The 71612-nt window shown below is 37.4% G+C and overlaps 7 protein-coding genes across 7 annotated transcripts; 4 read left to right on the forward strand and 3 right to left on the reverse strand.

Moving 5' to 3' along the window:
• The first annotated feature begins 2097 nt into the window (after positions 1-2097).
• LOC131798138 (melanocortin receptor 4-like) lies at positions 2098-3042 on the forward strand. The gene has a single exon (XM_059115790.2). It carries the CDS (start codon positions 2098-2100, stop codon positions 3040-3042), a length of 945 nt encoding a protein of 314 aa, XP_058971773.2.
• A 16975-nt stretch (positions 3043-20017) lies between these two features.
• On the forward strand, positions 20018-27499 carry LOC131798137 (melanocortin receptor 4-like). The gene is made up of 3 exons (XM_066159468.1): positions 20018-20617; positions 20712-20936; positions 25532-27499. The coding sequence occupies exons 1-3, from the start codon at positions 20157-20159 to the stop codon at positions 26352-26354; spliced, it is 1509 nt and encodes a 502-aa protein (XP_066015565.1). The 5' UTR covers positions 20018-20156; the 3' UTR covers positions 26355-27499.
• A 186-nt stretch (positions 27500-27685) lies between these two features.
• LOC136277099 (putative nuclease HARBI1) lies at positions 27686-29124 on the forward strand. Its single transcript, XM_066158782.1, has one exon. The coding sequence runs from the start codon at positions 27686-27688 to the stop codon at positions 28934-28936; it is 1251 nt and encodes a 416-aa protein (XP_066014879.1). The 3' UTR covers positions 28937-29124.
• A 1412-nt stretch (positions 29125-30536) lies between these two features.
• Positions 30537-31608, reverse strand: LOC131791126 (uncharacterized). Its single transcript, XM_066159566.1, has 2 exons — positions 30993-31608; positions 30537-30784 (listed from the first exon to the last, which is right to left on the reverse strand). The coding sequence occupies exons 1-2, from the start codon at positions 31507-31509 to the stop codon at positions 30537-30539; spliced, it is 765 nt and encodes a 254-aa protein (XP_066015663.1). The 5' UTR covers positions 31510-31608.
• Positions 31609-36616: 5008 nt separating this feature from the next.
• LOC131798147 (putative exosome complex component rrp40) lies at positions 36617-51763 on the reverse strand. The gene is made up of 5 exons (XM_059115797.2): positions 51632-51763; positions 41341-41708; positions 40216-40365; positions 39280-39428; positions 36617-37949 (listed from the first exon to the last, which is right to left on the reverse strand). The coding sequence occupies exons 2-5, from the start codon at positions 41557-41559 to the stop codon at positions 37739-37741; spliced, it is 729 nt and encodes a 242-aa protein (XP_058971780.2). The 5' UTR covers positions 41560-41708; positions 51632-51763; the 3' UTR covers positions 36617-37738.
• Positions 46487-47614, reverse strand: LOC131798135 (octopamine receptor beta-1R-like). The gene has a single exon (XM_059115787.2). It carries the CDS (start codon positions 47612-47614, stop codon positions 46487-46489), a length of 1128 nt encoding a protein of 375 aa, XP_058971770.2.
• Positions 51764-62502: 10739 nt separating the features above from the next.
• Positions 62503-63833, forward strand: LOC131798148 (uncharacterized). Its single transcript, XM_059115798.2, has 2 exons — positions 62503-62690; positions 63204-63833. The coding sequence occupies exons 1-2, from the start codon at positions 62636-62638 to the stop codon at positions 63545-63547; spliced, it is 399 nt and encodes a 132-aa protein (XP_058971781.1). The 5' UTR covers positions 62503-62635; the 3' UTR covers positions 63548-63833.
• The last annotated feature ends 7779 nt before the right edge of the window (positions 63834-71612 follow it).

A 71612-nucleotide genomic window follows, 5' to 3' on the forward strand; every position in this document is an offset into this window, starting at 1 on the left:
TCCCCCGGGCAACCCACGGGCATAAGACCGTCGTCCGTGCCCGAGGGGTGGCGAATTTGAACCTTGCCTGGCTAAGATGGAAAATTTGAACTGGAATCGGAAGGGTCGTAAGTAACTCACTACGCATTTAAACCGTACACGTTATAAACTCCTACTTGAGAAAAGAGGCGATTTGGTATAGAAATCTGCAACACAACCGTAAGTAAGCATTGAAAAACAGGGTGTTCAATTCGTATTGATAGCGTTGCAATATCGAGAAATAAGGCCTTATGTCATTCACTACAAGCTGGAAAAATGTTTGTTTGGTTAAGAAATTCGATTCGTTATCTTTTACAGCAAATGTAAACTGGCACACAACTTGATTAGATTTTTTATTTCCACACGGACCAGCAAGCACAAGGCAAATCATTTCGTAATCAGTAGTCTCCTCCTTGAGACAAATAAAAAATGGGTAACCCACTTTATCAAAGTCCTGAAAATGGGAAGATAAAAGTTCACTTGTATCCCTTAGTTACCCCTTTTTCTCCCCCTTAGTTGCCCTGTATTTGCCATATCATTTGTTTCCATTTCGTCTTCTTTATCATATCTACTTTTCAAGTTGTAAACTTTATTTTGTTTTACGTCTTGCGGGGTTGATTCTGTAGATGTGCTGTGTACGTTGTCTGACCCGACTTAAAATACTCCGCTGGCTGCACGCTACGCAAGACTCTGTACCTCAATAAGAATCGAAAGAGTTAACAATCAGTCTATTATTTTCAACTGTTATTAACAGACGACTTTATTCCCTTTGGTGTTGGAATCGGATTTTGACTATCAAAGGTGAATCGTTCATCGCACAGTAAAACAGCAACAAAATGAATCCAATTACTTGCCCTATGCATGACAGTGTGTTTGAAACATAAAAAAGTAACAAGAAATTTAGGGTAGTTTAGTATTTTCGACTGTGTTGATAACGTTAATTGGCCACTGTAAAAAGTTTAAAAGCTGACGTTTCGAGCGTTAGCCTAGAGCGATTGGAGGAATTTTGGATTGTTTGTGGGCTTATGTACAGAAAGTGGAGCTACGCTATTGGTGGGAATATGGTGACGAGAAAACAAGAATGAATTATTTCAGTGAAAAGCACTCGTTGATACCGTGGGGATTAAGAGTGATGATTTGAAAGATACATTTTTGTTCTACAGTTTTACTGCCTTCCGAACTTCCTAGGTATGGGGAAAGGCCGCAAACTGCCATATGCTGCTTAGAATGATTAGGGTGATTAAAGTGTCTAGCGACTGGTTTGGAGGCGTTCTTGTCATTTCTTTCTACGTCGCTAAGGCGTTCTCGGAATCGGTGACCTAGTTGCCTTCCTTCCAAGAAACAGGTTTATCTCACTATTAATTACATATATGAAAAAATGGGACCTCAAGCTTCTTGACCTTAAATTTTCTCCTGACCACAACATACAATTCGGCTAAATTTTCAATTTTCAAACAAGTGGGTAAATAGTAAATGAAAAAGTTAAGATAACATCTTAAACTTGTCGCCGTTTCCTTCCTAAGTCCAGATAGGAGCGACACGAAGAGAAAAAAAATTCGAATATTTTAAGAATAACTTTGTATCTGCAACCGACATTAATTTAAATTTTAACGGTATTCTCTCGGTTTTCCTATAATTCACGCTATTATCCAGGTAAGAAAACGAATCCGATCCACGTCGGCAAATGCGTTGGTCAAGACGTCCACCGACAATTGGTCGACTGTCTACCGACTGTTGGTCGACTCTTGATATCCTATCGCTGAAGCTTTATTTAAATGCAGATTTTTTTTTCTAATATGTTGGGGAATGAACCTATCAAAGGTGAAGTTTTACTTTAATTACTAATTAAAATTTGCGTAGAGAAAACGGCTTTTTTCCTCTTTTGTGTAACAAACCTCACAGCTTTCGGGTATTTTAATTACATAGTCAGACGCTACTGATGAATTTTTAATCTCTATAAATGCTAGTAAAAATATAGGGTTTAACTGATTTTGACTTGGGGGTGCTGCTAAGAAGAAATATTCCTCGTTGTAACTAAGGATAATTAACCTGCAAAAGTGTAGAAACGACAACAGAATGATGGCGACAACAAATATAACGGGAAGTGGAACACATACGCAAACATTTAAAGAATCGCTATGCTCCACGGTTTGGGTAGGTGAGTTCAAACAACAGTCCATTTCATTCTCAGCAGTCAACATTCTCCTCTCCATCACAGCAATTCTTGGAAATTCTCTTATCCTCGTTGCCCTTCACAAGGAATCTTGCCTTCATCCGCCATCCAAGCTCTTGTATCGTTGTCTGGCAGCAACTGATCTGTTGGTTGGTCTTGTTACCCAGCCTCACTGTGCTGTTTACTGGATGTCTGTGGTTTACGAACACTGGAGTCTTTGTCGGTACGCAAGGGACGCAATGGAAATAACAGGCTATACATTGTGTGGAGTTTCTCTGTTAACAATGACGGCCATAAGTGTGGACCGACTTCTCGCCATGTTGTTGGGACTGAGATATAAGGAAATTGTAACTTTTAGGCGCACGTATATTATTTTAGCTATCGTTTGGGTTGCATGTTTAATCTCTGGTTTATTCTCTCATCTAAATTTCCGCATAACATTTTGGGGCACCCTCGTAAGTATATCATCTTGCCTGGTAATCTCAATCGCCTCGTACACAAAGATTTTTCGCGCTCTCAATCATCATCAGGCTCAAATACAAGATTTCGCTCAACAACCACCGAGCCAACCAAATGTACTGAACATGGCGCGATACAGAAAGGCAGTGTACAGTGCACTGTGGGTGCAGTTAGCTTTAGTTGTCTGTTATGTACCACGATTTACAGTAGAAATTATGATCTCTCTTAGTACAAAGCGATTTTCGAATTTATTCATACTGCATGGAATGGCAAATGTGTTAGTGTTCTTTAACTCTACTTTAAACCCGTTCCTTTACTGCTGGAAGATAAGTGAAGTAAGACAAGTAGTAAAGCAGACCATCAGACAAGCAATCTTCTATGCAGAGGGGTAGACTTGTTTTAACGTTGGCAAGTACTGTTTCTTCTATAGCTAATTTAAAAAACTATAGTCAGTTGTCAAGAGAGAGGAGAAGATATTGCATTTCACAGTGTTTATAACGAAACTTTGTAAATTAAAGATGCGGACTTTGTTAACATCTGTTCAAATACACAGAAGGAAATGTTTAGAAAAGAAGTTGATCATCTCTATTTCACGTCTGACACATTAGACAGCTTGTTCGAACATTTTTCAGAGTCAAACGCCACTGATTTAGTGTTTATGTAACTGTTATTCAAAAGGTGAGGTTTGACTGATATTGACTTTTCATGGAAGATAAGTGAAAAGAGACGAGCAGTAAAGGAAACAATCAGACAAGCAATCTGCTATGCAGAGGGTAGACCTGTTTTAGCGTTAGCATGTACTGTTTCTTCTATAGCTAACTGAAAAAGGGGGAAGGGGGAGATATGCCATTTCATGATAAACGGAGTAAGAGAAAATATGAAGAGCTGCTTCTAAATAGTATATTGTATTTGAATTATCTAACGAAAAAATAACAGGTGAAGAATTGTAGTTTAGTAGCCGTAACAAAACAATAAAATGTCGCCATTTTTGCGCATATAAAATGAAGTAGACAAGGCTATTAGTTATTTTGGAATGAGAACGCACTCCAGATTTTTCTTTGCGATCAAACCTTGAAGGGATATGTCTCCTTAGCTCAGAAATGTGATTTGCTAATAACGAGCTGTCAAAGGAGCCAGGCGCTCGATTTTGTCATGATTAGGAATTAGCCATAGTGTCTATAACAAAACGTTGTAAATTAAAGATACGGACTTTGATAACATCTATTCAAATACACAAAAGGAAATGTTTATCAAATAGGTTAATTATTTTGGACCAATCAATTGCCAAAGATTGAGCTCGAAAACTCTAACAGAAGAAAATTATGATAAGAGATGTTAAAAACAAAACTTCTAAATGGTTGATAAGACCAGCTAGCTATTTCTCAGTACGTTACCAGCATCAATTAAGACTGTTTATCCAATGCAAAATTGTAGTCCTCAGAAAATTATCCACAGATTTCATTGTGCAAGTAGTTTTAGAAGCCCTTTTAATAGCAAATTCGAATATTCATATTTGCTCCTAATTTAAAAGGTTTGTACGACAGCTAACCACTGCAAGGATCATTTCTGCGCTTAAATCTCATCTGATGGTCAAAAAATGAATTAACTTTATTCAAATTCGGAAAAACAAGAGGTATGATGGAAGGAATGACTTTGTATTTAAAACTACCACGCTCTAACCTCTTTTATGTGGTTCCCTTCAGCGCTTCCCTTTCGTCCTAGGAACCGTCACGAATATCACGGGATTAATGACAGGTTGTATGCAAATTTTTGATCAGTAAATGATTGTAGGAAGTTGTCATAAATGAAGATATGTTTCATCGATAAAACGAGAATCAAATAAATTTGGTCAGCGATGTTTAAAAGTTCAAAATTATTTTTCGATCGACTGATTTCTGACTGCGATTTCTAGATATCGTAGACTTCTGCTCTAAAATACTCCAGAAAATGTAAAAAATGTTTCTTTTTTTTAGCTCATTTATTCTACAAAGTAATGGATGAAGTATTTTGGTGAAGCAGATGTTGACGGAAGTTGTATTCCGTAGACGGAAGTTGCATTGTAGGCCGTGGACAGAAGTAGCCTCGCATGCTACCCTTCCCTACTTAATAAAAGTCAAAATCAATTTCGATGAAGCTCAGAAACTCACGTGGAAAGAAATAAAATGTTTGTAAAGTTTAATAGAAATAATAAACTCAAATCACATTTCCGAACTTCTAAAAATACATTGAATCGCGAAGCTGAAATGTTCACACCTATCTATGACTGTGACAAAATGCTCTAACAAGCTGCCTTGTGTGTCAGACGAAAGCGAAAAAAAGGGTCAGGTTTTTCTGCGGATTTGAATCAGCAATAGGCGGCAAACAAATATACATAAATGATAGATGAGCGGGTTGCTTTCAACACATGCTGTGACCACGCAGAAGAACATCGCTCGATTTTGTCATGATTAGGAATTAGCCATAGTGTCTATAACAAAACGTTGTAAATTAAAGATACGGACTTTGATAACATCTATTCAAATACAAAAAAGGAAATGTTTAGAAAATAGGTTAATTATTTTGGACCAATCAATTGCCAAAGATTGAGCTCGAAAACTCTCACAGAAGAAAATTACAATAAGAAACGTTAAAAACAAAACTTCTAACATGGTTGATAAGACCAGCTAGCTATTTCTCAGTACGTTACCAGCGTCAATTAAGACTGTTTATCCAATGCAAAATTGTAGTCCTCAGAAAGTTATCCACAGGTTTCATTGTGCAAGTAATTTTAGAAGCACTTTTATTAACAAATTCGAATATTCAAGAACATTTCGTGACTCTATCACAGGCGGTGTGTACACAGCTGGTCTTATGAGAAAACATTCTCTAGTTTTAATGACAATCGAGTACAAAAGTTGTTAACACTCCCTCTTGAATACCTACCCCTGCTCCTAATTAAAAAGGTTTGTATGACAGCTCACCACTGCAAGGATCATTTCCGCGCTTAAATTTCATCTGATGGTCAAAAATGAATTAACTTTATTGAAATTCTGAAAAACAAAAGAGGTATGATGGAAGGTATGACTTTGTATTAAAAACTATTACGCTCTAACCTAGTTTATGTGATTCCCTTCAACGCTTCCCTTTCGCTGTAGGAACCGTCACGAATATCACGAGATGAATAACAGGTTGTATGCAAATTTTCGATCAGTAAATGATTGTAGGAAGTTGCTATAAATGAAGATATTTTTCATCGATAAAACGAGAATCAAATAAATTTGGTCAGCGATGTTTAAAAGTTCAAAATTATTTTTCGATCGACTGATTTCTGATTGCGATTTCTAGATATCATAGACTTCTGTTCTAAAATACTCCAGAAAATTTCAAAAATGTTTCTCTTTTTTAGCTCATTGAGGTATTTTTGTGAAGCAGATGTTGACGGAAGTTGTATTCCGTAGACGGAAGTTGCATTGTAGACCGTGAACGGAAGTGATCTCGCATGCTACCCCTCCCTACTTACTAAAAGTCAAAATTAATTTCGATTAAGCTCAGAAACTCACGTGGAAATAAATAAAATGTTTGCAAAGTTTAACAAAAAGAATAAACTCAAATCACATTTCCAAACTTCTAAAAATGCAACTTGAATCGAGAAGCTGAAATGTTCACACCTATCTATAACTATGACAAAATGCTCTAACAAGCTGTCTAGTGTGTCAGACGAAAGAGAAAAAAAAGGCAATGTTTTTCTGCGAATTTAAATTAGCAATAGGCGGCAAACAAATATAAATTTGTGATAGAGTATTTCATAATACGACAACAACAAAAAAACAAGGAGTGGGTTGCTTTCAACACATTCTGTGACCACGCCGAAGAGCATGAGAGGCAGCCATATTTGTAAGCCGCCCATTTGCGGTTGACTTCAGCTTATATGAAGTAGTCATTGCTCTATCATTGTGCTTTCCTCGGGAGCTTTCTTTGAATCTGTGAGACTCCACTTTACAACTAGATGTTCAAAAGTGGAAAAAAGGACTGAGAACGTTTAACATTGGATGATGCTTAGCAAACAGATTCAAGCCCTTTTTATTTATTCATCGATTATGGAATGGATGGAGAGATTATAGTAACATCAAATTTCGTTAAGGAAAAGGAAGCGGCTTTCTATTCAAAGGCTGCTGCGACACTGATGTTCGTATTAAGCTTCATATTAATTTTCTGTTCAATTTCGGACTGTTCAACACCTAAACTTGAATGCAACAAAAATATTAATAATTTTAAAAAAATCCAAAATTGTGCGCAATCTCGGCAAATTATTGATAAAGAAATTGGTTTTTACCGACGCACTTCTGTTCCGACGAATCATATGCCATGACCAATCACGGGGCGCACGGTGTTTAGTCCGTTTTGTGATGAACACAAAAGGCAACTTGTGTAGCTGAAGAGGTAACAGCAGATATTTCTCACAGCAGGCCTTCCATTTTCTACGCAATAGATTATTTTCACGGAAATCAGTCTTCAAGCCTGAACTATGATTACAGGGAATATAAATTTGCCGCTGTTAGACGATGCTATATCCAAAATGTCGTTTACCAATTTGATAAACAGGTAACTAAGGCAAACAGCATTGTTCAGAGGCAAACTTCCGCCCTAGAACCAGAGATAACTTACACACAAAAATTCCTTGTTTGTAGCTAAGGATAACCTGCAAAAGAGTGCATTGTCAATGTTGTTTTAAATATATTGTTCACCGCTAGGTCTATTATCAGACTTTTTAGGGCATAAAGGCTGAATTCAACGCAGTTTGATAGGTAGAGAGATTGTCAGTGTCTTAAAGTCCCAGTCAGGTACGACACTTGGAGAACAAAGAAGAAAAACTCGAATATTTTAGGGGTAACTATACATCTGTAAACATACATTAATTTTGAATAGCTTCAGGTAATCTAGCTATTTTTCTCAAAACCGATATTTTTAACAAACTTTGCATCCGAAACTTGCATTAATTTTGAAATTGGAGGTTTTCTCTCATTGTGCCAGAGCTGATAACAATGCATGGCGTCCCAATATCAAGTGAATTCATAATTCACGCTATTATCTAGGTAAGGCAGCGAATTTGATTTAAACAATACTTCGGCCGATGCGTTGGTCAAAGGTCGACTGTCGGCATCCTATCACCGAATGTTTATTTAGGTGAAGAGGTTTTTTTCTGTAGTATTTTGAAATTAACCTATCACAAATACACTTTTTTCCCCCTTATTACTAATTCAAATTCGCGCAGAAAAACCGGTTTTTTTTCCTCTTTCGTGTCACAAACCTCACAGCTTTCGGGCGTTTTACAAAGTCAGACGCTACTGATGAATTTTTACTCTCTGCAATTGCTATTCAAAAACTAAAGTTAACTGATGTTGACTTGGAGGGTGCTGTTAAGACGAGATCTTCCTCGTTGTAACTAAGGATAACGTACAAAGGGATAAAACGACACCAAGATGACGGCGACAACAAATATGTCGGGAAGTGGAACACATACAAAAATATTTGACGGATCGCTATGCTCCTCAGTTTTGGTAGGTGAGGTTAAACAGCAGTCCATTTCATTCTCAGCAGTCAACATTCTCCTCTCCATCACAGCAACTCTTGGGAATTCGCTTATCCTTGTTGCCCTTCACAAGGAATCTTCTCTCCATCCGCCATCCAAACTCTTCTATCGTTGTCTGGCAACAACTGATCTGTTGATTGGTCTTGTTACCCAGCCTCTCTATGCTACTTATTGGATGTCCTTGGTTCACGAACACTGGAGTCTTTGTCAATACTCAAATGACGCAACCGGCGTAACATGCCATGTGTTATGTTTAGTTTCATTGTTGACGCTGACGGCCATAAGCGTGGATCGACTTCTCGCTCTGTTGTTGAGACTGAGATACAAAGAGATTGTAACTTTGAGGCGCACGTATATCATTTTAGCTTTCTTTTGGGTTGTATCTCTATTCGCTGGTTTATTCTTGCTTCTTAATAATCGTATAACCCTTTGGTGCAGCTTTATAATTACATTATGTTGTCTAGTTGTCTCCTTTGCCTCATACACAAAGATTTTCTGCGCTCTCGGTCATCATCAGGTTCAAATACAAGATCATGCTCAACAACAGCCATGCCAACCAAATGCATTGAATATGGCGCGATACAGAAAGGCAGTGTGCAGTGGACTGTGGGTGCAGTTTTCTTTAGTTGTCTGTTATGTACCATACATCGCAATGAAAATTGTGATCTTCCTTAATACAAAGCGATCTCCGAATTTCATTATAATCGAGGGAATGATAATTGTCTTACTGTTATTTAACTCTACTTTAAACCCGTTAATTTACTGCTGGAGGATAAGTGAAGTGAGACGAGCAGTAAAGCAGACAATCAGATATGTAATCTGCTACGCATAGAGACCTGTTTTAACGTTGGTATAGACTGTTTCTTCTGTAGCGTATTTGAAAAATTTTAATCGTTATAAGAGAATGGAGAAGATTTGCCATTTCATGATAAAAAGAGTAAGGAAAAATTTAAGAGCTACCTCTAAATAGAATATTGTATTCGAATTATCTAACGAACAACTAAAAGGTGGAAAATTGTAGTTCAGTAGCCATAAAAAAAAACGTTTCCAATTTTTGCATTTGTAATGAAGTAATGAAGCTTATTATTTTGGAATCAGAATGCGCTCGGGATTTTGCTCTGCGATCAAAACTTGATGAAATATGTCACCTTAGCTCATAAATATGGTCCAAAAATAATTTGCTGTTCATGTGTTGCTCGTTTTTGTCATGATTGAGAATTAGCCATAGTGTTTTAAAGGAAACTTTGCCAATTAATTAAAGATGCGGACTTTGTTAATATCTGTTCAATTAGACAAAAGGAAATTCTCAGAAAAGTGGCTGATCATCTCTATTTCATATAGAGGTATCGTTTGAGACCAGTCATTTGCCTAAGATTTAGTTCGCAAATTATTACAGGAGAAAATTGTAAGATATGATTAAAAAAACCCTCTAACTTTATTGATAAGACTAGCTGTCTTTTAGCATGTTACCAACATCAATTAAAGCTGGTCATTGAGCTGCTTCGTGAGTTCACAACATTTCGACCACTGTGATGACGAATATCGTTGTCGATTTGCTCAATGGAGAGTTTTCGCTAACAGCACTGTTTACCACTAAAACCTAAACTTATATTGTAAACAGCTGAAGATGATTTGTAGAAAAAATAAATGTCCAAAGAGAAGAAGAAATTTGTATTATTAATGGTTTTTCAAATAAACTGTTCACCGCTAGATCTATTTTCAGACTTTTTAGGGCATAAAGGCAGAGCTCAATGCGATTAGATCGGTAGATAAATTGTTATTTCCTCAAAGTTCCAATCAGGTGCGACACGTAGAGAACAAACAAAAAATTTCAAACTTTTTTAGGGTAACTATGCATCTGTAACCATTCATTAATTTTGAATAGTTTTGTATAATCAAGTTTTCTATTTTTCTCAATACCGATTAATATTTTCAAAGAAGACTTTTTACCCTCAACTAAGATAATTCACGGCCTCTTTAGTTTGGATAAATTATATTAAAAGTCGATAAACCACCTTATCAATGAAAGTCTATTTGAATAAACAGGGTCTTTTGTTGTCGTACTGTGAATTAATTCTATCCCAAATGTATATTTTCTTGCCGCTTATTGCTAGTTCATAGTCGCAGAAAAACCTGGCCCTTTTTATTTTTATTTTTCGTCTGACACACAGACAGCTTGTTTGGGCATTTTACATAGCCAAACGCTATTAATGAAGTATTTATGAAACTGTTATTCGAAAAGTGAGGTTTGACTGATCTTGACTTTACTGCTGGAAGATAAGTGAAGTGAGACAAGCTGACAGTCAGAAAAACAATCTGCTATGCGTAGAGGTGGACCTATTTTAGTTTTGGCGTGTACTATTTCTTCTACTGCTAATTTAAAAATTTATCATCGTTAGGAAAGAGGTGAAGATATGCCATTTCATATTTCATATTAAAAAGAGTAAGAAAAAATATGAAGAACTACTTATAAATAGTATATTGTATTTGAATAATCCAACGCGCAACTAACAGGTGAAAAATTGTAGTTTAGTAGACATGGAAAAAACAATAACATCTCGCCAATTTGCGCATTTTTAAAGAAGTAGTTGAGCCTATTATTTTGGAATGAGAATGCGCTCAGGATTTTGCATTGCGATCAAAATTTGATGAGATATGTCACCTTAGCCCAGAAATATGGTTAAGTGATGACGAGATGCCTAAGGAGCCAGCCGCTCGATATTGTCATGATTGGGAGGTAGCCATAGTGTTTGTAAAGAAACATGGTAAATTAAAGATGCCGACTTTGTTAACATCTGTTCAAATACACAGAAGGAAATATTTAGAAAATAAGTTGATCATCTCTATTTTCTATATAGAGTTATCGTTTGAGATCAATCGATTGCTAAAGATTTCGCTCGAAAACTATACCAGAAGAAAATTATCATGAGGAATGGCTTAGAAAACACTAACACGGTTGATAAGACTAACTAGTTGTTTCTCAGTACGTTACCAACATCAGTTAAGACTGTTTATTGAGTGCAAAATTGTGGTCCTCAGGGAGTTATCCATAGATTTCCTTGAACAGGTAATTTTAGAAGCACTTTTATCACCAAATTCGAATGTTCAAGAACGTTTCGTGACTCTATCACAGACCGTGTTTACACAGATGGTCTCATGAGGAAACACTCTCTCATTTTATGACAATCGAGTACAAAAGGTGTTAACGCTCCCTCCTGAGTACGTACCACTGCTCTTAATTAAAAAGGTTTGTATGGCAGCTCACCACTGCAATGATCATTTTCGCGCTTAAATCTCATCTGATGGTCAAAAAATGATTTTATGTAAAGAAAATTCTGAAAAGAAAACAAAAAAAAAAAAAAAAGAGAAAGAGAGAGAGAATCTAGTTATTATGGAAGGCGTAAAAATTTGGTTCAAAAACTACTAAGCCTTAACCTCTTTTATGTGGTTCCCTTTAACGCTTGCCTTTCGTCCTCAAGGCCGTTACAAATATCGCGGAATGAATGACAGGCTGTTGAAATGAGAGTCAAACAAATTTGGTCAGCGATGCTTAAAAGTTCAAAATTATTTATAGATCGACTGATTTCCCACCGCGATCTCGTAAATCCAGCTAAAATGAATCCTGATTAACGGGCCTGTTCCCACACCGTACAAGATTGTTCAACATTCTTTTCGGCTGACATTTCGCAAGCGAAGAATGGTGAGCTCCTTATTATTGTTTATTTCACGCGCTTGAAATGTACTCATACTTCTTCTCTTTCCACATGACTACATTTGCGCTTTTCTCATCGTATAAAAATCTACCTCTTGTACGTAGTTTCCATCGTATTTCAGTAACAGATTTGCATCACTGTTAATATATAAAAATCATATATGTGCACTGTAGTTGAAGAAACGAATATAAAAGGTATCCTCGCAGTTATGAAATAAGGCGTGAAAAAAAATCCAGGCCCGTAAGGGATATGAACCCATGACCTCTGTGATACCGGTGCAGCGCTCTACTAACTGAGCTAACAAGCTCACATTATTTGTAATGAAGCTCAAACCCTTTCCTGAGCTGACCGATATCCTGTTGCGTGAACAACGCGAAACCTCTGGCGGACAGTGACGTAAACACAAGCTCGAGGGGCGCCGTATATTCTTCTAAACTAGGTTTGCGAAAATCCATCCCCCCTGCCCTCTAGAAACTAAGAGTAGCAACAGTAGCAATGTTATTGTGAGTAACAGCACTGCAACGAGATAAATAAGGAAACATAAATTTTATTGAATTGGATGGTAGCGAATTCAAGTGCCGTCTGAAAGTCGATGCGAACGAAGTATTCATTTATAATGTTGATGTCAGTTATTTCCTTTGAGCGAAATGGGTCATATGGCAATGCAGCACTTAAACTAAAGAAGTTTTTCTCTATTAAAATCTCTATTTGAGATTAACTTGAATCAGACGGCTATAAACTCACTCATTTTCAGTTCGGTTTGACCGGCTCGACGATGTTGACGGTTTGCAATCTCTGAGGAAAGGAGGAACTTGCAGTGAAACTGCTCCATGAATTTAGGTGAAAAATCATTGCGCCCGAGATACAGCTGATTCTTTAGTCAAAAGTTAGCTTTTGGTTTACCGAGGGAATTTCTCTACAACAACAAAACTCTAGTGCACTGATAGACGTGAACATTCGCCGCACACAGTGCGAAGGAATAAACTGTTATGGGGACAGAAACGATCAGAGCTACCCATTCTTAACATGCATTTCGCCATAAAAAACAAATCACTAAAGCAGTCCGGCAAACTAAACATTCAGTAACGGGAATTTTTTGTTCTTATCTTGACCTAAACACCACGGGCGAGAAACCATTTTGGTCACTCTTACCCGAAATCTTCGTTTGATGCAACGCGGCTTTCCTTCGTAGGGCTAAACCGTACTCGCAACTTCCCTTTTTTCTCTACTACTTGAGTACGATGTATTACAACCCTTGGTAGAGCTTGCTGAAGAAAGATATACATCGCTATCGGACATTATTTCAACAGTTCGGGCCATAACCATTTCTGGATATCGGTTTCGAGCGTTGTGATTGGGTGAGATCAAAACCAAAACAAAGCAAATTTGGCCGAGAGGTAATGGAAACAAGAAGAAGCTAATTTTTTTTTTTTTTTTTTTTTTTTTGTGGCGGCCATGTTGTAATGCGGTAGTAAGGTAGTAAGCTGAAAAAAAATTCGCTAATAAGGACTGGACGTAAGGTACCATTAAAAATATTCGTTTATTTCAAACATTTAACATGCATGTCCTCGACATTCTCGCATTCTGGAAGAGTAAGGCGGATTCTTTCTAGCACAAATTCTTTGTAACGCTGTGGTCCTTCCACCAAGAGCGTCACAGGAATAAAAGCTCCTCCGCCAGCCTGTTTGTATCTGGAGAACTTCTGGATAAATTATGATACCTGGAAAATAAACGCCAATAAAAACATGAGTGGGATAAAATAAAATCAAGTAGTCACAATCTATATTAAGACGAATACACATGATCGAATTCAATGCAAGAGAATCATACAAGGTATTTTGCGCACTATTGATCGATTTGCGGGAGAATCTAGGTCTCAGAACACTACAAATTCGGTCCGACAGCTTTTAGTCAGCAATAATATGTCCTCTACAATTACCCTTTGATTTGAACACCCTGTATAGAAAGTTTGTTTAGGTAATCACTGCAAAATGTGAAAGCACGAGCGGTGTTTCTAAACGAGTTTCACAATTACAAACAAGTCCCTTGTGGTTTTAGACGAAAATTTTACTCTCATCAGTTCGTGTAGTTAAACTCTAACCTTTGTTTCCGGAATGCTGTAATAGAGACACTTCGGCAAGGCTTTCCACCGATGTGATTTCTTTATTTTCATCATCATGCCGCTGTTATCGCACATTTCCCGGATACGATACCTAAAGATGCGAGAGCTCAGTGAACGAATACCTGTTTGTTTTATGTTTGCCCGAAGGAGAACTTACTCGCTGGATAATCACATTTATGTGTTAGATCCGTGGTTTCCTGAAATTATTTTTTAGTGTGCATTCGCCTTGGCTGAATGAATCTCTCTGATGTCAAGATCGACATTGATTCGAAGTTTCATCCAGAGCTCCGATTTAAAAGATTCTTTGTTTGTAGCACTGACCCAGGTCCGTGGCAGATTTGTGCCACAAAGACGACAAAGTGTCTCGAGATACTGAATGTGTTCATCCATGCTGTTGGCTTGATCTGAAATTCACAATGTAGGATTATAAAGGTCCGATAAATAATTGTCCTTTTACTTTAAATTGGTCGGCCACAACGTATGGTTAAAATTTATGGTTTACACGATACTCCGATGGATCTGAACAAAGGAATCCGTCTGGTAGTTTACACACTAACAGACTTTCAACATTCGTGCACTCGAGCAAAAACCTCGTGCACTCGATTGGAATTTTGACAAATTGGAAGCAAATTTATTCTAGTTTTTTAAAAGATTTTTTTTAGGAATCAAAAAAAATGTTGCATACCTGAAAACCTCAACTAAATAGAGGTTATTCCTCGATCGAGCCCTTCGCAACATGGACCTCCACCCGACTTTTCATCTGAATTTTTCCTTCTCGTCATCGCGACCACCATCAGTTCTTTACTTGTTGTGTGTAATTGCTTGTCTTCTGTAATTTTGCAAGGTTTCATGGGATATGGGTAGGGAACTAAGTCGCTAGGGCTCGAATAAAGTAATGAGTGAGTTTCCTCGATGTCCCACTACGACATCCATGTTGGTGACGTCATCAAGTATCCAGAAATGGTTATGGCCCGGACTGTTCAAGTGTATTTCAACGCTGAATGATACAAAATTGCAAGAGATGTGAGAGATTTGTAAGAGTCAACTGGGAGTTTTCAGAGTTTTCTACGTCATCAGCCATTAATTCGTTACCAGTCCACGGGACACTTTTAAGACTAAATAAGAGCACTTTAAGGCCCGAAAAGACCAAGTTTTAAGCTTTTCGAAAATTTTCTTCTATCAGAATTGGTTTTTACATGTGACGAGCTAAGTATTTAGGCAAAAAAAACTCGTGTCTTAGGCACTTTAAGGAGACTCCATAGGTTTTTTTTCTGACGGCGTGAGATCTGCGTGCGAACATAGCATGAGCTTAAAAAGTGCCAATATATAGAACAAACATGGCTGCTCGGTACGATTGTAAGAACTACTAACCCCGGTTATCTCTTATGTGTGGAATCTCCCCCTGTCAACTCAATCCTGGCCTGAATCTTGGAAAAGAGCGAACACCAGTCCATTACCTAAGGTTGAAGTACCTAGGGAGAATGGTGATTTCCGGGGAATCAGTGTTACACCGGTGATTGCTAAAGCTCTTGAAAGGGCTGTATACAACAAACATGTCGGGCGCGTCATGAAGGATTACCTGAGCAGTAGCCAATTCGCGTACAGAGAGGGTGGGAATTGCACATCTGCGCACTTAGCTATTCAGCACCAGATTTTGCAAATACCTAGATGATAATAATTGTAAAGCTGTACGACTTTTTACCATGGATTTTTCCAAGGCATTTGACTCGGTGAACCATAATCTCTTGTCTACCAAGCTTAAACAATTACATATATCTCCATATCTTGTTAATTGGTATCACGGTTTTTTATCCGGTAGGCAGCAACGCATATTGTCTGATAGCCATCACTGTAAGTGGAGAGCTGTCAATAAGGGTACTACACAAGGTAATGTTAGTGGCCCCCATCTCTTTAATATTTTTCTTAACGATCTTTAAATTACATATGATGGCTTCCCTGCGTTATTCAAATATGCTGATGATTCGAAAATTGTTGCACCGGTACTAGGCAATCCTGATACCTTTGTAACCTTAGTGAATGAGTTTTTAAATTGGTCGCGAGAGAATTGTATGTCATGTAATCCTTGTAAATGCAAAGAACCTGTAGTTAGAAAGAAATCGAACAAGGGCACCTATAATCCAGTCAATTGCATTCCACAACATAATGAATTGTGCTTACTCGGAGTCACACTTGAGAGTGTTTGCAAGTTTACTTCTCATGTTAAAGCCAAACTAGTTAAGGCTGACAAGTGCTTCCATATACTAAGAACTTTGAGAAAGGAACAATATGACCAGACTGAAATAGATCTCCTTTTTAGGACAATTGTATTACCTAATTTAACTTATGGCCTTTCAGTGTCTAGTGCGTATGAACGCGATTTAAACACATTACAGAACTTTTTAAACAGATGTTACAAGTGGCGTTGTATTTCGATTCCATTGAATGTAAAGGATATCATGCATGTGCAGGATGACAAATTATTTAGTGGAGCTAGGACCCTAAGCCATCACCCGTTAAATGAAATTCTGCCGAAGCCTAAACTCCAGCAATATAATTTACGTCGCAAGGTTTGCCTCCGCCCAAAGAATAACACAGAACATTTCATGAACACGTTTGTGAACAGACTAATTTTTGAGCACAACCTGTTATAATTACACAATTTAATTTTTGGCCATAGCATATTATTGTAATTATCATTACACAGTTAAGTTCTCGTTTATGTAATATAGGATATCTATCTTTTACCTTATGGTTAATTAAAGACTTTAAAGACTAACATCTGCGCTGCGATCTTTTGTTTTTCAGTCTGCCATACGTATGTGATCATAATTCTGACAAGTTCCGAGATCACAGCATTGGCATCAGCACTTTGTCATCAGTCAATAGCTTTCAGTAAAGGTTTTCTTTAATCAAATACTGATTTCTTCACCATTTATTTTGAAGCAATGGTCACAGGGAGTATAATTTTGTCCGTTATACGATGCCATATCCAAAATGTCGTTTATGACCACCTCTTCCTTTCAATACCCTCTAGCTCTGACATTTCCATGCAATAAATAGACTGATCTTGAATAATCGCACAGGGTTTTTTCAGCCATCAGAAAATTTACCCGAGCTTATGGTGAAAATTGTGTTCCATGCATTTGGTAGACTCCTAAATCACACCTACAAGAGTTTTTCATTCTGAAACACAGGAATTCCATCCGAGGGAAGATTTTCAGTGGAGAAATATCAGTCAAGAAGCTTGTTTCATCCTCTGTAGAGCAGCTCACCAAAAACTTAACAACTTGGCCGTTTATAGTGTTAGATAAACAGTAATTCTATCTTTATGTTGAATGAGTATACAGGTTTCTTTGTTTGTTTGTTTGTTTGTTTGTTTTTTAATGCAAGACTTGAACAAAGTAAATATACCATGATTATTTTTCTGCATTTAAAGATTGAAAGTGAGACTCAATTTTTGACACAAAAATCTCTTAAAAGTGTAGTTGCAGTGAGCATTTTACTTACATAACAATGCAATACAAAAATTATTGATGTGTTTAATGCAATAAATCGTTTATTGTCATAGTCCTTCGAGTGCTAAATCTATGTGGATTTGCATATTTGAAGACTGCTCGAGGAAAGTGGTAGAAAGGAGAGCTGGGCCCCTATTTGTTGAACTAAGACTCTAGTCAAGTTACATGCCTCGCATGTTGGTAATTGTTACAATCGTTCACGTCAGGTACCGTGTGATAATTCAAGATCAGTCTAATTATTGTATAGAAATGTCAGACCTAAAGGGTGTTTAAAAAAAGAGGTGGTCATAATGTTAAAGAACCTGATTTTTTTCTTTATGTTTTGTTTTGTTTTGTTTGTTTGTTTGTTTTTTGTTTGAGGGGAGGAGAGCATGCTTCTCAGGGAAACGGAGGGAGCATAAGTCGTTACCAACTGAGTATAAAAGGGGAATTACAGAGAATTGACAGCAAATGAGAAAGGATCTTTAGAATACTATGAAGCCTTATGGAGGATCAGGGAATATTCGTCGTGACACAACCAAAATCCTCCCATACATCCCCCCTCCCCCTCCCTCCCACCGTTACAAATACCGACCTGTCTAGAATACTTGAATTCAGGTGTTTAAAGATACTACAACTAGAAAGTGGAGCGACTTGCAAATAAGAAATGTGTGCTGTGATAAAAGATGTTACACTTACAGCATTTCCAGCCTTAGATTACTGCTGAAAATATCTGAAGGCGACTCCCTCCGCTGGTTGTCTCTAAAATACCTAATAACATAAAGTTATGTAATCTAATGATGTTAAAGAATGGATGTCACATTTTGCAGGGCGTATTAGTTGATAGCTAATCCCCTTCTTTGTGAGTAATAATTACTCCGTAATGTACCGATTAATTCGAATCTCAACGTTTCCTCTCCTCCCTCTCCCACTCCCCCGGGCAACCCACGGGCATAGGACCGTCGTCCGTGCCCGTGGGGTGGGGAGTTTGAACCTTGCCCGGCTGAGATGTGAAATTTGAACCGGAGTCGGAATTGTCATAAGTAACTCACTACGCATTTGACCCCTACACGTTGTAAACTCCTGCTTGAGAAATCAGGCGATTTGGTACAGAAATTTGAAACACAACTGTCCACACGGACCAGCAAGCACTTGGCAAATCATTTCGTAACCATTATTCTCCTCTTTAAGACAGCCGAGCAAATGAAAAATGGGTAACTCGCTTTATCAAATTGTTGAAAATGGGGAGATAAAAGTTCACTTGTATCCCCTTAGTTACCCCTTTTTCTCCCCCTTAGTTGTCCTGTATTTGTTGTGTCATTTGTTTCCATCTCTTCTTCTTTATCATATCCACTTTTGTGTTACGCAAGACTCTGTACTTCCCTAAGAATTCAGTTAATAATCAGTCTATTATTTTCAACTGTAATTAACAGACGACTTTATTCTCTTTAGTGTTCGAATGAGATTTTGATTACTAAAGGTGAATCGTTCATCGCACAGTAAAACAGCAACAAAATGAGTCCAATCAGTTGCCCTATGCATGACAGCGTGTTTGAAACATAAAATAGTAGAAAGAAATTCAGGGTAGTTTAGTATTTTCAACTGAGTTGACAACGAAAATTGGCCACTGTAAAGAGTTTAAAAGCTGACGTTTCGAGCGGTAGCCCTTCGCCAGAGCGATTGGAGGAATTGTGGGTTGTGTGTGGGTTTATATACAGAAAGTGGAGCTACGCTATTGGTGGAAATATGATGAGGAGAAAACAAGAATGAATTATTTCGGTGAAAAGCACTCCTTGTTACCGTGGAGATTAAGAGTGCCGATTTGAAAGATACATTTTTGTTCTATAGTTTTATTGCCTTCCGAACTTCCTAGGTATAGGGAAAGGCTGCAAATTTCCAAATGCTGCTTTGAATACGTCCTTGTTATTTCTTTCTACGTCGCGAAGGTGTTCACGGAATCGGTCACCTAGTCGTTTTCCTTCCAATAAAAAATAAAGAAGCTAATCTCACTATAAATTAGAGAACAAAATTCAAATATTTTTAGAATAACTTTGTATCTGTAACCTACATGAATTTTGATATTAACATTTTTCTCTTAGTTTTCCTTAGCTGAAAACAATTCCTGGCGTCCCAAGATCACGTGAATTGATAATTCACGCTATTATCCGGGTAAAAAAACGAACCCGATTCAAAACAACACGTCGGCTGATGCGTTGGTCAAAGCGTCGGCCGACAATTGGTCGACTGCCGACCGACTGTCGGTTGACTTTCGATGTCCTATCACAGAAGGTTTATTAGAGTGAGGAAGTTTTTCTTTTTTTTTTCTGTTTTGTTGGGGAATTGACCTATCAAAAATGGAGTTTTACTTTCCCCTTATTACTAATTCAAATTTGCGCGGAGAAAACGGTTTTTTTTTCTCTTTTGTGTAATAAACCTCACAGCTGTCGGGCATTTTACATAGTCAGACACTTGTGATGAATTTTTACTCTCTGTAAATGCTATTCAAAAACTAAGATTTAACTGATCAAGACTTGGAGGGTGCTGTTAAGACGAGATATTCCTCGTTGTAAATAAGGATAGCCTGCAAGAGAGTGGAAACGACAGCAGGATGATGGCGACAATAAATATAACGGGAAATGCAACACAGACGAAAACATTTGAGATATTGGTATGCTCTCCGGATTGGGTAGGTGATTTTAAACTACAGTCCATTTCATTCTCAGCAGTCAGCATTCTCCTTTCCATCACAGCAACTCTTGGGAATTCTCTTATCCTCATTGCCCTTCACAAGGAATCTTGCCTCCATCCGCCATCCAAACTCTTGTATCGTTGTCTAGCAACAACTGATCTGTTGGTTGGTCTTGTTTCCCAGCCTCACTATGCTCTTTATCAGATTTCCTTGGTTCACGAAAACTGGAGTCTTTGTCGCTACACAACCTACGCAGTTAACATAACAGGCTATACATTGTGTGGAGTTTCTCTGGTTACAACGGCCGCCATAAGTGTGGACCGACTTCTCGCCATGTTGTTGGGACTGAGATACAAAGAGATTGTAACTTTGAGGCGCACGTATATCATTTTAGCTATCGTTTGGGTTACATGCCTAGTCACTGGTTTATTTTTTTGCTCAATTACAGTATAACCTTTTGGTGTTGCCTTATAGGTATACCATTTTGCCTGTTAATCTCAATCGCCTCTTACACAAAGATTTTCCGCGCTCTCAGGCATCATCAGGCTCAAATACAAGATCATGCTCAACAACAGCCGAGCCATCCAAATGCAATGAACATGGCACGATACAGAAAGGCAGTGTACAGTGCATTGTGGGTGCAGTTGGCTTTAGTTGTCTGTTATATACCACAATTTACACTGCAAATTGTGATATCTAGTACAAAGCAATCTTCGAATTTATTAATATTCCTGGGAATAGCAAATATCTTAGCGTACTTTAACTCTACTTTAAACCCGTTACTTTACTGCTGGAAGATGAGTGGAGTGAGAGGAGCAGTAAAGCAGACAATCAGACAAGCATTCTGCTATGCGTAGGGCTAGACCTGTTTTAACTTTGGCATGTACTGTTTCTTCTATAGCTAATTTGAAAAAAATATAGTTGTTTGGAGAGAGGGGAAGATATGTCATTTCATGATGAGAAGAGCTACTTCTAAATATTAAAATCTATTTGAATTATCTAACAAACAACTAACAGGTGAAAAAATTTAGTGTAGTAGCCATAACAGAACAATAACATGTCGCCAATTTGCAAATTTCTAATGAAGTAGTGAAGCGGAATCAGAACGCGCTCAGGATTTTTCTTTGCGATCAAAACTTGATGAGATATGTCGCCTTACCTCAGAAGTAAGATTGAGTGATAACGTGCTGTTAACGGAGCCAGCCGCTCGATTTTGTCATGATTGGGAATTAGCCACGGTGTTTATAACGAAACTTTGTGAAATAAAGATGCGGCTTTGGTAACATCTATTCAAATATACAGAACGAAACGTTTAGAAAAGAAATTGATAATCTCTATTTCATATAGAGTTATCATTTGAGACCAGTCGTTTGCCTAACATTTAGCTCGAAAATTTTAACAGAAAAAAATTTCTTAGGGTTAGGGTTAGGGTTAAGAAATGTTTAAAAAAAACTCCAACATGGTTAATAAGACTATTTGATTTTCAGTATGCTACTAACATTAACGAAGACTTTTTAGCGAGTGTCATCATAAGAGGACAACATTTTGACCACTGTGATGACGCATATCGTTGTCGATAAAAGCACAGATCACAACAAACCATGGCCACGGTCGATTTGTTAAATGGAGATTTTTCGAACACAGCACTGTTCACTACAAAAACCTAACTGATATTGTAAATAGCCGAAGATGATCTGTAGAAAAAATTGTCCCAAGAGAAGGCGAATTTTTATTGTTAATGGTGTTTGAGGTAAACTGTTCACCACTAGATCTATTTTCAGACTTGTTAGGGGACAAGGCAGAGTTCAATTTAGTTTGATTGGTAGACAGCTTGTCATTATCTCAAAGTTCAGGTCAGGTGCGACGCTTAGAGAACAAAGAAAAAAATTCAAATATTTTTAGGGGTAACTATGCAAATCCAAACATACATTAATTTAGAATAGTTTTATGTAATCTAGTTTTCTTTTTTTTACCAATAGCGATTAGCGTTTTCAAAAAGGGCTTTTTACCTTTAACCAAGATAATACACGGCGTCCCAAGGTTGCATGAATTATATCAAAAGTCGATAAACCACCTTATCAGTGAAAGTTTATTTGAGTAAGCAGGGTTACGTTTGTTGCCGTAGTGAGAAATAATTCTTATAAAATAATATTAATAATTATAATTCTTATAAAAAATAAAGAAGCTAGTCTCACTATAAATTAGATATTTGAAAAATGGAACCTCAAGCTTCTTGACCTTAATTTCCTCCTGACCACAATAAATAACTCGGCTAAATTTTCGGTTATAAATGAAGTGGGTAAGTAGTAAATGAAAAATGTAAGATAGAGATGGGCTAACGACGTAACATCTTACACCTGTCGCCGTTTCGTTCCTAAGTCCAGATAGGTGCGACACGTAGAGAACAAAATTCAAATATTTTTAAAATAACTTTGTATCTGTAACCTACATGAATTTTGATATTAACATTTTTCTCTTAGTTTTCCTTAGCTGAAAACAATTCCTGGCGTCCCAAGATCACGTGAATTAATAATTCATGCTATTATCCGGGTAAAAAAACGAACCCGATTCAAACAACACGTCGGCTGATGCGTTGGTCAAAGCGTCGGCCGGCAATTGGTCGACTGCCAACCGACTGTCGGTTGACTTTCGATGTCCTATCACTGAAGGTTTATTAGAGTGAAGAAGTTTTTCTTTTTTTTTTCTGTTTTGTTGGGGAATTGACCTATAAAAAATGGAGTTTTACTTTCCCCTTATTACTAATTCAAATTCGCGCGGAGAAAACGGCTTCTTTTTCTCTTTTGTGTAATAGACCTCACAGCTGTCGGGTAGTTTACATAGTGAGACACTTGTGATGAATTTTTACTCTCTGTAAATGCTATTCAAAAACTAAGGTTTAACTGATCTTGACTTGGAGGGTGCTGTTAAGACGAGATATTCCTCGTTGTAAATAAGGATAGCCTGCAAGAGAGTGGAAACGACAGCAGGATGATAGCGACAATAAATATAACGGGAAATGCAACACAGACGAAAACATTTGAGATATTGGTATGCTCTCCTGTTTTAACTTTGGCATGTACTGTTTCTTCTTTAGCTAATTTGAAAAAATATAGTTGTTTGGAGAGAGGGAAAGATATGTCATTTCATGATGAGAAGAGCTACTTCTAAATATTAAAATCTATTTGAATTATCTAACAAACAACTAACAGGTGAAAAAATTTAGTGTAGTAGCCATAACAAAACAATAACATGTCGCCAATTTGCAAATTTCTAATGAAGTAGTGAAGCGGAATCAGAACGCGCTCAGGATTTTTCTTTGCGATCAAAACTGGATGAGATATGTCGCCTTACCTCAGAAGTAAGATTTAGTGATAACGTGCTGTTAATGGAGCCAGCCGCTCGATTTTGTCATGATTGGGAATTAGCCACGGTGTTTATAACGAAACTTTGTGAAATAAAGATGCGGCTTTGGTAACATCTATTCAAATATACAGAACGAAACGTTTAGAAAAGAAATTGATAATCTCTATTTCATATAGAGTTATCATTTGAGACCAGTCGTTTGCCTAACATTTAGCTCGCAAATTTTAACAGAAAAAAATTTCTTAGGGTTAGGGTTAGGGTTAAGAAATGATTAAAAAAACTCCAACATGGTTAATAAGACTATTTGTTTTTCAGTATGCTACTAACATTAACGAAGGCTTTTTAGCGAGTGTCATCATAAGAGGACAACATTTTGACCACTGTGATGACGCATATCGTTGTCGATAAAAGCACAGATCACAACAAACCATGGCCACGGTCGATTTGTTAAATGGAGATTTTTCGAACACAGCACTGTTCACTACAAAAACCTAACTGATATTGTAAATAGCCGAAGATGATCTGTAGAAAAAATTGTTCCAAGAGAAGGAGAATTTTTATTGTTAATGGTGTTTGAGGTAAACTGTTCACCACTAGATCTATTTTCAGACTTGTTAGGGGACAAGGCAGAGTTCAATTTAGTTTGATTGGTAGACAGCTTGTCATTATCTCAAAGTTCATGTCAGGTGCGACACGTAGAGAACAAAGAAAAAAATTCAAATATTTTTAGGGGTAACTATGCAAATCCAAACATACATTAATTTAGAATAGTTTTATGTAATCCAGTTTTCTTTTTTTTACCAATAGCGATTAGCGTTTTCAAAAAGGGCTTTTTACCTTTAACCAAGATAATACATGGCGTCCCAAGGTTGCATGAATTATATCAAAAGTCGATAAACCACCTTATCAGTGAAAGTTTATTTGAGTAAGCAGGGTTACGTTTGTTGCCGTAGTGAGAAATAATTCTTATAAAATAATATTAATAATTATAATTCTTATAAAAAATAAAGAAGTTAGTCTCACTATAAATTAGATATTTGAAAAATGGAACCTCAAGCTTCTTGACCTTAATTTCCTCCTGACCACAATAAATAACTCGGCTAAATTTTCGGTTATAAATGAAGTGGGTAAATAGTAAATGAAAAATGTAAGATAGAGATGGGCTAACGACGTAACATCTTACACCTGTCGCCGTTTCGTTCCTAAGTCCAGATAGGTGCGACACGTAGAGAACAAAATTCAAATATTTTTAAAATAACTTTGTATCTGTAACCTAAATTAATTTTGATATTAACATTTTTCTCTTAGTTTTCCTTAGCTGAAAACAATTCCTGGCGTCCCAAGATCACGTGAATTGATAATTCACGCTATTATCCGGGTAAAAAAACGAACCCGATTCAAAACAACACGTCGGCTGATGCGTTGGTCAAAGCGTCGGCCGACAATTGGTCGACTGCCGACCGACTGTCGGTTGACTTTCGATGTCCTATCACAGAAGGTTTATTAGAGTGAGGAAGTTTTTCTTTTTTTTTCTGTTTTGTTGGGGAATTGACCTATCAAAAATGGAGTTTTACTTTCCCCTTATTACTAATTCAAATTTGCGCGGAGAAAACGGTTTTTTTTTCTCTTTTGTGTAATAAACCTCACAGCTGTCGGGCATTTTACATAGTCAGACACTTGTGATGAATTTTTACTCTCTGTAAATGCTATTCAAAAACTAAGGTTTAACTGATCATGACTTGGAGGGTGCTGTTAAGACGAGATATTCCTCGTTGTAAATAAGGATAGCCTGCAAGAGAGTGGAAACGACAGCAGGATGATGGCGACAATAAATATAACGGGAAATGCAACACAGACGAAAACATTTGAGATATTGGTATGCTCTCTGGGTTGGGTAGGTGATTTTAAACTACAGTCCATTTCATTCTCAGCAGTCAGCATTCTCCTTTCCATCACAGCAACTCTTGGGAATTCTCTTATCCTCATTGCCCTTCACAAGGAATCTTGCCTCCATCCGCCATCCAAACTCTTGTATCGTTGTCTAGCAACAACTGTTTGTTGGTTGGTCTTGTTTCCCAGCCTCACTATGCTCTTTATCAGATTTCCTTGGTTCACGAAAACTGGAGTCTTTGTCGCTACACAACCTACGCAGTTAACATAACAAGCTATACATTGTGTGGAGTTTCTCTGGTTACAACGGCCGCCATAAGTGTGGACCGACTTCTCGCCATGTTGTTGGGACTGAGATACAAAGAGATTGTAACTTTGAGGCGCACGTATATCATTTTAGCTATCGTTTGGGTTACATGCCTAGTCACTGGTTTATTTTTTTTGCTCAATTACAGTATAACCTTTTGGTGCAGCCTTATAGGTATACCATTTTGCCTGTTAATCTCAATCGCCTCCTACACAAAGATTTTCCGCGCTCTCAGGCATCATCAGGCTCAAATACAAGATCATGCTCAACAACAGCCGAGCCATCCAAATGCAATGAACATGGCACGATACAGAAAGGCAGTGTACAGTGCACTGTGGGTGCAGTTGGCTTTAGTTGTTTGTTATATACCAAAATTTACACTGCAAATTGTGATATCTAGTACAAAGCAATCTTCGAATTTATTAATATTCCTGAGAATCGCAAATATCTTAACGTACTTTAACTCTACTTTAAACCCGTTACTTTACTGCTGGAAGATGAGTGGAGTGAGACGAGCAGTAAAGCAGACAATCAGACAAGCATTCTGCTATGCGTAGGGCTAGACCTGTTTTAACTTTGGCATGTACTGTTTCTTCTATAGCTAATTTGAAAAAAATATAGTTGTTTGGAGAGAGGGGAAGATATGTTATTTCATGATGAGGAGAGCTACTTCTAAATATTAAAATGTATTTGAATTATCTAACAAACAACTTACAGGTGAAAAAAATTTAGTGTAGTAGCCATAACAAAACAATAACATGTCGCCAATTTGCGCATTTCTAATGAAGTGGTGAAGCGGAATCAGAACGCGCTCAGGATTTTTCTTTGCGATCAAAACTGGATGAGATATGTCGCCTTACCTCAGAAGTAAGATTTAGTGATAACGTGCTGTTAACGGAGCCAGCCGCTCGATTTTGTCATGATTGGGAATTAGCCACAGTGTTTATAACGAAACTTTGTGAAATAAAGATGCGGCTTTGGTAACATCTGTTCAAATATACAGAAGGAAACGTTTAGAAAAGAAATTGATAATCTCTATTTCATATAGAGTTATCATTTGAGACCAGTCGTTTGCCTAACATTTAGCTCGCAAATTTTAACAGAAAAAATTTTCTTAGGGTTAGGGTTAGGGTTAAGAAATGATTAAAAAAACTCCAACATGGTTAATAAGACTATTTGTTTTTCAGTATGCTACTAACATTAACGAAGGCTTTTTAGCGAGTGTCATCATAAGCCCACAACATTTTGACCACTGTGATGACGAATATCGTTGTCGATAAAAGCACAGATCACAACAAACCGTGGCCACGGTCGATTTGTTAAATGGAGATTTTTCGCACACAGCACTGTTCACTATAAAAACCTAACTTATATTGTAAATAGCCGAAGATGATCTGTAGAAAAAATTGTCCCAAGAGAAGGAGAATTTTTATTGTTAATGGTGTTTGAAGTAAACTGTTCACCGCTAGATCTATCTTCAGACTTGTTAGGGCACAAGGCAGAGTTCAATTTAGTTTGATCGGTAGGGAGCTTGTCATTATCTCAAAGTTCAGGTCAGGTGCGACACGTATAGAACAAAGAAAAAAATTCAAATATTTTTAGGGGTAACTATGCAAATCCAAACATATATTAATTTTGAATAGTTTTATGTAATCCAGTTTTCTTTTTTTTCCCAATAGCGATTAGCGTTTTTAAAAAGGGCTTTTTACCTTTAACTAATGCCCTGTTCACACCAATTTAAACAAGTTTCATTAAACGAAGTTTTTTTAAACATGGTTTTATAAAACATGTGTTGCTCAAGAACCGTTCACACTGCAGACTGGGTTAGGTAATGCGCAGCCTCGTTTTGATATTAATTGTTGCCAACAAAATTAAAGACGCAATCAAAATGGCGCTCAGTTTAAATCACAATATCCTGCTGTTGTTGGCGCAGTCACGGCTGAGGGAAAACCTCAGAATTACACAAAACCGACAGAGAAACGCAGAGAGACGGTTTAATCGTAATGTCCGTCGGAGACGTCTCGTTTCATCATTGTTTTTCCGTTTTTTGCTTCGATTGCTTCTCCGACATCTTCCTGTTCGCCGTATTTGGCTAAAACCCCGGTCGCAGATATTTTGGGAAGAGACTTGCCAAGATTGGGAAGAAAAGGACTGGAATGAGAATTTCCGCATGTCTAAAGAAGCATTTAATCGCCTTTGCCGAGAACTTTCGCCACATATCTCTAAAAGGGACACCAATTACAGGAAAGCCATTACAGTGCGCCATCGAGTTGCCATAACATTATATTGGCTCGCGGACACGGCTCATTTTCGAACGATCGGAAATCTATTTGGTGTCGGAAAATCCACTGTTTGTGGTATTGTGCGACAGGTATGCGAGGTGATAGTGAACGTTCTTCTTCCCAATTATATAAACGTTCCCCAAAATCAACATGAAGTCCAAGAAAAAATTGAAGGTTTTAAAAGTCGCGCGGGCTTTCCCCAGGTGGTTGCAGCAGTCGATGGTTGCCATGTCCCAGTCATTGGACCTCGGCAAAGTCCAGATGATTATGTTAACAGGAAGGGATTCCACTCATTAATCCTTCAGGGGCTAGTAGATTGTAATTATCTATTTCTTGATATATGTGTTGGATGGCCGGGTAAAGTACACGACGCACGTGTCTTCAAGAACTCTCCATTGTTTGCCTTGTGTTGTGCCAGAGCTTTTCTTCCGCTCGATATGTCGGTGATGATATCTGGTGTACAAGTTGCTCCCCTGATATTAGGTGACTCAGCTTATGCTCTCAGCAATTGGCTGATGAAACCATATATTGATCGTGGAAATCTGACCCCGGAGGAACGCAGTTTCAACATAAAACACAGCACGACTAGAGTAGTTGTTGAAAATGCCTTTGGTCGATTGAAGGGAAGGTTCAGAAGCATTGGGAAGAGACTGGACTTAAAAGTTGAAAATGCCTGCAATGTCATCGCAGCGTGTTGTGTTTTACATAATTATTGTGAGATGCGAAACGAGTCTTTTGATGACCAATGGCTCAATGATATTCACATTCATGCTGGAGTTTGTCCAGGTGATCCAAACCAAAGGCAGAACACAAATGCTGTTGCAATAAGAGATGCAATTAAAAGATTCTTAATATAAATATTCATTGTCACATGCATCACTTGAACATGAGTGTTCAACATAAGCATCTCTCACAGGCAAATAATCCATCAAAGAGTTTGCACCTCTAGCTCAAAAAAGTCGTTTATATGAATACTTTCTCCCTTTAAGGTTTATTGTATACAGTGCAAATAGTTTCATAAATAATGGAAGAGTCAAGATCTTTTGAAGGACACTCCTCTAAGAGGGTCAAACAGTGTTCCATTTGTAATTACAGTTGTATAAATGAGATTTGAAAAGTAAATTGTCAATTGTGTAAATTAAAATTACTGATGACAAACTTTGATTGTCTGTGGTGTTCTTGGAAACCCCCACATTTTTTTGAACATTTCAAAACCTGGACACCATCTCAGAACAATTAAAGATGCAGTCATTGCAAGTTTGCCATTTCACATCTGAAATAAACATATTAGCACTGAAATTATGCTAAAAAATTAGGGAGTAGTTTGAAACCCATGGTGTGACATATGCTAATTTAGCCATGCATACTACATGTTCACATAAAATACTAATTTGAGTGCAAGACTTGCATCTTCCTCTCTGAGTATTAGATGTAGGCATAAAGAAGGAGGGGGACAATCTCAGCTTTTCGATCAAAGTGTTCAGTTCGAATAGCAAGGAGATCTACTCACTCAGTGACATGGCCTCAGCTGGCATTAATGTCAGCAAAACTAATTTAATTCACTAACTTTTTGCTCTTGTTCCATTGCAAGTGACTGTGTAATTATACAACAAAATATTTTGGTTAGTCCCTTACAAGAAAGAATAATTAAGCAAACAAACACGCAGAGCTCTCTGTTGTAAATTTATCAAGGAGACTTAAAAGACATCATTCATTTGACCCTCTCTCTCTGAACAACTGATGGAACCTCAGAAACAAATTTCATCATTTTAAAGGTGGATCAAAACTTTATTTCAAATATTAAATCAATTTTTCCAAAAGATCCTAACCACTGTGCACAAAAATATTCATTTATTTCATTAATTTTCCGGAGCATTTTTTAAATACTCTGGGCCAGGTCGTTCAAAGGTGGCTTAACTTAACCCAGGGTTAGTGTGAAATTTGATTTCAAATATGAAAGTTTAAAAAGAAATCCATTTTCTTTTTTTTTTGTCTACAATTTGATGATTAGATGGTCTAAAAGGAATAGGGAAAATTGTCCCAAAAAAGACTCCTGAATAAAGAAATAAAGAAGCTGAATCAAAATTTAACCCTGGGTTAGTGTTAATTGGCCTCTGAACAACTGGCTCTGCCGGAAAATTAAAAATAACACTTAAAGGAAAAAAACGATTTTTATTTTCTCAAAGAAAAAAAAAAGCATATTCAATTGAAGACAACTATAGAAGACAATTAGTTCAAGTAAAGAAAAGTTAACCAGAGCATGTCAACATCAATGATCTAAGCGTTAAGTTCAATATAGTTTTCTTCTTTTTCTTGCACCTTCTCCAACGACTGGGAATCGGCCATTAGATTTCGTGAAACATCGTTCAACTTACAACATAAATAGAGCCGAAAACTAAACCAACTGAAACTGTCGCAGGTACGATCGCAAATTAAATTGTTGAAGACACGTTCTTTTTATTTTCGAAGTACCTGCGCCAATTTCAGCAGAAACTCCTGGTCTTCCTTCCTTCTTCTCTCCTCCCTTTCTTCTTCTCGTCTTTCACGAGCCTCCTCTGCGGCAAGAAAACTCCTATCAGCAGCTTGTTGATAGGAAACAAATGCCTCCAACGCCTTGTCAATTTGTGTTAAGGCATCCGTCGTTGACACCTTCCGCTTCTTCGTAGCGGGTTTGAAAAATGGCTTGCCAGCATCTGTTGTTCTTTCTGTGAAGGAATACAAGAAATCTTTAAAGGCAGAAGTTAAAGTTTGAGCCAATACTTATCTCAATATTTTTGTTCAACTCCACTCATCTTGGAAGTAAAATTATCAAGAAATTTTGTTAGAGATTACAGACAACGTAGGCGCCGATATTGAAACATTTTCTTGGCCTATTGTCTGACCCTCCAATCAGCGAAAGTTTTCAAAGCTCACCTGTCAAACATTCACCCTTGTTCGGTTGAGGAAATTTGCCGGCTGTTTTGTTGTTGCTGCCGACGCTGGTGCCGCCGCTGAAGGAAGGCAACTCTTCGTTTGGTTCATCGTTCTTAATTTTTTCATTGTCTTCTTCTTCGTTGTCCGCCTCAATGATAATTTTTGAAGAATTTACCACAACCTTCGGTTTGGTACATGGTTTTTTTGAGAGAAATTCATCGACTTCGTCGAAAAACGCCGGCTTCCTCTTTGGAGTCCCGTTTCCGGTCTTCTCACATTCGTCTTTGTAGGAGCGATACGCACTTACTAATGTGTGTACTCTTGTTTTGCAGGCATCTTCATCACGGTCTTCGTAGCCTGCCGCTCGAATAAAATCACTTATTTCTTGCCATATAGGCCTCTTTCTGGTACAAGATATTAACTTCATTTGTATATTTTCGTCCCCCCACTTCTGTAGTAACAATAACGTTTCCTGGTTTTCCCAAATCCTTCCGCGGGTTTTTTTGGCAACCGCCATCTTTAATGTGTTTAGTTAAACACGAAAGTTAAACAACCTCATTTAGGTAGTTTTATTAAACACGGTTTTAAACATGTTTGGCTACACGCGCCCGCGGTGTGAACAGGTAGTTTAATAAAACCAGTTTAGTAAAACAAGATTTAAACATGTTTAAGCTTTGGTGTGAACGGGGTATAAGATAATACACGGCGTCCCAAGATTGCATGAATTATATCAAAAGTCGGTAAACCACCTTATCAGTGAAAGTTTATTTGAGTAAGCAGGGTTGCCTTTGTTGCCGTAGTGAGATATCACAAATGTGAATTTCCTTGCCGCCTATTGCTAATTTAAATTTGCAAGAAAACCCGGCCCCTAACACACCAGACAGCTAGTTTGTGAATTTTGCATAGTCAGACGCTACTGATGAAGTTTTTCTGTAATTATTATTCACAAAGTAAGGTTTGAATGATCTTGACTTGGGGGGTGCTGTTTAGACTAAATATTCCTCGTTGTTACTATGGATAATCTACAAAAGAGTAGAAACATCAAAGGGATGTTGCCTTTTGCCTTCTCGATATCGTCTGGTGTCGCTGGTTTATGTTACATTTTAGGCTATACCGATTAGATATGTGACACCGCCATATAATATAAAGCCTATCTATGCCACATATTGGATGTCCGCGGTTCACGAACACCGGAGTCTTTGCCGATACTCATTTCACGCAACAGGTGCAACAGGCTATGTATTTTTAATTTTCTTTATAAAGATGTGGACTTTGTTTTCATCTGTTAAAATATTATAAGGTCAATGATTAGAGAAGAAGTTGATTATCAGATAGATTTATCGTTTGAGAGGAATCGTTTGTCGGAGAGCAAGTTCGCAAATTATGACAGAAGAAGCTTGTGATAAGAAATAGTTCAAAAACTCTAACATGGTTGATAAAACGGGCTTTTTTCAGTCTGTTACCAGCATCAATTAAGACTGTCTATCGAGTGCAAAATTGTAGAAGGTTATCCATAGATTTATTTGAGAAAATAATTTTAAAGACACTTTTATTATCAATTTCGAATATTCAAGAAGATTTCGTGACTTTACTACAGGCCATGTGCACACAGCTGGTCTTACGAGAAACCATCCTCTCATTCTAATGACAATCGAGCAAAAAAGCTGCGAACACCCCCTCTCGAGTACCTACTACTGCTCTTTGTTAAAAATGTAGACTAGCTATTCATAGCAAGGATCATTTCCGCGCTTGAATTTCATGATGGTCGAAAAATGATTTACGTCCTTAAAATTCTGGGAAAAAAAATAGGTATTTTGAAAGTCATAGATGTTTGCATGGTTCAAAAACTAGCACGCTCTAATATTTTTATGTGGTTTCCTTTATTATTTCCCTTTCGTCATCGGGACCGTTATAATTACTAATATCACGGAATAAATAAGAGGTTGTATGCAAATTTTTGATAAGTTAATAATATGAAAAGGTATACCACATAGACAAAATGAGAGTCAAATAAATTTGGTCAGCTGCGTTTAAAAGATCAAAAATTTTTCATCGATCGACTGATTTCCGACCGCAATTTTTAGATATCATGAACTTATGTTCTCAAATACTCCAGGGAATTTTAAAATGCTCTTTTTTTTACTTTGTCTTGCTGAGTCATGGTCTCAGCCAGGCAAGCCAAGCTGACACTGATCTTTCAGTAGAATTGATGAAATGATGTAGAATGTCGCAGGCTGTTGAGCATATCACTATAAGCAGAGCTCATATTTAGCTGTTGTTTGTCATTACAAGCCTTTTCCAGTCATTCGTTTAGTAAAATGTAGCGAAATTGTACACGGCACGATAGCAGTGGTGGAGTGAAAAACGGGGGAGGTTTCGGTCGGATCGGGTCGGGTGAATGCCATTCTTCCCCGACTCGACCCAAGCCTCACTCTTTTTTCGTTCCGCCCTGACTATCGCGCCGTTTACTGAGCATTTCGTTTTACTAGCTGAACGTCTCGAACAAGCAACGTTATCACTCGATAAGTTGTCAATAAAAGCTGTGATGCAGACTTCGAGTGAATGCTACAGGCATTTTCTTCGAGTGAGCAGTGGAGCCACTTTATCACGAAAGAGGAATCGCGATACTTTGTACATAACAACTTTAATTGTTACTACGATGTTTTGCAATCAGATAACTAATCAACAGAGAAATGAACTTACCCAAATTAACGCTTTATAAAGCAAACAATATATTTAAAAAGGTTTTTGTAGCTTTATGCTTTGCGCCTATTGTAATGGGGCGGACGCTGAAATTAATTGAATCCAACAACGTCGTATCGGAGAAATGTTTTGATATTGACGAGACCTCCAAGCGTCCATCGAATCTCAATTGAGTTATTTAACTTGAAAGTTTATAAAAACTGAAATACAATAAATTAAAAAAAAGCCATTACCATACAATACACACTGATCGAAATATTCTAAACTCGAACACGAGGGGCGTGTATACAGATAAATCAAATCAACACAAATATCCTAAGCGAAACAAAACTACCTTGGATTGTACTCGTTTCGGTATATAACTAGATACATAGATAGATTCTTTATTGAAATACATCGCAGCTCGTAGAGCTTAATTTACGTATTTTCATTAAAATTCTAATTGAATGTACAAACTTACAAATTGAATAATACCTAAGAGCTAATGATAGTAATATCTAAAACATTTAAAAGCTATAAACATCTTGTTGAAATCATATTGTGAAAAGTCTAATAATTTAAACGTTATTCACCAGGGCACGTGAAGCCATAATAAAACTATTCTTAAATCTGTTTGTTTTACATCGCGGTATGCCGAAGGATCGCGCGTGCTTAATATTTTACTTGCTCTCATGTAGAGGCGGTAGTAATTTCCTGAGTTTATGGCTGCTGTCATTGAAAATACTTTCAAGCGTACGCTTGCAAATATCTCTGCGATGCTCCGCTACGGACGGTAGGTTCGATAGCGCAAACGCGTGCTGATATTCCATGCCAGGGCAGAGGATTCGCATTGCCCTTTTCTGATCTAATCGATAACGGAGCGCACACGTGATGTTGAAAAGACAAAGATCTTTCTGAGAAACGCGGGCTCTTTTAAGCTGGATGAGAAAATAGAGCCGCTTAGCTGCCGTTTTTATCACTTCTGTGATATGTGCGTTCCAAGATAGGTCACTTGAAATAGTTACACCTAGGAGTTTAGCACCAGTAACAACCTTTATGCACTCTCCTCTGATAACTACAGGAGGGAAATCATGACTTACTGAAGCAAAAGAAATGCGAAGTTCCTTACATTTGTCAGTATTTAGTTTGACTCTATTTCTGTTAGACCAGTCTGCTACCTCATCTGCTACAGTTTGCGCATTGCTCACTTTTCCTTTCCTAATTACTTCAGATGTCATCGTGTCGTTTACGTATTTCCAAACTGATGCATTACAAATTGCTAGGTCACTAATCATGATTAAAAACAACCATGGACCTACAGAACTACAGAAATAAACCAAATGACTTACCTCTTTCGTCGTTCTATTAATTACTGTAATATTTCAACAATTCTTCGATCTATCTCCTCTTCTGACTGTACTTGCAACTCACACGCGTCTCGTGGCCGAATGAAACTCGAAAGTATGTCACGCAAAACAAAAGGGTATTGAAAGTCACGCAAATCCCAACTAAAAATAGCCTTTGCTACACCTACGAAATAACTGAATATTTTTATTCGGTAGCAAAGCCGTATTGTAAAAAAAAGCTCGTATAGTTTTTCGAAAGCACAAAAACAAAATCTTGGCTAAATTAACATGGTATTGGTGAACATATATTCCTTCAAAGGAAGTCTTCAAACTGCTTCCTGACCGTGTAACATTTGCCCTGTAACCTTTCTGCTTTTCAGTTTGTCGTTCGTATGTGAGTAAGTCCCGAAATCACAGCATTGGCACAAGCACTTCGTCATTTGTCAATAGCTTTCAGAAAGGGTTTTCCTCAGTCAAACACTGAGTTTTCCACCATTTATTTTGACACACTGATCACAGAGAGTATAAATTTGTCCCTGTTATATGATGCCATATCCAAAGAGGTCGTCTATCATTTTGATAAACAGGTAACTAATACAAAGAGCACGATTCAAAAGCAAAATTCCGCCTTAAAACCAGAAAATGTCTCCCGTGGAAGGAATATTTGAATTATTTATGATTTTTTGAGTAACATTCCCACCCTGGCACATTGATCTATCTTGAGACCTTACAGGGTATAACAGCAGAAATTGTCGCTGAACGACCGATTCCCGATTAATGCAAGGTACACATGCCAACCTCTGTGGAAAATATCTATGTGCCTTGTGGCACAACGGACTCTCGAGATCGTTTGGGCATTTCAAACTGGGTAGGTAATACGGTTTTAATGCTTAAGGATACATGCATAAAAGGTGAGATCGAAGCCAAGGTGGATGTGAAGTTGTTGTGAAGGCGAAATATCTCTGTTATACCCATAGAAAAGTAGATACTGATGATGCCGACCACAAATTGAACAGCATTTGAAAGGCAAACAAAAACATTTGAAGACCTAGTTTTCTCTCCATCATAGGCAGGTAGATGTGACAACAATCACTTTATTTTACGGAAGTCCACATTCTCCTCTCGCTCATGGCATTTTTGGGGAACTTCCTCATCCTTATTGCCTTTCACAAAGTATATTCCCTTCATCCGCCGTCCAAACTCTTGTATCGTTGTTTGGAAACAACTGATCTGTTAGTTAGCATTGTCAGCCAGCCTCTCATTGCCCCTTATTGGATGTTCTTGGTTCATGAAGAGTGGTATCTTTGTCGATGCACATACAAAACAAAACATAACAGCCTATATGCATTATGTTCAGTGTGGACAGACTTCTAGCCCTGTTGTCGGGGCTAAGATAAAGACAAATTCAGTGTACTTCATGGTAGCAACCTTTTGGGTACCGTTTGGTGTCGCTGGTTTATGCTACATTTTAGACTACCGAATAGATATGTCGTCCCCCTTTTATACTCTGTTGGTGACGACTTATCCTCCCTCCGTTTCCCCTGAGAACCATGTGATCCCCCTCTCCCCCCCCACCCCCCGAAAAAAGAGTCTTTTACATTATGATCACCTCTTCCTTTCAATACCCTCTAGCTCTGACAATTCCATGCAATAAATATACTGATCTTAAATAATCGCACAGCCTGGTTGAGAATTTGACTCTTCACTTGATTACTGTCTCTCCTTTTCTTATTTTTCAGCCATCAGAAAATTTACCCGAGCTTATAGTGAAAATTGTGTTCAACACATTTGGTAGACTTAGAAACAACACCTACAAGAGGAAGATACGTTCTTTGGTTTTCATCCCGAAACACAAGGACTCCATCAGAGAGAAGGTTGTCAATGGAGAAATATCAGTCAAGAAGCTTGTTTCATCCTCTGTGGAGAAGCTCACCTAAAAAGTTAAAACTGGGTTGTTTATCGTGTTATATGAACACATTTTCTATTTTTATGCTGAATGAACATACAATCTTTTTTTAAAGGCAAGACTTAGTAAAAGTAAATATACCATGATCCTCTTTGCGTTATGAAATACAAATTGTCTGAAATATTTAAAGATTAAAAGTGAGAGAAGGTTTTTTTAAACAAAATGTCTCTTGCAGCTGTAGTTGCGGTGAGCAATATACTTGAAATACAATGCAAGACAATTGCCATGACCTCTTCAAAAGGCACTTTTGAACACCCATACTTTCCTCAGAGATCCCAACTGATTTTATGAAGAACTCTTTGAAGTGATTTTGTGTATTCCATTCACGCAGTGTGAAGCTCTGAGTTAGAAGTTGGCAGTATAAGTCATGGACCAACTTTTATGTGCTTGGATTTATGACCCAGGTGCAAAGTGCACAGGTTATAAATCTGAGCAAAAAAAAAGGGAGGTTCTGTAACTGACAACACAGACCAAGAAAACAACTTAGTGAGATATTATATCTCAGGGTTCAAATACAGGGGGGAGACTTACGTACAAACAAATTTTGAATTCAGCGGGCTGTACGATGAAATATGGCCCATTAAATTGACTGATCATAGTAAATTTACTAACTGAGAGATACATGGATAGTTAAATCTTGAGATTAATCTTAAATACAGTATCACTTTTCAAAACGGTGGTTTTTTTGTTTCCTTGTTCTTTCCATCAAGAAGTTCAAGAAAATTACTCAGAGGATAAGATTTATGCTGTTCTTATGACTGTATTCCTTTCACAAGCTGTTTCACCATTGTCTCGATTTGATTATTGTTCATGTATTCAGAGTTCGACACAGCATTGGCAACAGTAATCGTACGAGGTATTGATGATGAATTGATCCACACTCTCCCATTCATTCCCACAGTGCATTCAAATGGGAAGTGCTTTTCGAGACATTTTAGAAGAACAAATTCTTTGCTGAGCAGTCTACAAGAGAATTACACAGTCAAACAATCATTAAAATTTGAGTCACAAAACTTTACCGAAGGCACAAGGTACGGATGAAGTTAGTTCTGAGCCTACTGGCCATTCCAGCCAGAGTTTACAGTATCTCTAACTTAAACAGGATGCTGGTCCTTCACAAACTACCCCTACCCTTCCCTTCCCCCCACTGACATTTTTCCTAGTTTTCCTGAGTTTGCCTGTACCCACCTATGTTCCTAGGTGGAGAGAGGCACTATTATTCATCTCACCTAATTCCTAGTCCTCCCTCCCCCCTCCCACCCTCCTTCCACCACTTGAGGATTATGCTACCTTTCCCTGACAATTCACATAAACCATTTATACTCCTGGGTGGAGAGAGGCAGCATGAGAAGCAATTTCATTTATCTAACACAAGCCCAAGCCCCCCCCCCTCCCGAGCCACCCTTCCAGGATTTTATTAGCTTTCCCTGACAGTTCACATGAACCCATTTATACTCCTAGTCGAAGAGAGATCATGTGAGAGTTAAGTACAGTATCCTACTTAACCCTTTAACTCCCAAGATCAGATTATTAATTCTCCCCTTTAGCTGCTAACCATTTCCTTGTGAGCAAATTACATGAATTTGGTGTTACATTATTGATAAGAACTTCTACCTGATAAGTTTGAGCATTCTTATTACTTGTTTGCTGAATAGTGTACAGATATTGTAGGGAGATGTTACATTTTAATCACTTCTGGGAAATAAAGGGTTAAGGACAAACAAAATTACTCCACCGGGTCTCAAAACTGGACCATTGGACTAGGCTTTATTTCTTGCCAGAAAAAAGCTCAGGTTAACCCAGATGTGCAAGTGAAAATTGATAAAAGGAAATGATGCAATACTCATTATTAAACAATCTGGTATGCACATACAATACTCATTATTAAACAATCTGGTATGCACATACAATACTCATTATTAAACAATCTGGTATGCACATACAATACTCATTATTAAACAATCTGGTATGCACTTATAGTATGAGTATTAATAACCTCCCTCATGGAAATTCCTACATACTCAAATAAGCCATATTCAATATATTACAATTCAAACTTGGCTCTGAGGTTTGGGAGAATAAAACAAAACAAATCAGTCCAAGGTTGAGGGATAAATGATGAGTTTCTTTTGTTTAATTCCCCCTAGCCTCAGAGTCATGTTAGAATTTTTTTAATATATCAAAAATGGCCTATTAGTAGCAAGTAGGTGACAACATTTGGAGGGGCAACATGACTTGGGGCCACAGGACTAATTACCGTATGGGATTAAAAAACCTCGGAAATCTCACTTACTTTCTTGAAAGTCCAAGTGAACAATTGATCATAAAGCCTCCAGACAGCTGTCCCAGACCAGTGCTTTTTCCACTGCCATCTGTGCAATCCAGTTCAGGTTCCATGTCCTTATTTGCAACACAAAGCCTGGCGTAAACAATATCCCCTATCTGAAATTGATAAAATTGATCAGTTGTAAATCCTTTTCTCAAAACACTAAGGTAGCTGATTATCAGCTGCAAGTGCAGGGCTAAAAATTAACTACAGTGCTTGGTGGCCAGTCAGGCCAGTTTCTTTGAATTCTTAGTGGCCCATCCCAAAATGAAGTAGCCCTCAATTTCCTCTAGTTTAAAATGAAAAACTTAAATAAACGCCCCATGGCTTTTATTGGAGCATTAACTAAAAGGAAAGAACAAGCTCATGAAATCACTGCTAAAACGGCTTGGAATTTCCACTTCAGAACTAAAAATTCACTACAATGGATGATCTTAGAGTCCAGGCAAAGAAACGAAGAGAAAGGTAGTCCAATGAAACTAAATATTGAGTTTAATTTTTAACTTTGTACTTTGCATAATTTACATTGCAACTTTTCGAAATTCTGTAGCATAGTTGCACATCAGGCATTCAAACCTTAACTTTTGGTCAGGCACTGGTCAGTTTGAACTCGCCACTGGCGACCATGCGACCGCCAATTTTTAGCCCTGCAAGTAAATGATTGACAAAAAGATTCCAAGTTTCTGTGTGTATGTTCAGTAATAGATCAAAAATGATGTCAAAATGTGGTAAAAACAAAAGGTTCAAATTCTCCAAACTAACATCACACAACTTGTACAGCAAACAGTAAGAAGAATTACTAATGAGATCTTGAAGTAAAATGGTTCAGCCAGCTAGACAAAGTACACAGATTGTTATTTCTAATTTTTTAAAAAATATATTTGTTTTTAATATTTTTTGTACCTGAAGATTAGGTTTATTCTTCTTAGTGGCTCCCTCAAATGATAAACTTGGTAATGATGCAGGCATTGCCCCTCCAATGTCTACTTTGTAACTATCAGAGCCTCTGTTTGTTATAATTCCAATGACTTTCTCTTCCTTCACTGGAATGTACTGAAAAGCATGTCACAAATCTATTTATTTTTATTTATCTTCTTGCAATGCTTAAACAGGTTGGCTAAGTTCAGCTTTAAACCGGGTTTGAATGGTGCTTGTAATGATACTATCTAAAATGACTAGACCACAACTCTGTGAACTACATTCCCTGTTTTTTGAGAGAGGTGCATGGGTCCCTTAACATTCCCTGCTGACCAATGAAGGGAGGTTGCAGGACACAACAAAGGAGGCTTTTGTCTGATTGGCAGAGAGCAACTCAGAAATCCTGGTATTCTATTGGCTCATCCAAAAAGACGGGAGACAGGGTTTACAATTTATCATTCTAATATGAGAACACTAGAATATCTAACCGTTTGCAAATTTCATAATAAAGGCAACACTTTCTCCTCAGTTTTTTCTTTATGACCCTGAGTGTTGGTCCACTCTAAGGCTTGGACCCTAAACCTCCCACAAGGCAATCAAGTGCTCCACAACATGAGCTTCAACCAAGTCTGGGTTAAAGGTTCTCAAGAAATGAATGAGGAGCAGACACACAGGTTACGGGGCCAAAAAATTCCTTGCGCATTTTCTCTACGCAAAGGTTATGTTAGGTGATACGATATTTAACATAACAATTTCCGCAACGTTTGAGCCCAGGTCCCGCATTTCGTTTGTTTAACTTCCGTCGCTGGAAAAGTGAATGAAATTCTGCGAACAACAAAATAATTTGATGGCAGCCATGTAACACAAATAAATTTCACAAACATTCTTCACCTTGCGTTACCATCCATTTTTTTAACCCAAGTCAAAACCTCGCAACGTGATGCAAAGTTAAAAGTTGAAGGAAAAAGTTTTCTCCAGAATGTTACACGGTGTTGTAATTTTTGCGCAACGATAAATTGCAAGAATTTTTCGTTACAATTGTTCCATATACCGTGATCAGAAAGAAAAAAAACCTGGAGTTGTGAACAAAAATACTTCGAAGATACTAACCCTTCTTTGATTGCAATCGATCATGTAGATTGACGGGTTTCGATGTCTAAAAACCCCCGCTTTGTAGGCCATGATCACACCATTTACTTCTCTTAAGCCTGGACCGAGCTTGATTTTGTTTTTCCCTTCAAGTATTCCTTCCAAATCAGCTACACTACCGATAACATCGCCAGGCAACACAACGCGGTTTAAAAGACTTCCAACACTTTTGTCCGCCATCTTTGATAGAAGATCCGCTGATTGTCGACCGGCGGCTCAGAAATCAGCTGCTATTAGTTTCCAGGATCCTTCCCCACTTCGCGTCTTAGATTTCCTGGCTGCCGACCTCTTCAAGCTTTAAACATGATCAAGACTCTTCACTGGTTCGTCTAAAAAAATTTAAAAAAAAAAAACAGACAAATAGAAGTTAAAGTTTATATTTAATGCCTTCTTTTCCATTCTAAATTACAGTCTCATGCCCTGCCGAAATAAAAAGATGCGTTTCACAATTCACTTAAGTATTTACAACAATTTGAGACAACATATTGCAAGCGATTAAACTCTTTCCTGAACCCCAGGAGGGCAGAAAATCTTTTAAATCCGCCTTTCTACGATTAATAATTTATTTCACCGTGTTGTTATTAAGAGCCTTATTGGCGGCAAAAGTTTTATAACTGATGGGTGATACGTGGTCTTTACGCCGTCGATCATTCTTTTGACTAACAGCGTGAGGAATAAGAAAGACTTAAAAACTTCCTTTCTGAGAACATTTGGAGATGAAACACCTTTGCTACCAAGTCCTTTCTCTTTTATTTCTGTTTTTTTTTGTTAGGAGGCTGGTTCACAGTTGCCAAACAAGGTGAGTAAGCCAGGATAGAACAATAAACTTCAATGTTTTTTCCATTTGAAAAGAAAGGACGTGTTTCGTCCTTTCTTGCCAGTGATAATTGCAATGTGCCGTCTTGTTTTATTCAAACTATTTAGCTGTTCCTTGAAGTGAGCGGGCATTCAAAAGAAAAATGATCGTTCAAAAGTGATGCTTACATAATGAAAATCTGTATATTACAGCAGAAAAAAAGACCGTTTCATCGGAATGGAATCTGGATTTAAAATTGAAACCCTTGTAATGTGAGCTATCGAAGTGTCACTGAAGTAAGTCGTGGGAAAGTTACCTGGCTTAGTCAAATGAACCCCACTTACTAAGAGATTAAGCATCATCCACTTCACCTATCACGAAGAAAGCTCAATTGACGAGAAAACGAAAATGTTAGTTGAAAACCAGATGAATCATGCACTAAAATCTTCCAAAAACAAATTTGCGGAGTTTAGGAACCTGGATCCAAAACTGTAACATCGTCTTGAAGTTCATGTATTATATAAAACAGAGCTTCTTATAAAGGGTTCTAGGAAAGCGTTACGAAAAATTGTAACAACCTCGGTTAAAAGAAACATGTTCGGAAATTTTACAATAAGGTGCTATAAGTAATTCTTGTTGTAAATATAAGCTTTTAGAAATCTCCAGACTGCTTAAGCATGCTGACATACGTATCATAGAACTTTCTAGAACATTTCATCAAGTCACGAAGTTATTACAGAATATTACTTAAATAGTAGTATTATAAGCTTGAATGCGGAGGATTTTGGAGGATCACGTAATTTTCAGGGAGAATGGAGGGGGATCAATTGTCTCAAACGGAGTATAAAGAGGGGGGGGGACAATTAACTGCCAATGTGGAGGGGAGGGGGGGGTCATAAGCAAATTACAAAGCCTAATAGGAGAACCAGATAAATTTTATCGTGAAATAACCAACAGTGTTCTTGAGGTTAGGTAAAGCCGGATGACAAAAGCACTGTTTTTTTTGTTTGTTTACTTGTTTTCAAGTAACAGTTGTCTGCCTTATTTTTTTTCTGCACCAGAACAAGTGTTCGATAAACATATGCCACAATGATGCAACTTGTTTGAATGGATTTACAGATCAGGGTTTCCTTTGTTTGTGTCAAGCGGGATACGCGGGAGAATACCGCGAAAAAGGAGGTGAAAACTAAGAAACCATGATATACACTTTCAAATTAACATTAAATGGTTTGAATTCGGGGGTAACATGTGATCGTGTAGTCTGATCGTGCGGGTTAGGGTAGTCTTTGTCGGCTGTGGTGACTGACATTCGGAAGCGGAAGTCGTCATCAGGGTCAAGTGAAGAGATATTGTCAGTCAAATGCATTGGTCTAGTTCCTGTAAACTGATTGGTCAGCTTAGTTGTGATGTTAATGGCCATGAGACACAAGTGGCGTCATTCGGTCATGATTGCATGATTTGCTCTTTGTAATTGTCTTTGTTTTTAGTTTTACACTCAAAAAGGCGCTCTCAAGATACAATTTTTTGTGAGGGACACAGAGCGAGGCTTCAAATTAAGTGTACCCTTAAGCGTACCACCTTTTTTAGGTGGTGGTGGTGGCGGATTCTACTCTAGCGGAAGAAGTGGAATGATTTTTGATGGAAGCATTGGGGATCGGGGAGAAGGTGGCATGGGATTTCTTCAGGGAGGGGTGGGTGGAAGAGCTAAGACAAACAATATCATGGGTGGGTGGTGGTGGAGCTTATGGGAAAGGAAGATCGGGTGGGGGAGGGGGAGGAGGGTACTCTGGGGGAGGCAGTGGAGGGAGTGAAAGACATTCCTGTAGGGGTGGAGGTGGATCCTACAATTCTGGAAAGAGTAAAAAAAAATGAATGCTGTTTCAATGAAGCTGGGCATGGTCAGGTGACCATCATTTTACTGTAGAACAAAGAGATCACGTCTGTCACCAAACACATTATCGAGTGAAATAAAACTGAAATAAGAGCACAGTCTGAAAAAAATATTAGACAAAATTTCAAGAAAGCCAAAATTAAAAACAAACATGGTTAAACCTCGGAAACGACGATTCCATTTTATCGAAAGGGATTCGGACACAGACTGAACAATTCCTTGAACTGTTTAGCCGGACTTTGAACTTTTTTGCGCCTTAAAGATGTGAAGATATCATTGCATATTATTGTTTTGATCGTACGCGGCTGTTTTGACCAAACGCACGGTTTGAATAAATTATTTTTGCACGTGATGCGCGCTTTTTGCTTATGCTTAATTATGATAAGCCATCTAGTAATTTTTTCTTCTATATTATTAACACGTAATCACATGATTTTTCTCGTGGAATTTGAAATAAACAAGCACTTGTTAATTTTTTCAAAGACCACAAATTGCACTCGCCCTATGGGCTCGTGCAATTTTGTTAGTCTTTAAAAAAATTTACTCGTGCTTATTTATTCCAAATTGCACTCGTAATCATGTGATTATCTATACAAATGAGTTTAATTCGCATGTGAGTGAAAACTTATTGTCATATGAAAGAATGAGCACCAGGACTCATTTTGAAATTGAGTCCAAAGGTAATTCGGAAATGGCCTATTCATCGGAAAACTCGTGTCTTTAGCACTCTTTCGTTTTTCTCCTTTAAGTTTTTGCAACAAAGCCCTGTCAGTCCAGGGCACCTGCATCCCTCCACACATCCGCTTCGATTATCTTTTCCTTTAGGATTGCGCACTCGCGGCCGAACGGGTCACATCAAAGGTTTTTAATTTGGAAAAAGTGTTTCATTGTGACAATTTTGAAAAGAAAAGTAAAAAAAGACAATATATCTTTAACAGTTTTACTGTAATCGGATTTTCTTTGATGTCCGACTTGCTTGAGAACAAACTGTCTTACAATTGCATTCCCTATATCATTTTTTTAGATCCATGAAGTTTTTATATAACTTTTTATTCACTCAAATTGCGTCCATCTGCCTTGTCGAGAAAGATAATCGAAAGCAAAACACATGATGCACTTAAAAGTTTTTACCGGGAAGTTATTCAAATTCGCTTTCATATCCTAGAGGCTTCCTTTGAATAATCGGAAAAAATATTCAAGTTGGTGTGGATGAGAAGTTCTGGCCGTTTAACCGAATGATCCAGTTTTTCGCTCAGCAAGACTCATCTATCGATTTTTCAGAGTTGAAATAACGCAGCTGCACCTTTCCCACAAATACCCAGTTTGTGTATTTTCCTCCGGTGGGTTTCAGCCGAGGTGCTAAAAACATCTGCCATTGCCTTAACTTTGTATTTTTTAGTTTTCGATTTCGTTGGTACTAGATCTCAGCTAATCGTTACCAATTAAAAAAAAAACGGTAATATTTCTAGGTTTTTAAAAAAATTTATGGAGTGTGAAAAGATTTAATACGTCGACATGTGATTAAGGCAAAATTAGCATGTGACACGCGAAATTGTACAGAAAAGCGAGGGTGAGTCGTGAATTTCATTCTGAGCCGGCGTGAGGCGTGATTTTAGTCCTGAAATATACGTGATATCTTACCCTTTTTTCTTTGCTTTCGTGTTACCGTGAGCTTATAAAAAGATTTCTTCTCAAAACTTCGTTTTGGTAATTCTATTGTAAACAAGGAAATAGCATTTCATTTGAATTTGAATGGAAATTTTGCTGCTACACAAACATGCTTGTCGAGATAAGTATATTACAGTCGCTCGTCGAGTATTTCTAATAGGATTAATGATATCATAATTTAACCTACAAGTGCGGACGAAATACGTCTTTGAAGATTGCTTTTAATGTCTCTGAAAATTTAAGGATAAAAAGCAACACCAGCAAACAATGACGTTTCGCCGACGACATGAATGTCATCATTATCAAATGCAATTAAGAAAAGATTACCGATAATGTAAATATATTATGCAGAAAACGAAGTTGCGAAAGATGACATGAAAATGTGAACTAATTGGGAAGTTTTTGAGTGTTTTCGTGTCTATTCGAGTGTCCATGGTTGGTCTTCGTTCCCATATGAGCAACATTTCATGAATGGGGCATTCAAGCGTGTCAAACTTTCCTCGGCAGTTTTTTAAGATCATTAAATGATGGCGAAGATTACTAAGCCCTTGTAGGTGTTCTTTTAGGTGTTTGCCAATCACAGAGTATTTGCGTTCTTCAATGTTTTAAAGGAGATAACAGCTCGTGAAGCTTATATATTTTGTATCACACGAACAAACGCATTGATTGAAGGTTTGAAGCCAAATCTAAATCGACTTTCGAACGCCGCTTTTGCAAATTTGTCCACGACTAACATGGCGTTAAGGATCGAGTTATTCCGTGCCCTCTTCAATCGGAGAAAGGCATTTCTCAAAGTTCATTCTAAATCCTTTAGGACCCTCAAGGGTTTCCACAGATAATATTACTTCCCTAGGTCTGTCCTCCTGCACTGCTTCGAAATATGCTCGGGAGGATGCCCTTTGGAAGCTTGCTTGAGTTGTCGAGCTATTTACACCATTCTTGTTATCCAAAATAAATGTAACGCCACATAGTCTACCGATTCGTTTCAGCATTCTTCTAACTCCAGCACGAAATTCCCTTTTGCGAATTGAATAAATAATTGGGTTTGTTAGTGAGCTTACGTAGAAGATACACCGCGTGAATGGTATAATTTCAAGTAAGAATTTCTTCTTGTTAAGATAAAACAGGGTATTAGTTATCCACTCGGGTAGATAACAGAGTAAAAATACCGTGATAATGATGCATACGTCGACGGCTGCCTTCCGATCTAAGATCCTTCGTACCTCAAATTGCTCCTGTTTATGCAGGTCAGAATCCTCGAGGGATCCGAGTTGTGCGGCTGCTACAATGTTGATCTGAAGTATGTTTGCTGTTTTAAAAACTCTCCAATTTAGGTAAAGGATTATTATAAAAGGGACAACGAACAAAGTTAATGTCAAAGGAAATATAATCTTGTGGGAGCTCACTGCTGACTTGCAAAATGGCACTTCTGGATTGTAAAAGAATCCCGAATCGAAGAAGAAAGGAGCTGAGCACAGAAGGGAAGGCAGCGCCCATATAAGCACTAACTCCAGAACTCTTGAGGCAGTTATGGAGCCATCGTATGTCAAAGGCGATTTTACAATGGCGATGTATCGTTCATAAGAAACGGCAATGAAATGGAGAACCGTACTCAAATAGAAATATCTTGTAACAGCAATATGAAGAATACACATTGTTTCACCATACAACCATCTCTCTTGAGCTACGCTTGCGATGTTGAGCGAGTTTCCCAGTATCAAAAGGAGACAGTCTGACACAGCAAGGCTAGCGAGAAGAAAATACCGCATCCTATGAAAACTGCTTTCCATGAAAATCGTTGTTATCACCAATAAATTTCCAGGTAGACCGACAACGTCGATGACAGCATGCAAACCTGTAAGGATTTGCGAGTAAACCATGTTTGATTTGGCACGGCGCTATAAAAATTTTGCCCTCTTCAAACGATTCTTGGTTTATTTGTGTGATCCAAGGTTTCTCGAAACAGCATGGTTTTAATCTTAGAGAATCAACCACAAAGAAAATTTTTCAGGAAACAGGTCGAAACGGGGACAACAAATTTGCCTTAGATTTTTAGGGACTATACTTAAACTTCCGTTTGCAAATTTGCTTTCAATTAAACACAAAGAAACAGTCCCCGTAAATGACGCATGGAAATTAAATCTAACGAATCACAGGTTATTAAAATTCGGAGAAAAACTATGAGTCATGGAGTGTGGCGATGGGTTTATACATCGACATGATTAAGAAAAACAGTTTTTGAGTAATTAGGATTAAAATAGAAAGTCAGGGATATTAAGGCTGGCAAGAAGAATATACTGCATTATATGAAACTTGATTTCCGTAAAAAATCGTTTTCACAATCAGCAAATTCCAGGCAGATCGACAATGTCGATGGTAGCATGAAAACCAGCAAGGAATCGAACTGCAAGAAAACCATATTTGATTTGGCACGGCGCTACCAAATGTCTTGTTTGTCTACAGACTCTTGCTCCGTGTGATCTCAGTTTTGATAAACAGATGGTGTCTAAGCATTTAAGGCGACAGCTAGATAAATGTTGTTAGGATACACGTTTAGAGAGAGCCAATGATACTGCTCTCGACTCTTAGGGAAAATAATTAAATTTCGTACGATTTATTTTCCTTTGCCCAAAACTAATAATGAAATTCTGTTGTCGATTATGCATAAAATTTGGGTCGGAAGATCTTCGGGTTATTAAAATTCACACAGGAGCTTGGGAGTGACCAACGTTTTTAGGAATTACCATGTTAAAATCTGGAAAAAAAAGTCAAGATGACAATTTTTATTAAAAAAAAAATTAAGAAAAGCAAATTGTTAGACAAAATGATCGAAAACGATGTAAAGAAAAGTTGCGTTTTAATGCAAACATTTACTTAGTGGACATGTAGTTCAATTAACAATTTTACAAGAACTGTAGAAGGTCTCGAGGCGCGGGCGCCTGACGTTGTTGACGTCATTTCAGTAATATATATGGTTATATGTGGCCAATTGTGGAGCAGAGAAGCTTTTGATTGTGTTCCGTTCTGTCTGAAAGCACGCCGCTAGCGGCTAGAGCACGAAAGAAGTGAAAGGGGACGTAGTCGAGTGTAGCCGAGTGTTTCTCCCTACCTCTACAATTCATGATGCCAGCGAACAAATGTGCGCAATTTTTTTTACAAGAAGCTTGTCAGAGTAAAACTAATAGGACTACCTTTAATCTGGCGACTAAGTAGACGATTATTTATATAAAGGAATTAATTGCGCGTTTCAGGTTTAGTTTATTCAGTTAGTTTTTATTGGATCGAGGTCATGTGTAACAGTTTGTTTTTCCAAAAGACTCTAGGGGTAGAATTTAGTAATCCTCTTTTATCGGGAGTCTAGGAAGACTTTATATAAAAGGATTAATTTGTAAGTCAATGTGAAGCTTTCTCAGCTCCAAGCGGGTCAGTAAAAATGCCAAGATCAGCACAGTTGAAAAGGACTTGAAATGCAAACTTAATATATTAAGGACTTATGGTATGTCTTTTCCTCTGCATAGCCACCAAAAAGGCCTGTAACTGCTTGAGTTTATCAATTAGAGGGGAAAAGCATTGATATATCACTAAACTAATTGAAACTGACCCTTAGGTTAGATAAACAATGTTTAATTAGGAATCGCTGACAATTTAGCTGCAAATGTGTAAAACTGGCACGTGTAAGTTTTACAGGTCTGAAAGCGGACGGAATAATCCTGAAACTATCGAAATTTCAATTTTGATTCGATATCAACACATGATTTGGACTAGATAGACTAGACCAGGTCATGAAACAAGAGCGCAAACATCCCAAATTCTGAATAGCAATTATGCTATAATACAATTATGCAATATTTCAATTATGCTATATTTCCATGTAAATTAGTTGTGATATTTTGGTGTTAGATCCAGTTTGATGTGTAACATAATGAAACTGTGGAGGATTATTTAATACTTGATCGTCACTTCTCATTGGCTAATTGCGCTACGTGTATAAACGTGTAAGTTAAAGGGTTAAAATTTCAATTCATTCAATTCTGGAACGTTTTCAAAAGTCACAATTTGATATAGAGAAAGATGTTTCTTTTCGTCCTAGCACGAATTTTGGACAAAGAAAAAAACCCGTGCCCCGTTCGGGAATCAAATCTTGCACTTTCGGAACTTCTTTTCGCGGATCAAAGGCATTCGGCAAAATTCAAGAAACGTAAAATCGCTCTCCGAAGCTCATGACAAGACCCAAAAAAAAAAAATTAGCTCTTTATTTCATGACCAGCTCATAATTAATCATCTTTCTCAATCTAATTAGTTACAATGTTTTGTTAGTTTTCAGTGTCGCTCGATTTATCTAATCGCTATTGATGGTCAGACGTTGGATCGCAATAATCCGCCCCTTTAAGGGAATCATAATGGAACAAGATGAACACGCGCCAAGTTTCTGACTGGACACATGATTTTCATTTTCTTTACGCCTTAAAACCGATTTGACCACGACTTACTGACATAATTCCTACTATAAGGAAAATCTGATGGATCGTTAAGCTTCTCTGAAATCATTCCTGAATTCAAAATTCAATAATTTGAGAGTTTAACTCTCCTCTGCATCTAAAAATTAACAGAAGGTTAACGGCCTCCTTTTTTTTTCTTCAAATTTACATGAAGGTATCTGCCATTCGTGATGAGGGTTCATTGCGATCAAAAATAAGTTCTCTCAGTAGTTCAGTTATGTTGCTACGTGCTCAGTAAGCCCAAACAACTTAAACCTGAGGTGAAAAAAGTCAACAGATTTAGATTTCATGACTACCGACGAAAAACGATCATCCCAATTTAGCTTGAAAACAATGATAAGCCCTCAACGGATTTATATCAAACAATATAGAAAGCCCACACTACACACTCATTTACCATGGAAGTAAAGCGTTATTTACCATAAGTAAATTAAATCTATTTAGTCTGGTTTCTTTCTGTCTTACTATTTTCAATAAAAAGGAACTCTTTTTAAGCATGCAGACTGAGGCTACTTAAAAAGCCAACAGTCCTTCCAGTCTCCAGGCTCCAGAAGTGATCAGACAAGACTTGATCATGCATGGTTAGCTCTCTTACCATTTCACCAAAATAGCTTTTGTTTTGAGAACAGTAATTAAAGGATTTGTGGTTGTTGGGTACAACAGACAATCGAAAGCAATATTTTCCCCTATCTGCCAAAAACGTTAATTCAGTTAAGCATGGCCGCCAAATAACAACAGTTTTCTGCAAAATATAAGCAAACTTAATTCTACACGAATATCGATCCAAAAATGTATCAACCGTCGCATCAGGTCATGCCTCTACTGTCGTTACGCTTTTATCATTCACAAACTACGTCTTATTTCCTTGGTCAAACAGAGACCAATGATTGCGAAAATGTTGGTGAAGAACATGAAAAAATTCCGTCAGCCTCTTCTGCAAGCATCTGTTTCGTTAATATCAAACAGAAATAATATTGCGGTTCTTAATTTTTCACGGAACGTTCTTAATCCATGAAAAGAAGATTACACTGAAAAGACAAATACCTAGCAACAAAAAGCCGCAAAAACCAATTGCCTTTTGCTCGCAAAAAAGGGAAGAAAGAAAACCTGAAGAACAAAAAAAAAGAAAAAAAAGAAAAAAAAAAGAAAATAAACGGCATTTGATAAGAGTCTTCCCTCGGTTTGATACTGATGTCAAGTCAGGCCTTTTAGGTACCGAGGCTATGAAATTTAATGTAAGTCTGTGAAGTGTCTCTTTTATGTTGCAATTGACTATGTCGTATGTCAACACGAATTAAGACTTGTGCTCGTTACAGTAACAATAACAGCAAGACGAAGTTAAGAAAGAATCATGCAATTTTACAGATAAAGCAAAAATAGATCCAAGAGGTGGCTTACCTACTATTATCAAATTTTCAGGTTCCTTAATCACCTGAGAGGAAACGGAAAGTCAATTATAAAGAAATTTTCCAAAAGAGGACCGCCCTCATCGAGAAGCAGTTAGCATGGCTTTAGCGGACACATTCAGAAAGAAACAGAAGCAGAGACAGGAAGTCTGTCTTCAAGACACTTTAAGTGCCGGGTGGTCACTTAAGAAATAGCTCAACTGAAAGATTAACTTATAATTACTAATAACAAATACTACAATACATAAGATCCACACGTTTAATCCTCACTTGGACTTAGCTCAACGATCAGAGTACCAGCTTATGTTTTTGTTTCCATAAAGTTTCATCTTTGTATTGCTCTAAAAACGAGAGAGTGGAGGGAAAAAAAACGATGGAAGAGAGAGTGAAACGAAGCGATGGAAGAGAGAGAGAAACGAAGCGATGGACCCAAGATTGAGCTTTTATGGGAAGAAGACTGTCTTCCGCCGGTAAACAAAATAGGTCTAGAGCAGCAAGACAGGGAAAAGATATTCTAATTTCCGAAACATTTAAATTTGGCTGATGCGAACTTTTACAGAAGAGCTGACGTAAGTCAACTTCATCGTAGTTCCTACCCTAATCTCTGTTACCCTTGTTGATAATAATAGTATGGTTGCAAGGAAATAATTAACTAAAAATAGCCATAAATTACACTTCCTTTGTTTGTACTGATCAAGATAGTTTCAGGTGTCAAAATGGAACGGTGGGTTTCGATAACTTGTACTCCGATTATTTTAGTTTGTGTGAGAAGAAAAAGGAAATTATGGTTATGAAGAGATGGCTTAGAAAGGATATCCGATCTTGAAATACACAGGAATTCGTTACTTTTATTACTAATACCTCCTTTCCTTTAATTGTCACAATAGTGATTCAGCACATTTTCTGAACAAATGTATTACTTCATCGGCACAGTATGCAACCCATGATAGCCCAACAGGAATTTATCTTCTTGTGGATCTGGAGAATATCTAGGCAATAAACCGCGCATTCTATCGGTTTACCAGCGTAATTACTTCCTGGGGAATAGTTTGAAAAACGAAGACAATTGATTCATAACGGTGATAAATCGATAGAAAGAGCAGTCAATTGCTTTTATGAAATAAAGATAGTTTATCGGCATGTATAATAAATGTATAATATAGTGTATCTCAGTATAATAACAAAAGTATCTCAGTAACTTTATTAATAAAACTAAATTTGTCGCCAATTGCAGCGAACTTTGACATTATTGGCAACGAATCATCGAGAAAAAAAAAGAAGTAGGCATCATCAACTCGATGAGCCACACGTTACTTAAAACTCTTAGACCTAAACGCGTATCGGTTGAGGAAACCGGGAAATTTTGAACACGTCATCGCAAATGTTACATCTGATTGGCTCTTTATGTAATTTTATGTAATTTTATCAACTGATCTCAAAGTCTCAATCCAGTTTCATTCAATGAGCAACTAATGTCGCGCTCAACTCATCAATTTCTAAATCATTACATCCTCTGAAATAAAACCATGAAATCTCGAACGAAACCGACAATTTTTTCTGTTTCGCAACAAAAACTCTCTATACATCACTGAGATTGAGAGCATCACATGAAATTTCTGTGTAACGCAAGAAAGGACAATCATTATCTTTAGTTCATTGCGGTAAGTATTCAGTTACATCATAAAGGGCGTGCATGACGTAGAACACCGTAGTCAGTGCGGAAGGCTATAAATTGTTACTTTTCAATAACAGATCCTTCTGGCACTATAACCCTCCGACTTATTGATAAGGACGCCCACAGGAATGACCCAGTGATTTCAGTTGGGTAACTGGGAAAAAAGTAAACAAATGCTTGAGAGCCCGTGGAATTTCAAACCCAGGGGGTCAACGTGATGTCTTTATACAGAAAGCTACGGAATGAAAACTTAATTATCCCAAATTTTTTTGCTAAGTTATTTTGAAAATTTAAGGAATTTCAAACCTGCGGAGACGTTTAATTTTATTTCATAGAAAACTCATGAAGGAATTCCGCGGTAAGGCTTAAGAGTCTGGCACTGATTTTTTTATCTTGTATAAATGTTTATTATTTTTCATGTTCTTAGCTTAAAAGTCTTCTCAACACTCAATTCTACGAGATCAACAACCATATTTACAAATTTTAAGTTTCCCAACAGACTCAGTGTCAAAGTTCTGAGTCAATCAAGTTCAATTGCAACCTTTTGAAACTAGGTTTAACCGCTGAGTTAAGCAAATTTACCCATAAACGGGTAACAAAGATTGCGCTACCATTTGCTTTTCTGAATTATTTAACAGCTTTTTTTCTTTTGATTTCTTAAAATGCTTTTCATCTGTAAGGATCACGTAATAAATCTATTTATCTGACATGGTGTATATGTTTGCACTTTCGTTTCCACAGACAGAATCAGACGAAGCTAGCTAAAGAGAAATTGAATGGCTACAATACGTTTACCACGTGGAGAGCAGAAGGGCTGTCTCCCGTACTAGAACCCCTATGCATGCTTTAGTTATTACGTGGATGAAATGGAGTCGATAGTTGTTTTCCCGTTGGCCTAATCGGTGATCTAAATGAAGCGTTGCAAATATCAGTTTTCTCCATCGCTACCTGATAGAAATAGATTTCTAGATAACACATACAATTTATACACTTTATTCGATGGTATAACATGTAAAATGCGGAACATTTTGCGAGCAGCGTAGCATTTGCGAGTGATGAGCAAAATATCCGTTCGTATCATATGTTAAACGGTCGAATAAAGCATTCATTATTCCACTATCACTCTACTTTACTGATATTTTGCATCGATCCAGTGACCTCAATTGAACATCAAAACAACACACACGAGAGGTGGTATTATGACCAAGAAAAAAAATCTGAAGCGCTTAAAAGGTTTGGTTAGCGAAGACTGAAAACCGGAAAAAATCAAAGTTTGGATCGTTCAGTTTAGCCACTTTGGTGCTTCGCCTTCCATCCGTATTTTATGCCCCGTTCTACAGCGGTTTAAGACCGTGGTACATTTTGCGCTTTCTGTTGCCCTAACATTATAAGTTGGCGTTAAAGAAGAGTAAGAATTTTCATTATTGAATCGAAAGGAATCAGTAATACTGAAAAATCTAGAACTTGTTCTGAATTGTGTACCGCACAACCGGAAATTCCTAATTCCATTTAATTCCATTAAAGCTCCATCATCTAGAGAAATCTCAGTCTCTAAAAAGAAAGAATAATCCTCTACCTGTCCGAATGATTTAACCAGGCAATGACATTACCACTAATCTGTTTAGGGTGACACGCGCTCCATTCACTAGAACTGAAAAACAAGCCTATCATTCAGAGGCATTACTTTCATTCTGCTGCACGCATAACATTCCTCTTTCGCCACCTCTGTTCAGAGGAATCCCTGGGAAATTTTGATAGTGGTGAGCCGCGGGGTTCCCCAAATCCTGACCCTATTTCAGACCAAATTATGTTCTCAAATTCTGAGCCCAAAGGTCCCCATTACACTTTACACAACAATGCAAATATATATTAGGTTACTCCCTCTCCCCCTTTTTCTGAGAACCCTGGGAATTTTTGTTAGGGGTGTGCGAAATCCATCTGGAGTTGAAATGACAACTTGGCTCATTGCTCTCGTAGATTCCTTAAAAGACGAATACACCGACAACCACAGTAGTCAATTCTATATATACTCGACAGACCAAAACTTCTCATAAAACTCGCCCAAAGGGCCAGGTTAATGAGAAGAGGAGAATTGTTTTGGGGTTTTTGACCTTGGTTGTTTTTACTTATAACTATCTCACACAGTTTGCATAACAATCTTCGGAATCATTATATAACCTCAAATAGTACACGCGTCAAGTGTCTGACCAGGAATATGATTTTCCCATTCTTTACACCTAGAAAATCGCCTAATAGGGGCTTAAACGTGTAAGTACTTTTTAACAATGATAAATTCGAACCGTCAGATTCCTGTTTCATCCTCTTCAATTTTCAAAAAAGAAAAGCAAATAGAAAAATATATATATAAAAACAGTATAACAGAGATCTTGAGACCCTCCATCCGAGACAGCAGTTCATTAACACTTTCGAGTCTCATTTTTCGGTTTTGAAGACAAAATCAATCATCAATGCTTAGTTTTATTAACTCAGAAGGAGTTAGCCCCAATAAGACCTTAACATGTAATTGGATAAAAATTAAACCGTCAAAAGACAGTTAAAAGTATTTTTCAGGCCGAAACCGCGTCTAGTCGGCGCGTGCAAAGCCTTGGCAATGCTACTGGCTCTCTTTGTGCCAAGAAAATTTGGCTTAAATGTCTTGATGATCTAAATAAACAAATATCAGTCTATAAAATCTGGTATTTACCGAGCGTTACGTGACTAGGGCTGGATAATGAGTGGCCAATGTGATATTCAGTCATATTTTCATAGTAGCATCTAAAACGTTTTATCATATGGCCAAATGCCGCATTCATGAAATTCTCGCTCGGCGTTTTTTCAGTGTGGCACGTTCCTTAGCAGATAGGTCAAAACACAACAGATAATTATCTGTAGTTAATCACCCTATGGAAGAAACCTTCTTAGTTCAAATTGCCGCAGATTAGTGAATAATTTTGTTCATAAGAACGGATTAATTGTTCTTAGCTGTTCTTTACTGCAGCCATTGAAAGCTTCATAGCAGTGCTATTTGAAAAGTGCATGAGTTAAATTTAGAGATAAGTTTTGAAGAATTAATCGACAAGTCACTACACAACCATTTGAGTCATCCTTAGCTCCCAGCCCTTATTGAAATTTTCATTTATACAGACGTCAAATATCCAATAATTTCTTCGGTTTAAAAATTAAATTAGAGATGACAATTATATCGTTGTTAGAAATTATATCAACTTGGCGTATTAACTTTTTTTTATGCAGAGCTTTTTTGTACTTAACTCACAGTACTCAAGTTAATGAACTTTTTTATAATAGGAAGAAATAATTCTAAAGCGAACATGCTTTATTTTGGAAGACTGAAATAGCTTGTACGCGAGCTTAGTTTTCGTGCAGGTGATCACTGTATTCGGTGCAAGCTTCCACGCCGTGCTCTCCACTGGTATTTCATCATTTGAATATATTTTATGTACATTAACATAATACGAAAAACATCACTCGTCCACTTAAAGATGCGAAGTTATCTTCTCGAGTGAATAGAACCTCTCGCTCTTCCAATACGCTTACTTGTGAAGGAAATTATTGACACTCAAAATAAAATTATAATCCCCCCTCGAGGGCAAACATGCACGAATGAAGTGAAAAAAAAAACAACCAAGAAAAAAAAAACAAGAGGAAATATGAATAATTAGTGATGGAGAAGATTAGTACGGTTTGCATGGGAGTAAAAACCAAAAATTTTACTTGAGCATTCCTTGACGTCACTCCTCAAGAAAAAATGATCAGGCTATCGGAAGTATTGTTCCTGGAAGTTTGTGCGAGTGGGCATAATGAAAAAACTCCCTTTCAATTAGATCAGGATGTCAGTTAGAGATATCCTAACCAAAATTTCACTAGCTTTGCTTACGTACTGTCATAACGGATTCAAACAAAGACCGATAGCTGTCATAGATAATGCAAAACAGTTAAGCGGCATCGATCACGAGCGTGGAATAAAGAAAATGTTCCTTCCTCGTAGGACTTATCAATGTCTAGGCCTGATACCTAAAAAGAAAAGACTGAGCTACGTTTGTGAACTAGGACATACACTAAGCTCCACAATAAATAATGGTTATGGAAATCCTGGTGATGCAATTAGGGAAAATATGGAAAAAAAACCCTTTCGATTACATCCGGATGAAAGAAATGTAACGGACATTCAAACCAAAATCCATTAGTTTTGCTTACGCACTGTCACAGAGGAATCAAACAAAGGACGATCGTTATCGAAGATGTACTTAAACACGTGCTGTGTATGTATTGGGCAGGTAACAGATATGACGTTTTTCCTTTCGACATTTTGTTAGTAATCTTTTAGAGTTTCCGTACCCTTTTAATGACGTCAAGACATTCAGTAAGAGACAAAAAGAGTTGTTTTGTTGTGTTGGCACTCTTACATACCACTGGACGTGTTTCTTGGCTATTTTCGTGCGTTGCTAAGATACGTGCTTAAGAAAGAGACATCAGTAGAGCAGTGCTTCGCGACGTCGATTAAACGTGCTACGATACGATTCAAATGACAACTGAAGTTGTCAAACGCGAACGTGGGAAAGTAATCATCATCAATCGATGTTTAACGATCGACAGGCCATGGCGTCAATTAACCATCAACTGCGTAGACTCAAAAATTAGTTCTAGGGTAAATTCTGAGCGATGATACTCAGCCTTTCTTTACGACGTGAGTTCGAACATTATATTTTGGAACATCGATTATTCTAAAAGTTCACAAGCCTTGAAATAAACTGGCACATAACCAAGAAAAAAATGATCGTAGAGTGAAGTCGATTGAAAGATACTTTACTGCTTATCACAACAACTACGTGCGCTATAATGGGTAAATTTAGTTGGCATTTCTTTTACTGTTCGACCCGCTTAACGTCTAAAGCTGCTTCCGTTGCCAAATGCGTACTGCAAGATATCTCACTAGCCTCGGTACGTTCTGTATTGCACAGATATTTTTATTTGTTCACCCCTTCTCCCCCCCTCCCCCCCACCTTCCGCGATGTATGGTCCAAACTGAGTGCTTAATTCGGCCATCGTTCGAACGAAAACAAGAGCTTATTCGCCAACTTACGCTACCGACCTCGAACTCGGTTAATAACGGTTGGTGTGCACTTCGAGCAATTCAACCGATAGATCATAATAGGATTAAAATCTTTGCAAGACCTGATACACTAACACATGTATCGTTGTTATGTTATAGTTAAGTTATAATTCAAGTTATAGGTAAGGACGTCTGGGGCACCTTAACGGTAAGCTTCACACCATATAATAAAATGAATCTAATCTTTATGTCAAAGAGAAGGGATACGGAAAGTCTTTTAAACACGTAACTTTTCGGCGAACGGCGAACGCAATTGCGCAAATCCGAGAAGCTGACGTAGACCGAAACTTTATTCAATAGCGAGTAGAGACCAAAACAAATACAAAATACAAAACAAACAAACAAGAAGGTAAAAAACGATCCTACAGACATTGCTTGGCTACCTAAGCTTCTTCAGGAAAATTACTGGTCGAAACGTGCACAAGCAGAGGCAAACACTGTAACTTCCTCAACAGTTGAGAGTAAATGAGGGCCCATAATTTCGTAACAAAAAGAAAAAATTGCATACTGTATAAGTAGTAAGTACAGATCAGAATTAAGCTCGGAAAACAAAGCACTTGAGGAAATACAAACAGACAAAAGAAAAAATAATCGTACAGGATCCGTGAAAGATGTAAAACTAAATTATAACTTAATTATTTCAGTAACTGAAGTTGTGCTTGATGCTTTGTTCCCAACTCCAAGAAGCGACCAACACGTAACTTCTACTCATGTCATCGCTACATTATCCAGCCAACAGTTGACGAGAATTGAAAAAAATCATCAGCCAGTGCGCGATAAGCTTTTAATTTCATTTCGCAGATCTTTATTTTCGGAAAAAAGGGGAGATTAAATCCCGCCAAAGAAAGGCACAACAAGATATATTTAGTAGGAATTGTGTTTTAATTCAGTCGCGTGTCCGGCTGAAGGTGACCTTTCATTCGTAAAATCGGTCACATGAAAGTTAGATAGTAGAACTCAAATGCAGTACTTCAGATTGTGCCTAGCTGAGATTGTTATGTTTCCTCATGTCCGTTCTTGATGAAGCCAGCTTCTGCCAAGTTTTTAATTGAAAGCTATTCAAACTATTACAACGACTCACGTTTCACTTGAAACTGAAGATGAATTGAGAATCATCCGCCAAAAACGATGTTATAAACTCAAACAGTCGATGTTCTTTATCGATGTTAAAGCTGATTTATCAATTCTCTCACGTAGGGGGTGTTTGATTTTGACATTTTATTTGAAATTTGAGTACTTGCTGGTCCAATTTTAAACTCAAACATTGGGAGGGAAAGATAGATAATCAGCTGATTATCGACTTACGAATAACCGAACTCCAAAGCTGTTGACCTTGTCTACTTCGAGTCATACAAATATATCTGCAGTCAAGGTAAACATCTCATTTAAAGTAACGTATGGAAAAAAGGCTTCGGAGTAGAGGGAGGGTGAAATTGGCAAATTCTCCAGAAATCTCGGCCATAATCTGACATTTTAGTTACTTCCCTCACTTCATTACTTAGTTAGAGATGAAAAGGTTAAATTTGCTCTCGACGTTACCTTGAAACCAGACCCAATTTTAGAGCATCTTGGTCAAAATCTGACCGTAACGGCTTCGAAAAACATACCCGCTGAGATGATTCATACCTGAATAACTCGTATGAGGACGTTTCCCCCCCTCCCCCAGTGAGAAGTGTATGGTTATCGCAATCTTGACTTGCCACAACTTCCCTTACACCTGTGTTTTGTCGACACACCTAAAAGCTGCTAAATCACTGCATCTCACGTTGTTTGAAACGATGAGACAAAATACCTTTAACGTAAAGGAAACCACAAAATATTACATACTATTAGATAAGATAAACAAAAATTAAAATAGCAAGAGGTGCTGAAAATGGATCATGGGTCGTAAAAGGTCCAGAACATGAAAACGGATTGAAAATGATAACCGGGCAAGCTTTAAGATAATTTTTCCGATGTGCAACGTTTCTTAGCTTCTTGGAGAAAGTTCACACTTTGTTTTTTGAGTTGTCCTGGTAATTCATGAAGCACAGAGTCACTCTGACGTTATAATTATAGTAGATCTGATTAGATTGGCACAGCTTGGTGTATTTCCATTTCCTTCTCACATAGCAAAAGACAGTAAGCAAACTTAAACCCCGGCCCTTGCAAGCAGAATAACAGTAGTAAAAATATTGACGGCAGACAATAAGAATTGACTCTGTGAATTTTTCACTCGCTCGATCTCCAAAAAATATCGATTTTCCTCTGCTATCAGTTACAATTTTGTTATCAAAAACAGCAATACCCCTATGTAAATATTTTCTTTTTTTATCTCATTTCGCTCATCTATGGATATTGTCAGAAAAAAAAATTGGTACAGAGCAAAGATGTCCCTCTATGAGATTCGCGAGGCCGTTAACTTTTGCCCACATTCCTGACGCGTTTCTCGTTCTTAAATGCAGCACCGCTGTTTACGCCAAGCGCGCCTTGAGCAGCCTACCATTCACGCGCAAACATCGTGATGATAATTAGACAATCACGTTTTGCAAGTATCACATGATCAGTTCATGATTCATGTAAACTGTTCATGACTGTCGCCGGTGCATGTAAGATAACAGACGTCCCGTTTTCTATGATTATCAAACTCTTCTTTCAGCAGCACAATGTAAAAAAAAAAAAACACAAAATACAAAACAACTCCAAAATGGATTTGAAACTCACGTAGAAAACCAAGTGTATATGATACATGAATACTGAGGACGAAGTAAAAAGTTACGACTTAGAGCTTCAGCAAAGCCGGACGCCGTCGACATCTTAACTCCTCTTTAGGAAAAGAAGTTTAAAGAATAACCTGTCGCCTCTTTTATACAAATCGTGGCTGTGGTCTACTTTCTATAATAATCAGGAATGGTGTAGAGTGAAATTTACCCTCTGTCGTAGATTATCGCTATCTGGATAGCAATAAGCTATTAGGAAAATGGCTTGGAATGTTTTGATTGGGTCATTAAAAAAACTGTAGCTCGTTTATGAAAGTGCATTGAATAGTCGAAATGTAAAAACCGAAAAAATCAGGTCGTGCGCTCTTTTCCTAGCAGTTATCGAAGGCTGAAAATTTCGACTTTTTGTATATATATTTTTTTTTAACTTCCTTTATCTCAGACTAAAGTTTGTCAAAGGATACTTCTATGGTTACCAAAATGACTCCTATATAAATATTCGTCTCACAATATTGTTCTGGTCTCAACCCGTTATCGAAAGGATTGACCTCAAGAAGTATTCGTTAATAGTCTCTCGAAGTTTCATTGATTAATCATTCTTTTCTACCTTATGCCCTTGCAGAATTTGATGTAAGTCAATTTCATTAGTTCAATTTCCATCGAAAAAGAAGTGGTTTATGAAAATATTTTTCAGATAATCCTAAATTGCGTCTTAAACCTGGATAAAATCGATTTTCTAAGGGATTTGGCACTCGCAGTTTTTTTTTTTTTTTTTGGCGAATTTTGCGGTAACTTTTGATGACATTGTAAGAAACGTCTAAGTCCGGAAAGATTATTTGCTTTGTTCATGAGCTGCTAAGGATGTGAATATTACATTGGAAGAGACCTCATATGACGCAGGTCAAAGCTGAAAAAGGAAATTTCTGATGCATTGTAAAGGGCGAATGCAAGAATAGAATACCTTGATGGCATGTAGAGATATGAACCAACTGCGTGTGTGAATTTATTATTAACCTATGAGGAGACCTTGACTATTTTTGCAAAATTTGGTAACAATAGCTTGATTCTGCTGAGTAACTATGATATTTTTCGTGGGATTAGGCGAGGACGTTTCTTGTTGCACTTAAAAGGAGAAGTGTTTAGCAAAAGTCGCCCTGCACCGTTTAACATTGATTTTACGTGGGCAATAAACAAAGTGTAATATAAGACGAGTTTTCCCGTCTAATTATAGTCCCCGAGAAACGGTCATTCCTACCAACTCAAACAGGAACCATATGGCAAAGGTCAAGTTCCCACAAATTCGATTCGTTGACAAGTGATATTTCCATTTTCCTCGAGGGGCGTATAAATCCCGCGTCGCGATGCATCGAAGTCATTAGATAGACATCTGTGCTCGAGGAGGACACCGCAAAAAGATAGAGATTGTGAAATACGTTTCAAGGATTCTACCTAACTTTGTTGCACAAGAGGCAACGCCGCTAGAAATATACCATGAAAGAAGTGAAAACTCAGAGAGATTGGCATGACATCGCCTTTCGCTTATCAGGTATGGTTTTCAAGATGATATGACGATTTATTTACTCGCCTAAGCCGCGCTGTTTACCACGCATCTTAACTGATGCAAGTTTTAATTGAGGGAGAATGATTGTTCTTACGAGAGTGTCACGAAGAATAGTAAAATACTCTGACAATTTAATTGCTAAGAATTCGAGAACAAGGCTCGTCTTCGATCAGATATCTTCCTTCAAAATAAGAGCATTTTTGAAGCAAACGGATCCAAGCTGCAGTCGAGCCAGGGTCTTTTGACGAACTGACGCCATTTTCGCATCTTACTGGTTCGTGTCTACATCCGACGAATATCGAAAAGTCGTTGTTAGAGATCATAGAGAGAAATACGGCAGTTTTGAAATACTAGTTTTCAAATAGATTTGTTTCTGAGATTACAGTTTCATTGGTGGTTACTTTCTCTTAAGCCTTCCGACACGCGTGTTTTTTTCGCTCATCCTTTTGTTCTGAGAAGCTGAAGCTCATTATATCCGGTTGTCTTTTTACATTGCAGCTCTTTGTGGAGGATTTGAAAAATACGACATCGTGGAAGATACAGGCTTTAGTGCTAAGAATAGAAGAAAATCTTCCCAAGAAAGACCAAATGACCAAGACTTAATCAGGAGAGGCTCTCTTCCCCAAGCACGTAAGAAAGGAACTCAGGCTCCACTCCAAGACTCACGCATTTCCCTCACCAAAAGAAGTTTGAGTGACGGGGTAGTAGTTGTAGAGAAGAACACGGATTTTTCAACAAGAAAAATCGACAGATCGCCCAAATCACATTCACTGGACTTAGACGTCTCGTCTTTCGACTTCAGCGAGCTCAGGAGCTCAAGTTTATGCTCTACGGAGTTATAGACAGTACATAAACATTTTACAAGGCCGCTCACAAGGCAGCTTCGCTCGGGACGAAAAAAAACACTGAACCAAATGAAAGCTTTCACCTATTTATGTTTGCGTATATTGTTTATTTGTATATATGAAATCAAGATGTTAAAATTTCAAGGCCAAAATTATGTACCATTTTAGAAGTGAAGGCTAAGGTCCTTAGCTAAAAAAAGCTATAGAATAATAACTTATTATCTATTGTAGCCGGCCAGACTACAAGTCCTACAAATTAAAAGTCAAGTATCAAAGTATTGAATCCTTTCGTTGAGTTTGCTTTTATCAGCCAAATATTGGCGAAATAAGTTTGTTTTTGTTCTTTAAAATTTTAGTCTGTTGCTCTTCCCTAACTTCGCGTGCAAAGTTTGAGAGCGCAAGTTCCTAAGGAACTTCTCACTCGAAGCTTTAAATTTAGCAAGATGCATATCGCTGTTTACAAATTTAGAAGTGTCCCGTAAGTCGAGGAGGGATATCCATTTCAAGGCTCTTAGAGCCAGATGCGACTCTTGCTATAAAAACATAAAACTCATTTGTTCAACAGTACAACATTAGTTATGTTTATCTTGTTACGCAGCACACATTTCCATTGAATTCAGCGAGGAAATCGTGCTTAAAAGCAACGTTTTTCGACTCCAAAAACCTCTCCAAGCGCTCGAGGTATTTCCTGATTGAGGACGTAAGCACGAGAGCATGTCCGAGACGTCAATTGACCTCTTTTTCTTCTTGGCTTACCTTGGTTTCTCAGGAATTTGCTAAATCACAAGTGATAAGGGAAAAAATCCGGCAGTTAATTTGCGAAAATCTCATTAGGATCTGACCTCAGAAATGCGTCCAGAAAGTTCGCCGAAAATGATCCCATAGTATCACTTCAATCCTTTGTTTTGTTTTCTGCTAACGTATCGGCAATGAGATATTTTACAAATACTCGCGGATCTTTATATTAAGCTTTCATACGAACCATTGTCTAGACGAATTGGCTTCGGATGATGCGAATTTCTTTGGATTTTGCTCCAAGATTTAGGATTTTTTCGCAGGCAAAACCCCAGTGCCTCTTTGAAAGTTTATAAGGATTCTCGAGGCTCTTGACATTTCAATGGAGTCTTTTTGAAGTTTCATTTCTTTAATCCCTTTAAATTTTCAAAAGAAGCCGACACTATCACTAAAATTTCACTTTGTGTCATTAACTATACCTTTCAGAGGTGAACCGACAGAGTTTTACGTGCCAAACGGTAACAATTTTTCAAGCCCGCTTCTCGCCTGTAATACGCCGAAATTCATAAAATCATCGTTCGATTCTAAATCTACTTTGATTTTCCTGCTTTACCGGAGAGTTATTATCAAGTATCCAACTGTTAATCTCCAACGTTTTTCTAATAGAAATATTTGTGCTTCGTTATGTCCAGCTTTAGACTCTCGACTCCCTATAGATTTTAATAACACGTGAGGAGTGAGTACAGTTACATGAAAAGTACGATTTTTACGACAACATAAAAAAACGATGTCTCTGTGCGCTGGGTAGTCGACGATGTAAGGTTAGGAGATAAATTTTCACGCGTTGGCTAACGATCAAAAGCCAGGCAATGAATTGCAATGAATTTGTAATGAATTGTTATCGTTTGGCTAAGGATGCCTAGTCCTTTCCGATGCGGTGGTAAGCTTTCTACTGTCATTCAGTCTTTTCTGGGCGATGAAGTCGATTAGTTACATGAAAAAGAACTACTGCATTAGGTAGTCGAAAGGTCGCGCTTCACAGCGGAAGTGACTGCATCGTGAAACAATCGATAACAGTTCATTTCTCAGAAGTGTATTCATCACTACCACCCGATTTTGTCACTATAAATAACTAAACTTTTAACGATATGAGGTTAATTTTTAGAAACCATTTAACAACGTTCAAAGCCTTCAGTTCATTTGAATTTACAATTTTGGACATTTAAAACAAAAAAAAAGAAAACATGTTTGCATACTTTCAAGATTGTTTGCATTATTTTTCTTTCCATTTAAGAGATAAATTCTAGAAAAAACAATCTCGACAAGAGCCTTCACCTCTTTTATTGTTTTGAGAAGTTTTCGTGGCAACAAACGCCGGAAGAGCATTTCCCTTGTTCATAAAGGGCAGAGATACAAGTTGACAGTGCTATCTCGGGTAATTATTGTGGATCCGGTATTTTTCCTTTTTTTCCCTCTTTTTTTTTTGGTTATTTCCTGTGATTCGTGACGATGTAGGAAACCACCAGTTGCCAGACAATAGTGGTTATTGACGAAAAAATGATAAAAGAATGATTCATCATCTTCTTGTGAAAGTGAAAATTTATGTTTGATGCTCGCTTGCCTGTTATCTTAATTAGCAAGTCTTTTCAAAAGAGTGCTTCTCAAAACAATTAATTAGATTTAATTGAAAAAGAGCGGTTTGAAGCTGGATTAATCGTCTCTTACGTAAGCACTTCACGAAATTTTCAGAAGGCATTTGGCACTGTTTTTGAAGGAAAGGAAATAGTATTGCAACGTATATAATGGAGGAATCAGTTGGGGGTTAGGAAAGTAACCACACTGAGTGCTGTAGCACTGAAAGAGCAACGCGAAATGAAACGAGGAAAAGTGTCGATGTTTACCAAATGCATGCCTGGTACAAGCGAGAGTGTAAACTACGATTAGCAGATGTTAAACAGCGCAAAATCCGATTATAAACATTGCGCTAAATGTCTTAATGAGAAGCACCGACCATGCGAAGCCACACGCAAGGAAGAAATTAACAGAATGTAAAAGGAGTTAGCCCATTTAACCCCAAGTGTGATCAACATTCAATTTCTTCTTACCACGGTAACACTGCTATAGTAAAGATAAAGGTACTGAGAAAAAAAACAAACAATCCGGAAGGGAAAGACACCGTTGGACATGTTTTTCTCATCTTGGTTTTATGATGATGTTTGAACGTCAGTTAACTTTACAGCGAATATGTGTGCTGACATTAAGTTTTGAGGACTTGATTTAGGAAATTTTCAAGAAATTTTCCCGATTTTTAAAACACGTGTAACTCCAATCTAAATGCGCATTTGCAAATGGGCATAAAGCCCTTGACACGATGACCTCGCAAAATCCGCTCGCCCATAAGTGATTCACAAAATAGCCGGTTGCTTTTCCGTTTTGTAACATTTTTTTTAACGATGATAACGACTGCGAGGAAATTTTATATAAAAAAAGAAAAAAACCCGCAATTTTTCCATTCGTGGGCCTAAAAAGCATCTCTGAACTTGTCTTGCGGTAAGCTTTATTGCGCTAATTGCTTACGTGGGCATTTTATCTTCTGTCCTCCCAACAGGATCCGATTAGAAATTATTTCGTGGGAAATATTCAACTAAATGTTTTGAACTGATAAGGAATCTTTGACTGATGCTTCCACTCCCTCTATTCAAACATCTTCAAGTCTTATCATTTAATCTTCGTTTCTTGTGCATTTAGCTGTGAAACTTGTGTGCTGGCCCTTGTGAATAGCTTTGCAGGAAGCGCGTTTCTCGTCCCGCGGGAAGATTGGAGATTGGTTCGGACGGAGGTTTGCCAGGAGTTTAGCACTATATCAGTTATACCCTTGCAGGAGAGGCTTAGTAGGAATATTGCTCTTTCGGTTAGCGTTTTATATAATTGGCCATTTTACGGCTAACAGTTAATGTCTTCATATTGCTGTCGCCAGCAATTATTCCTACGGTTATCCTTTTTTACAACTAACAGCTAAAAAGTGACAAAGTTTACGCCTAACAGCTAAATCTCAAGCAGACTTTTTGCCGTTTCGCGTTCAGTCAAGGCTTGATACTTTCTTCTTTACCCCAAGCAAAGAAACGCTGGAACTTAAGCATGTTCAATGAGGGCCTGATTACTGGCTCTAAGTTGTAAGAAATTGAAGTGAAATCAAACAAAATCCATTTGTAAGTTAAAAACTTGTGTAACTTAAACTTAACATAAATTTAACAAAAGTTTTAATTTTTGACAACTTAAAAGTCGAGGCAGGAGTTTTATATCATATGTATAAATTTTCATTTCCTTATGGACATAACGGCTTTTTGCGATTAACGACAACTTTCGGCAAGCAGCGGGCCTCGCTACCTGAGTACTTGCACTAATATTTCTACGACATGTACCTTAGAAATAGCCATGTTAGGGAATTCAAAATGGATCAAGAGATTACTTTTGTCTAATTGTATCAAAAGAAGCAAAACTTTCTGACAATTTCCAAAAATTTCAAGGAGATTTTGTTATCACGTTGGATTAAGTTAAAAGAATTTGAGTCTTGCTGCACTTGGCTAAGATTGAAGTATGTGTTAAAGCTTGCCAGTACAAATCGATCGATTCGCTTTTCATAATTAACTCCAATGTTTTTTTAAAAATTGGTCACAGAATGATCTCGTGTGCACTTTTATCATTTAAACTACGGTGTTATACAAGGATTTCCAGCCCTGAGAAAAGCCGTAACAACACACGTGTAAAAATACGATATTCTTTCACGCGTGTTTGATATCGCCAATAAGCTGCTGACACGCCACTCGCCTTTCGCGCCACTCGGTCAAGTTGATAAATGAACGATAAAGCCTTCAGGATTCTCAATACAAGATAGTTTCTCGGATGATGGCGGCTATACGCTAAAAAATCCGTATCGCTCACAGACAGTGACCTTCAAACTTTCCTATAGGGGAAGAAAACCAATTATGTAATATACGAATAGAAAAACCGAAAGTTACGTATTGGGTGGCTATGGTGATGGCATTTCTCGCGGCTGAGAATGAAAATCGACAACTGGAAGATTTGCCGCAGGCCGATTTTAGTCGTTTACCGGAAAGACTTCTTCTGACGGTAAGGACAAAGTCGATAAATAAGAATTTTATAAATTGAAAATTGCACCCTTTGTTCTTTTCATGATTCAACGCATTTTTTCATCTTAAGAGTTAGCGCCAACGCACTCCTCGATTGTTATTTGGGGCTTGTCGATTCATTTATTTTCACCCATGAATGAAGTCGGCTTTTCTTTTCAGTAAAGGGCTATTGTGTTTCTACGATAAACAAAATAATACATGGTTGCTTGTAGATTTGTAGATATGGAATGTCTCTCATCGTGTTCAACTCGACATCTCACTCGTTCGCTGCGCTCCTTCGTGAGCTATCGAGTCGAACAATCGAAGAGAAATTCCATATCTACGTGCACCCATGTATTATTCTCTATTTAGCACACAGAACCCAAGCTCTTACACATTTTGTTTAGATAATTGTCCTCATTCCAAGCAGTTTTGAAATGCTTAGGTAACTACTGTCAAATCGGAAAGCTAATGTTTCCATAAAAAATATCCTATTTGGAATCATAACTAAACAATGTTCTTTAACGAATTTGCAGATTGAAATTTATTTAGTGGAAAAATCTTTAAGTAGGCAGAGTTGACCTTTCCACTTAGCATATCCTATTTGGATGAGTATTTGTACAATGCAAAATAATTCTGTGGCACTACACGAGAGGTCAGCTCATTCATAGAATTCAGAAAAGAATTTTGAAAAAATTATCGATAATAAAGACTGTCTGGAGAGGGAATGGATAGTGAAGTCAATTTGAATGAATATAACTAGTTAAGAGTCGGAAAACATCAAAGTCAGCCCTATATCAGTGTTGTGCATTAAGTATGTCAGCAATTGCTGAAACAATTACCGAGGTATGAATAATGAAAACGCCAATTCAAAAGAAAATTGAGAGCAGAATTGCATTTTATAAAGTATAATTGAACATTTTAACTGGTTCAATCATACTATTGTGCTGTAGCCTTTATCACGTCAGATCTCAAGGAGCTGTTACCCGTTTATAGGCGTACACACTTCCAAACTTGTTCACAATACCTACAATGTATCTGTAGCTTAATACTACGGGTTTATGCCAAACTTGAATGCACCTTTAATAAACTCCCAGATAAACAAATGTAAAGATTAAAGATGTGTAAACGTGTAAACGTGATTCGTCTGAAAATAAATAATAATACAAATATCTACATACAAATGTGATAACGACACGAATCACGGCTACCGGGGTTACGTAAACCTTACGTTAACTATCTAAAATAATTTGGCAGTTCTTAATGATAAACAAATGCAAATGCAAATTCTAGTTGCTACGACGGTATCATTTAAAAATGTCAAAATCTTAGGTTTTTTCATATACGTTATATTCCTATTAATATAATAACTCTGCTATTAAAATACGTTGCTTTACGTGTCCATAACAATTCTGGAAAACAGTACCGGTTTGTGTATTATTATTATAATTATTATTATTTGATCTAGGAATGGACCTAAGAAGGAAATTAACTTTAGTGTGTTTTAAAACAATGAAAACCAATAATTCACCCCTTTTTGCCTTTTTTAACAAATTCCAGATATTATCATTAGATGCAGCTAAATAGTACTAGATAAGGCAGGAGATTTAGCAAGCTCTATTGAGCTTTCAGAAAGATTGTGCTATAGCATTCTCATTTATTTGATACAAAAGGCGTTCATAGTTCTGTTTCAATAGTAACAGGGAAATTAAATACATGAAAATACACGTAAAAAGAGTTTAATCTTAAATAACACCTAACATAAACACCTTAAAGTACATTATATGGCAGATTTTGGATATATAATTTTAGCAACTTCATAGACAAATGAAATGACTTAATGCCCCTAATGTCACTCGTCAAATTGCTCCATAGAAATGCTCCTCCATACCTAGCAAAAAATTTCCACAATTCGTTCTTGTATATACAATATGTATTTTGGATTTTGATCGTGTATCATAAGTCGCATTTTGTCATTTTTAGGAAAGAAATTATTAAAATACATTGGTAGATTGCTGTGGTTATATAATTACATGAAAATTACTATAACATATGTGTTGAGCTGATGATATATATTCAATATTTTTAAAGTTTCAAGCTATGGCGTCGATTCTTCCGTGCGATTCGAAAAGGTCATTACTCTCATTCATTTATTCTGAATCTGGAATATAGACTGTAATCTCGTTGAATACGCACTTGTCCAAACGACGTTGCAATATGTTAGATCTAGATATAACATAGTGTTGTACAATATTTTAAGTGTTGGAAGGGATAGTTACGTGGTGTCTCGCCTGACCATTATATCTGTCATCTTTGACACTTTCATTGCAATGTGATCAATATAGTATTTCTACGATAGTTCCTCATTAAGCTATGAACGGAGTCTTTTTACGAGAAATTTTAAGTACGGTAACTTTGTCAATGGTAAGGGACATTTTCGCATGAATCATATAGGCTCGTTGCTGTATTATCTTTTACTTTAGTTTTAAAAGGCTTTGAACCTAGATTTCCTTGAAACTTCGCTTAAAGATAAATCTTGATGTGTAGGTTTCAGTTTACTGACTGAAAAAAATTGGAGACATCGAGGTCAGTTTGGAGTTTTAGGCGTATGAAGTGATAATCAAGGGTGATTCTTAAACACTGTAACAAAATATCGTAACCACCTGTTATATAATAAAGTCTATGCAATGATCACTGCTTGTAAGCAGTAATCACGGATTTTCTGATACGCTTTTAAATGATACTTAAGACATAAACAAATGATGGTGTCGATTCATCAGAAAGTTACTGTTCAATGATAACTTAACACTTTTAAGCTACTTAACACGTTTCAGTTTTCTCCGTATCATCTGTGAGGTTTAATTTTTTTGTAAAAATTTAATGCAAGTGACAAAGGTTGGGCAGATGTTCTAAATACCGGCATCGAAGATAACGTTGGAGATTTCTTGATCAACGCTTGAAACGCATTTGTGTATCTTGAATGGTGCAAATTCAAGCATGAAAGTTTGTATTAATTTCACCACTCATACATTTCGATGGAATTGAAAATAATTGCTAAATAAAATCATCATCAATTTCGGTGCATGACCTTGGCTAAGCTTTAATGAATGTTATCTCCTGAAAGGTCTAGTATAGCAGTTAAACGTTTTGATTCAAAATACTTCAAGTGTCACGAAAGATACATTTCGGTTTATTTA

Source organism: Pocillopora verrucosa, chromosome 12 (genome assembly GCF_036669915.1).
Source record: "Pocillopora verrucosa isolate sample1 chromosome 12, ASM3666991v2, whole genome shotgun sequence".
In the NCBI taxonomy this organism is placed as follows: domain Eukaryota; kingdom Metazoa; phylum Cnidaria; class Anthozoa; order Scleractinia; family Pocilloporidae; genus Pocillopora; species Pocillopora verrucosa.

What these genes read in the sequence shown, in the direction of transcription:
- LOC131798138 (XM_059115790.2), top strand. Translation starts at nt 2,098, where the DNA reads ATGGCGACAACAAATATAACGGGAAGTGGAACACATACGCAAACATTT.
- LOC131798137 (XM_066159468.1), top strand. Translation starts at nt 20,157, where the DNA reads ATGATGGCGACAATAAATATAACGGGAAATGCAACACAGACGAAAACA. An exon ending in ATTGTAACTTTGAGGCGCAC is followed by an intron (nt 20,618 to 20,711) that starts GTATATCATTTT and finishes GTTGCCTTATAG; the next exon opens with GTATACCATTTTGCCTGTTA. An exon ending in ACTGCAAATTGTGATATCTA is followed by an intron (nt 20,937 to 25,531) that starts GTACAAAGCAAT and finishes TTTCATTCTCAG; the next exon opens with CAGTCAGCATTCTCCTTTCC.
- LOC136277099 (XM_066158782.1), top strand. Translation starts at nt 27,686, where the DNA reads ATGGCGCTCAGTTTAAATCACAATATCCTGCTGTTGTTGGCGCAGTCA.
- LOC131791126 (XM_066159566.1), bottom strand. Translation starts at nt 31,509, where the DNA reads ATGGCGGTTGCCAAAAAAACCCGCGGAAGGATTTGGGAAAACCAGGAA. An exon ending in CAAGGGTGAATGTTTGACAG is followed by an intron (nt 30,785 to 30,992) that starts GTGAGCTTTGAA and finishes ATTCCTTCACAG; the next exon opens with AAAGAACAACAGATGCTGGC.
- LOC131798147 (XM_059115797.2), bottom strand. Translation starts at nt 41,559, where the DNA reads ATGGCGGACAAAAGTGTTGGAAGTCTTTTAAACCGCGTTGTGTTGCCT. An exon ending in TCGATTGCAATCAAAGAAGG is followed by an intron (nt 40,366 to 41,340) that starts GTTAGTATCTTC and finishes CATGCTTTTCAG; the next exon opens with TACATTCCAGTGAAGGAAGA. An exon ending in TCACTTGGACTTTCAAGAAA is followed by an intron (nt 37,950 to 39,279) that starts GTAAGTGAGATT and finishes ATTCTCTTGTAG; the next exon opens with ACTGCTCAGCAAAGAATTTG.
- LOC131798135 (XM_059115787.2), bottom strand. Translation starts at nt 47,614, where the DNA reads ATGGTTTACTCGCAAATCCTTACAGGTTTGCATGCTGTCATCGACGTT.
- LOC131798148 (XM_059115798.2), top strand. Translation starts at nt 62,636, where the DNA reads ATGAAAGAAGTGAAAACTCAGAGAGATTGGCATGACATCGCCTTTCGC. An exon ending in CATCGCCTTTCGCTTATCAG is followed by an intron (nt 62,691 to 63,203) that starts GTATGGTTTTCA and finishes TTTACATTGCAG; the next exon opens with CTCTTTGTGGAGGATTTGAA.